Below are 72,089 nucleotides of genomic sequence, written 5' to 3' on the forward strand. Positions count from 1 at the left end.
ATTATAAAAAAGTTAAGAGGTACACCATTATTGGGAAACTTTCACTTATGCTTTTATTCATTAAAATAAGTATGTATTTCCAAAATGTAGGACCTTATTTTTGGCCAAAACTGAAATATTTATGTGATCAAAAATATTGAGAGATATGTTTAAAATGAGATATTTAAAATATTTATCTACAATGAATCGGACAACAGAGGTATTGAAAGTCCTCTTTGGTCTGTTTTGAGGACCAGGCACGCCCTGTGTTTACCGGAAGTCCCACACCTGAAGGAAACAGACGGAGGAAAACACCGATCCCCTGGCGCCCGCAGCAGCTCTCCCAAGCTCCCAGAACCCGTGGGAGAGATACTCCACTGCCTGGTCGGGTGGGCACTCCTGAGGCTGCAGAGCGGAAGAGACCACCAACACTGCCCACCCCTGCCCACATCCCTGACCCAAGAGGAAACTGCCACAAGGCCTCTGGGTTCCTGTGGGAGGGCCCAGGAGCAGCAGGAGCCCTGCCTGAGACACCGGATCCTGAAGGAAACAGACCGAGGAAAACACCGAGGCCATCTGAACCCTGGTGCACGAGGCTCCCGGAAGAGGCGGCGAGATCTTCCCGGGTCGCTGCACACTGGAGAGCCTGGCAGAACCCCATGAGCAACTTGAGCCTCGGGGCCACAGGTAAGACTAACTTATCTGCTGCAAGTGACTTGCCTGGTGAACTCAAGGCACAGGTCCACAGGAACAGCTGAAGACCTGTAGAAAGGAAAAACACACGCCCAAAGCAGAACACTCTGTCCCCATAACTGACTGAAAGAGAGGAAAAACAGGTCTACAGCACTCCTGACACACAGGCCTATAGGACAGTTTAGCCACTGTCAGAAATAGCAGAACAAAGTAACACTAGAGATAATTTGATGGCGAGAGGCAAGCGAGGAACCCAAGCAACAGAAACCAAGACTACATGGCACCATCGAGCCCAATTCTCCCATCAAAACAAACATGGAATATCCAAACACACCAGAAAAGCAAGATCTAGATTCAAAATCATATTTGATCATGATGCTGAGAACTTCAAGAAAGACATGATGAACTCCCTTAGAGAACAAGTAGAAGCCTACAGAGAGGAATCGCAAAATGCATGAAAGAATTCCAGGAAACATAAATAAACAAGTAGAAGCCCACACAGAGGAGACACAAAAATCCCTGAAAGAATTAAAGGAAAACACAATCAAACAGTGGAAGGAATTAAAATGGAAATAGAAGCAATCAAGAAAGAACACATGGAAACAACCCTGGATATAGAAAACCAAAAGAAGAGACAAGGAGCTGTAGATACAAGCTTTACCAACAGAATACAAGAGATGGAAGAGAGAATCTCAGGAGCAGAAGATTCCATAGAAATCATTGACTCAACTGTCAAAGATAATGTAAAGCGGAAAAAGCTACTGGTCCAAAACATACAGGAAATCCAGGACTCAATGAGAAGATCAAACCTAAGGATAATAGGTATAGAAGAGAGTGAAGACTCCCAGCTCAAAGGACCAGTACATATCTTCAACAAAATCATAGAAGAAAACTTCCCTAACCTAAAAAAAGAGATACCCATAGGCATACAAGAAGCCTACAGAACTCCAAATAGATTCACCAGAAAAGAAACACCTCCCGTCACATAATAGTCAAAACACCAAACGACAAAATAAGGAAAGAATATTAAAAGCAGTAAGGGAAAAAGGTCAAGTAACATATAAAGGCAGACCTATCAGAATCACACCAGACTTTTCGCCAGAAACTATGAAGGCCAGAAGATCCTGGACTGATGTCATACAGACCCTAAGAGAACACAAATGCCAGCCCAGGCTACTGTATCCTGCAAAACTCTCAATTAATATAGATGGAGAAACCAAGATATTCCATGACAAAACCAAATTTACACAATATCTTTCTACAAATCCAGCACTACAAAGGATAATAAATGGTAAAGCCCAACATAAGGAGGCAAGCTATACCCAAGAAGAGGCAAGAAACTAATCGCTTTTGGCAACAAAACAAAGAGAAGAAAAGCACAAAACATAACACATCCACGTATGAATATAACAGGAAGCAATAATCACTATTCCTTAATATCTCTCAACATCAATGGCCTCAACTCCCCAATAAAAAGACATAGATTAACAAACTGGATACGAACGAGGACCCTGCATTCTGCTGCCTACAGGAAACACACCTCAGAGACAAAGACAGACACTACCTCAGAGTGAAAGGCTGGAAAACAACTTTCCAGGCAAATGGTCGAAGAAGCAAGCTGAGTAGCCATTCTAATATCAAATAAAGTCAATTTTCAACTAAAAGTCATCAAAAAAGATAAGGAAGGACACTTTATATTTATCAAAGGAAAAATCCACCAAGATGAACTCTCAATCCTAAATATCTATGCCCCAAATACAAGGGCACCTACATACGTAAAAGAAACCTTACTAAAGCTCAAAACACACATTGCACCTCACACAATAATAGTAGGAGACTTCAACACCCCACTCTCATCAATGGACAGATCATGGAAACAGAAATTAAACAGAGACGTAGACAGACTAAGAGAAGTCATGAGCCAAATGGACTTAACGGATATTTATAGAACATTCTACCCTAATACAAAAGGATATACCTTCTTCTCAGCTCCTCATGGTACTTTCTCCAAAATTGACCATATAATTGGTCAAAAAACGGGCCTCAACAGGTACAGAAAGATAGAAATAATCCCATGCGTATATCGGACCACCACGCCTAAAGCTGGTCTTCAATAACAATAAGGAAGAAAGCCCACATATACGTGGAAATTGAACAATGCTCTACTCAATGATAACCTGGTCAAGGAAGAAATAAAGAAAGAAATTAAAAACTTTTTAGAATTTAATGAAAATGAAGGTACAACATACCCAAACTTATGGGACACGATGAAAGCTGTGCTAAGAGGAAAACTCATAGCGCTGAGTGCCTGCAGAAAGAAACAGGAAAGAGCATATGTCAGCAGCTTGACAGCACACCTAAAAGCTCTAGAACAAAAAGAAGCAAATACACCCAGGAGGAGTAGAAGGCAGGAAATAATCAAACTCAGAGCCGAAATCAACCAAGTAGAAACAAAAAGGACCATAGAAAGAATCAACAGAACCAAAAGTTGGTTCTTTGAGAAAATCAACAAGATAGATAAACCCTTAGCCAGACTAACGAGAGGACACAGAGAGCGTGTCCAAATTAACAAAATCAGAAATGAAAAGGGAGACATAACTACAGATTCAGAGGAAATTCAAAAAATCATCAGATCTTACTATAAAAGCCTATACTCAACAAAACTTGAAAATCTGCAGGAAATGGACAATTTCCTAGACAGATACCAGGTACCGAAGTTAAATCAGGAACAGATAAACCAGTTAAACAACCCCATAACTCCTAAGGAAATAGAAGCAGTCATTAAAGGACCCCAACCAAAAAGAGCCCAGGTCCAGACGGGTTTAGTGCAGAATTTATCAGACCTTCATAGAAGACCCTCATACCAATATTATCCAAACTATTCCACAAAATTGAAACAGATGGAGCACTACCAACTCCTTCTATGAAGCCACAATTACATTTTATACCTAAACCACACAAAGACCCAACAAAGAAAGAGAACTTCAGACCAATTTCCTTATGAACATCGACGCAAAAAATACTCAACAAAATTCTGGCAAACCGAATCCAAGAGCACATCAAAACAATCATCCACCATGATCAAGTAGGCTTCATCCCAGGCATGCAGGGATGGTTTAATATACGAAAACCATCAACGTGATCCATTATATAAACAAACTGAAAGAACAAAACCACATGATCATTTCATTAGATGCTGAGAAAGCATTTGACAAAATTCAACACCCCTTCATGATAAAAGTCCTGGAAAGAATAGGAATCCAAGGCCCATACCTAAACATAGTAAAAGCCATATACAGCAAACCAGTGGCTAACATTAAACTAAATGGAGAGAAACTTGAAGCAATCCCACTAAAATCAGGGACTAGACAAGGCTGCCCACTCTCTCCCTACTTATTCAATATAGTTCTTGAAGTTCTAGCCAGAGCAATCAGACAACAAAAGGAGGTCAAGGGATACAGATCGAAAAAGAAGAAGTCAAAATATCACTATTTGCAGATGATATGATAGTATATTTAAGTGATCCCAAAAGTTCCACCAGAGAACTACTAAAGCTGATAAACAACTTCAGCAAAGTGGCTGGGTATAAAATTAACTCAAATAAATCAGTAGCCTTCCTCACACAAAAGAGAAACAAGCCGAGAAAGAAATTAGGGAACGACACCCTTCATAATAGACCCAAATAATATAAAGTACCTCGTGTGACTTTAACCAAGCAAAAAAGATTTGTACAACAAGAACTTCAAGACTTGAAGAAAGAAATTGAAGAAGACCTCAGAAGATGGAAAGATCTCCCATGCTCATGGATTGGCAGGATTAATATAGTAAAATGGCCATTCTGCCAAAAAGCGATCTACAGATTCAATGCAATCCCCATCAAAATACCAATCCAATTCTTCAAAGAGTTAGACAGAACAATTTGCAAATTCATCTGAATAACAAAAAACCCAGGATAGCTAAAACTATGCTCAACAATAAAAGGACTTCGGGGGGAATCGCTATCCCTGAACTCAAGCAGTATTACAGAGCAATTGTGATACAAACTGCATGGTATTGGTACAGAGACAGACAGATAGACCAATGGAATAGAATTGAAGACCCAGAAATGAACCCACACACCTATGGTCACTTGATTTTTGACAAAGGAGCCAAATCCATCCAATGGAAAAAAGATAGCATTTTCAGCAAATGGTGCTGGTTCAACTGGAGGTCAACATGTAGAAGAATGCAGATCGATCCATGCTTATCACCCTGTACAAAGCTTAAGTCCAAGTGGATCAAGGACCTCCACATCAAACCAGACACACTCAAACTAATAGAAGAAAAACTAGGGAACACATGGGCACTGGAAAAAATTTCCTGAACAAAACACCAATGGCTTATGCTCTAAGATCAAGAATCGACAAATGGGATCTCATAAAACTACAAAGCTTCTGTAAGGCAAAGGACACTGTGGTCAGGACAAAACGGCAACCAACAGATTGGGAAAAGATCTTTACCAATCCTACAACAGATAGAGGCCTTATATCCAAAATATACAAAGAACTCAAAAAAGTTAGACCGAGGGAGACAAATAACCCTATTAAAAATGGGGTTCAGAGCTAAACAAAGAATTCACAGCTGAGGAATGCCGAATGGCTGAGAAACACCTAAAGAAATGTTCAACATCTTTAGTCATCAGGGAAATGCAAATCAAAACAACCCTGAGATTTCACCTCACACCAGTGAGAATGGCTAAGATCAAAAACTCAGGTGACAGCAAATGCTGGCGAGGATGCGGAGAAAGAGGAACACCCTCCATTGTTGGTGGGGTTGCAGACTGGTACAACCATTCTGGAAATCAGTCTGAGGTTTCTCAGAAAATTGGACATTGAACTGCCTGAGGATCCAGCTATACCTCTCTTGGGCATATACCCAAAAGATGCCCCAACATATAAAAAAGACACGTGCTCCACTATGTTCATCGCAGCCTTATTTATAATAGCCAGAAGCTGGAAAGAACCCAGATGCCCTTCAACAGAGGAATGGATACAGAAAATGTGGTACATCTACACAATGGAATATTACTCAGCTATCAAAAACAACGACTTTATGAAATTCAGTAGGCAAATGGTTGAACTGAAAATATCATTCTGAGGAGCTAACCTAATCACAGAAAGACATACATGGTATGCACTCACTGATAAGTGGCTATTAGCCCAAATGCTTGAATTACCCTAGTGGCCTAGAACAAATGAAACTCAAGACGGATGATCAAAATGTGAAGGCTTCACTCCTTCTTTAAAAGGGGAACAAGAATACCCGTGGCAGGGAAGAGAGAGGCAAAGATTAAAACAGAGACTGAAGGAACACCCATTCAGAGCCTGCCCCACATGTGGCCCATACATATAGAGCCACCCAATTAGACAAGATGGATGAAGCAAAGAAGTGCAGACCAACAGGAGCCGGATGTAGATCGAACCTGAGAGACACAGCCAGATTACAGCAAATACAGAGGCGAATGCCAGCAGCAAACCACTGAACTGAGAACGGGACGCCCGTTGAAGGAATCAGAGAATGAACTGGAAGAGCTTGAAGGGGCTCGAGACCCCATATGAACAACAATGCCAAGCAACCAGAGCTTCCAGGGACTAAGCCACTACCCCAAGACTATGGACTGACCCTTGTCTTAATTTGATTCATAGTCCAAATTATTTCAATAGTCCTGAACTGTCATTCTTTACAGTCAAAATAGTAACTATTGCCCAAATAGGTTGTAACTGAAATTTTCAATATTACAGCAAATCTAAATCAATAATTCAATGACTAAAATCATAGTTTGTTTCACTGAAGATTGAACTTGATTTCTGGAAATGAGATAGTACATGTTAGGTACTCAGTATCTAGACTGAATCGTAGTCAGAGCCATTACCATTATATTTTTTAAATTTCCCATCACACAAATCTTCTATATTTTGCTACCATAGATACAGAGAATAAGATGTGATGTAACCAAGAACATTATAGTTGTATCTTGATAGCTACATTTCCTGATGGTCAAAATGCTCCTTTGTGGAAAAAACAAAGAAAAAATCAACAACAATAATGAAAACCTTGAAGATTCGGGTTCTTTCCAATCTTTAAGGCAATATAAGGCCAGGGGGCTTTACATATTTGTCATATATGCAAAAAGGCAACATCTTCATTTTAACAGTATTTGCATTGTGGCTTTGACCCTTTTGGGTCTTCCATGATTTGAAAACTAAAACAAGTCACCTTAACTCAAAAACATGCTATCCTTGGTTTTGTGCTCCATAGAAGAACATGATCAAGTAAAGTTTCTATGCATTGTTTATTTTTTATTCTGAGTAACATCTGAAATTATATGTTATCTTCAGTAACTGAGTTGTATTTTTGTTAAAAGTAATTGAGCATTTTAATTATATTTCAATATATAAAGTAAGATATTACTTGAATTTTTAGTTTTCTTCATTCTTTAACAACCACTTGATGTTGGTTGGCTCAATCATTTGCTACCTCTCATAAGGAACAATTATACATTTTCCTACCATAATGTAAAAATGAGAATTTTGTGTTATAAAATTTATCTTCTTAAATGCTCGTAAATTTAGAAAATGAGGGGAGGGTGTCTGTGTGTGTGTGTGTTGGGGTAAGCAAGGCACCAACCAGTTACAAGAAATAAAGGTGACATTTCAGTCAATGTCTTGGTCTAAACCTGATTTTATAGGATTCACTGGAACTTAAATTATACCAAAAGGTGGGTTTGTTTGTTTCCTTGCTTTGTTTCTCTAGGCAAGAAAACAATGATTGCATAATCTCACACTATATGGGCACTGACTATGGGCCTGTCTACAAAAAACAGATTATCAGTCACTTTACACTTTAAACAGCTCTAGTGTTCTACCTAAAGTTTTCTGAATAAGGGTGGAGATACCCACAAGCATGTGGAAGATGGAGAATAGTAGTAGCTGGGGTAAGATAGATTATAGGGAATTTTCTAGTATCATCTTTGTCTTTCCTTTTCATTTCAGCAATCATTGCTAAAATATTATTTTTTTAATTCTATAATGATGATAATATTATGAATCTACTTTAATTTTATTTTGTATTTATTAGTTAATAGAAAAATGGTCGATGAATAGGATTATTCTTGGTTTATATTCACTGTGCATTATACTGGGTTTATAAAATTTTTTTCATACAAACATATAAAATAGTATGGCCATGTTTCCCCAGTTAATATAATTTTTGGCTCAACAAATTCTATAGCAGAAATGTACACTAAGCAGAAACAATTTTTATTTAAATAAATTTTATGTTTCATGTACTATGAGATAAGAACATGAAGTAATTGTATATATGTATAATTTTCAATTGTTTCGATAACAAAATAGCATAAGCATAATGTCTTAAGACAAATATCATGCATTATCTCACAGATCTGTAAGTCTAACTTACAGCATGAGAGTTCTGAATTTTTGTACAGGTCCCACAAGATGATAGGTTGTTAACTAAGCCTGACTAGAGAATAATTCCTAACTAGAGTATAGTATCCAACCCTGGAAACTGGTGGCCATAGTGTCTCATGCCTGTGAGGCATGGGTAGCTGAAGGAGATTTCCACTAGTTTGATGTCAGAGACCCCATCAAAAAGAACTAAAATAACAAAGGAAATAGCATTACTAAAATGTATTTGCTGAGATCAAGGAATTTTTCTCATGTGTTTATCTGCATGACCGTCATTTCATTAAAATTTTTTAACAAGTCCCAAATACTACCCCTCTAACAGAAACACCTACTCCCTTCTTCCCACCAATGCTTATTATGTAACAAACATAAATTATGTTCTATATTTCTATCATTCTATCCTCTGGAGACTGTTATAAAGCATGGAATCATAAGTGTATAGGAACTTTTGAAAACGAGTTTGTTTTTACTCAATAGGATGTCCTTGAGCTCCATACAATTTGGCTTTATATCGTTTGTCTCTTCTTGTCCCATGGTATGAATGTCCCAGATTTTACTGAAACATTTGTCTGCATGTACCAACATTTTGTCTCTTCTTATCTCATGGTATGAATGTCCTACAGTTTGCTAAATCATTCGCCCATTGTTGAAATATCTTGCTTGTTTCTACTTTGTGCTTCTACAAACAAAGTTTCCATGAACAATTATGTAGAAGATTTTTTTCTTTGCAGATATAAGGTCTTATTTTCTGGGCTAAGCGTACAGAACTGCAACTGCTGTGCTGCTTGGTGAGTTGATGTTTGAAATTTGCTTCATCATTTTAAAAGTTCCAACTATTTTTACTGAACAATATTATATTTCTGACATTTATTGGTAATCTAATTTCTTTGTACTATTATTGACTATTTGGCATTATATCTTTATTATTTATTTACATTTAATATCCATGCTGTGGCATTTCATAATTGTTGTTAATTATCAATTATCTGCTATTTAATAGAGTTGTATTTTTTTCCATGTGTCTATTTGCTGGCTATATATCTTCTTCAGTAAAATGTTGCTGTTGGCTTTTGCCTTTTTTTCCACGAGGAGGGGTGTGGGTAGTGAAGCTTGGCCTAGAACATATACAATAGCTCAGGCTAAGCACTCACTCAACTACACTCCCATTTTAATTTGTTGTTTTACCTCTTCCATTTTAAGGGTTTTTCTAAAACATGGCTTAGAAACATCTTTACACAACCAGTTGATTTTATTTTGTGTTGAGAAGACTAAGCAAAAAATTGGTTCTAATAATAATGACGTCTTTGTAACAATTGTATGGGGTATGTTTATGGTATATGTCTAAAAACTCTTCATCAAATCAGAGGTCCTCAAAATATTGTCCTATATTGTCTTGAAAAAGCTTTGTAATTTAATGCTTTACATGGATATACATGCTGTTTCAATTTAATTATATAAAAGATGTAAGGGTTAAGCTACAATCCAGTTTTTTTCTCTAATGAATCTTCAATACTGAATTGTTATAAAAATCCACCTCTCTGAATTGATAATGCTTTTCTTTCTTACTTTTTAAATGTTTTTATTAGTATTTTATTATAATTTTTCACTGTTAATCCTCTGAAAATTTCACACATACATATAATTACTGATCATTACTACCTCACATTCTCCATCTCCAACTTCTCCCAGGAAACCTCCATGTCTCCCTTCCAACTGCATTTCCTTCTTTTATAAATATCTATTTTCAAGCCCACTGACTCCAAGTAGTGCTGTTCATATGGCTGTGAGTTTATCTACTGGTATATGGGGAATCTATCATTGGTCATGTCTGAGAAAAAGAGAGATCTTCCTTCCCCCGAAGCCATCAATTGGCAAGCTTCCCAGCTAGGGTGGAGTGTCATGAGGCCTTCCACTATCCATGTATCCATGCTGGAATCTTTATTGGCTAATATAATATAATAAGTCTTGTGCAAGTAATCACAGCTTCTGTAAGAAGGAGTATGTAACAGACATGTCATGTCAAGATAACATTTTACAGCTTTTCTCCTATCCTGTACTACAGTTGTCAAATATTACCATACTTTCTAGAGGTATCTCTATAGTGTCCTATTTTTCATATTCATGTTGTGTCTGTTTAGTTACCATTATCTCTCTGATGTTCTCTCTCCTCCTGCTCCATCCCTTCATCCCTTTCTCCATTTCTCTTTTAGCAGCCCCAGATCGCATAATTATCAAAGCCATCTTTTTGTTGTGTACATGTCTATATATCCGTGGGAATGTTAAAAGAGATGAATGTGAGTATGGTAAGGAGAAGAAATATGAAAGAGCAGGGGGAGAAAATTGAATATGTGTACATGGGCGCTGAAGGGAGACAACTGTGATATGGGAGTGGACAAATGGGGCAAGAAAGATAAACAATTGGATAAGGAGAAGAGATGGTCAATGAAACCAGCTTGAATTTCACCATGTAGTACAGGCTATAATCAAATTTGGAATCATCATTCTTTTCTCTTTATGTGTTACAATCCCAGGTATGTACCAATATGCACTGCTACAAGATTGTTACTATACATTCTTAATGAAGTCATCATTTCATCATCACATATTTCTTTATGAATATATATTGACAGAATATAATCTGACTATGTAGATTGTCTGTTACTATAACTAAGCAAGTTTTCTTTGAGATGGAATATTTCCATTTTCTGTTGGTACTATAAAAATCATCATAAATATTAGAAACTTGAAACAATATATTATTATTTTATAATTTGTGGAAGTTAGATGACCTACAGGAATCTCTTTATATTAAAATGGTCGTAGCAGTAGAGCTGCAAATCATAGTGAATCATCTGAATAATAATCTACTTTGAAACTCTTCTAGATTGTTTGCTGAATTAAATTCCTCGAGGTTGGCAGACAAAGATAATTTCCTTTTCAGTCATCAAACAGGTAAAACCTTTGGCTCCTTACTTTTTTTTCTGTCTTAGAACAGAAGAAACCATATGATAATTTGACATATCTACTCTTATGAGTATTGGAAATCGGGGAGAAATAGAACCAGATGAGACAAATACATCATTGATAAGAAAGGTTTTATCAGAAAGGTATACCTTACTTTAATATGAGGATTAGTCACTCTCCAATGAGAAGGAGAAAAAACAGTAGTGAATTCGAAACTTTCAGTGAAAGTTAATGGATGTTCCAGTTTGAGTAGAGACAACAACAAATTGTTATCCTAGTGCTGTGTCTGAAAATCCTTTTATTTTCTTTGTATCATATCTTAAAAGGTGACCAGCATCTGTTCCCATATGCTGCCAGAGGAAGCAACTCTGATGATGACTGGCACTAATCTATGAGGATAGTGGGATATCATTTGAGTTACTCTAATATTACCTTTTGATTCTGGCAGATTTGTTTGCTTTTTGGTAGGTCTCTTGGCTATCTCATTTCAGGTTCTTTAGTTACCCAAATAGTGTCTGGAATGGGTTTAGCTTCTGAAGAGTGGGTCTATGTCAAATTAGGACCTGTGGCCCTACTACCACAAAGTTCAACCCAACATATTTTTTCAGGTAGTACAGATTATAGGTCAAAGGATTTGTGCTGGGTTGGTGTTTATGTTTCTCTTTTGGTACCCTGCAAAGTACCTTCCTGCACTAAAGAGACTAGAATGTAGGGGTGAAGGATCCATTACATGTCAGCTCAACTTCTCCATGTTCAATGAGTTGTATGGGTATTGTCCTCCACAAAAGAGCCCCATTGTCAGGTTTCAGAGACCAGCTCTTTGTCTTAGCAATAGTCTAGTTATTTCAGGGATTTCCATGGGACCCTGTGCCCAACAAATCAATTCAATTTAACTCATCCTACTAGTGAAAGCCTCATTTGGTGACAAGAGATGGCCTGTTGTGACGTCGTATACTCCATTATTAACAGACCCCATTAGAATCACCTTCATATATTTTGGAAAAAAATTTCACCGCAGTAGATTCTCATATCATCTTTCAGATGCCCCTTAATTCCCATTCATTCCCCCAAATTCTTTCCCTCTACACTATATCTCCCCAACCAGATCCTCCCATTTCTATCCCCACCTTACCCCACTCTGCAAGTAAAATCTATTCTATTCCCCCTCCCATGGAGATCCATGTGTCTCCCCCAGTCCCTTTCTTTTTATCTAACCATTCTGGTTCTATGAATTGTAGCTTGGTTATTATGTGTTTAACTGCTAATATACACTTATATGTGAATACATACCATATTTATCTTTCTGGGTCTTGGTTACCTCATTCAGGATGATATTTTTTGTAGTTCTCTCTATTTGCCTGCAAGTTTCATGATGTCATTTTTTAACCACTAAGTAATAAATACTCCATTGTATAAATTTAGCACATTTTTGTTTTTTTAAATTTACTTTCTATCCCCCTTTTTTAATTTTCTCTCATACATGACATTCAGACTGCAGTTTCTGTTTTTCTCCACTCCCTAGTCTCCCCGTCCCTCATCCCCTTTCCCCCAGGTCCATGGTCCCTCCACCTCCCCTCAGAAAGCAAGCAGAAATCCCATGGACATCAACTAAATGCAGAATAACAAGCAACAATAAGACCAGGCCCATATTCTAACCTCAAAGCCAACAGAGGAGGAGGAAAAGCATCCTGATGGCAAACAAAAGAGTCAGAGAGAGCCTTGGCTTCTACTGTTACAAATCTCCCAAGAACACCAAGCTCTATAACAATAACAATATGTACAGAAGGCTTTGGTCAGATCCATGCAGGTTCCCTGAATTATGTAAGCCTGCTTGAGTCTCAGTCCATTGATTCTGTGGGTGATGTTTTTGTGGTGTTCTTGAACCCTCTGGCTCCTCCAATTCCTCCTCTCTCTTCTCCATAGGACTCCCTGAGCTCCACCTAGTATTTTGCTGAGGGACTCTACATCTGTTCCCATGGAGTTGATTTACACAATATGATAGTATGTAATTTTCCTTTATCTATTCTTCAGTTTTGGGACATATGGGTTCTTTCCAGGTTCTGAGTATTAGGAATGAACCCACTATGCACATGGTTGAGCAAGAGTCCTTGTGGTAAGATGAGTTTGTTTTATACCCAAGACTGGTATAGCTGTGGCTTGAGGTAAGTTGATTACCATCATTCTGAGGAACCCTCACATTCATTTCCATAGTAGTTGTACAAGTATGTGCTCCCACAAGCAATGGAAGAATGTTCCCTTTGATGCACATCCTCACCATCATGAGCTGTCACCTGTTATTGATCTTTGCCATTCTGAAATGTGTAAGATGGAATCTCAAAGTAGTTTTGATTGGCTTTCACTAATGGCTAAGGATGTTGAACATGTCTTTAAATGTTACTTGGGCATTTGAGATTCCTCTATTGTGAATTCTCAGTATGCTCCATTTTTAATTGAATTATTTGTTTTTTTTTTTTGATATGTAATTACCTGAGTTTCTTTTAATATTCTTTGGAGGTTTGGAGTTGGTTAAAAAGTCTTTTCCTAATCTGTAAACTGACACTTTGCCTGAATGATGTTGTCCTTTGCTCTACAGTAGCTTTGCAATTTCATCAGTATCATTTATTAATTGTAGATCTTAGTGCCTGCAGTTCAGGAAGTCATCTCCCAACCATACATGATTCAGAGAGAATCTAAATGGGATGTATCCATTAAATACCTATCCATAGAGCTCAGAGAATACCAGGGAAGAAGAACAGAAGTGTGTAAGGATCAGAACGGATGGAGGACACTAGGAGAATAAGGTCCACTGAAAGACTTAAGCAAGATGCATATGAACTCAGAGACAAAAACAGCTAACACATGGTCTACATGGATCTGTACCAGGTCCTCTACATATATATTATAGCTGTTAGCTTAGTGGGTTTTTTTGGGGGGGCGTGGGGGACTCCTGAGTATGAGAACAAGTGGATCTCTGACTCTTGTGCCGTCTCTGGGGACATGTTTTCTCCTGTTGGGATGCCAAATAAATAACTTTAATATGATAGTTTTATCTCATTTTATTTTATTTTATTTTGAGATGTTTGGTTGCTGTTTCTTAGAGACCTGCTCTTTTCTAATGAGAGAAAGAAAGTGAGTGTATCTAGAGGGAAGTAGTGGTGGGGGGTGAGAAAAAAACTAGAAGTAGAGAGAAGGGAAACTGTAATCATTAATTGTTGCATGAAAAAAAAACCCTAATTTCAATAAAGGAAATAAAAATGATGACCATCAAAGATGCAGTCATTGATCAACAAAGGCATTGGAACTGTACATGGGCCCAAGGTGAATACTTTTAGTGCAGACTAAAAATCCAAAAGTAGGCCCAGATAGAGAAGTTCCCCACAGAACTGTTGATACCAGGTACCATATGACAAGAGTTTTTAAAGCTTCCACAGAGGTATTGGTTGCTATTGCAGTGGAGACTGGGTCCTGCTTGCCACTATGAGACAGGAAAACTCAAGTGGACAGTGGGGAAGAACATGGACTTCTTGAAGGCAATGAAAGACACCTTGAGTCCCTTTAATTGCAGAGTAAGGGGACCAATTTCAGAAGATGATCCTAAATGTTATCTCACAAGTCAATTCACTACAGACAGCAGAGAAAAGTTTATCAGGGTTCAGGCAAGGTTGTAGATCTGCAGAATAAGCTCATAATGTCTTATTTCTTATGAATTTGTCCCTCTGCCTGCATAAACATATTAACAAACATTTGGTGACTAGCAAGCAGTGGTGGAGCATGGCTTTAATTTCAGCACTTTGGAGACAGATGTTTATTTGTACATGTCTATACATATGACATGAATGCATTAGTTCATATAAGCCAAGTCTACAATTTATGTTGACTTTTGAATGGCCAAGAATATCAAATACCAGCTTTATTAACAAAGAAAGAAGAATTGGCTTATTATAGAAGGTATTCAGAATTATTAAAATGTATACTAGTTAGGAGCTTGAAATGGTGTAAGAACAGATACAGGCAAACTATGGGAAGGCATGAACAAAGCTTGCAATAGATTCTATTCCAGAGCCTGAAGAAAGATCCAACTCAACTAACATTTTCGTTTTCATATTTTAAAATTTTTTTGATATCTAAATTCTGGAACTCTAAGGAAAAACATTCATGTGGCTTCAGTAATCTATGTATGTATTTATGTATGTATGTATGTATATATATATGTATATATATATATATGTATGTATGTATGTATGTATCTTTGCTTTATTTTCTTTTTTCTCTGTGCAACCTTGGCTGTCCTGAAACTTGCTCTGTGTACCAGAATGGCCTTGAACTCACAAAGGCCTGCCTGCCTCTGCCTACCAAGTCTTGAAATTAAAGACCTGCTCCACCACTAGCTGCTAGTCACCAAATATTTGACAATATTTTTATGTAGGCAGAGGAAACCAATTCATAGGAAATAAAAGTATGTGAAAATAATAGATAAAATTTCTAAGGAATGAAGAAATCAGTGAAGTTCTAAATAGAGGAATATTTTGTTGACAGGTAGACTATTTAATTTTAATTCCCCTCAGGTTCGATTGTAAAAATACTGGAGTCATTTCATCACAAACACATTTAAGAGTATATTAGTATATTTAGTTTTAAACACCAGATTTTTATAGTAATGTGGATGTTATATTTTATTTAACTTTATTTTTATTTTGTTTGCTGTCCCCAAGTGTTTACATATTGATTCTATGCTTTCGGGACTTCTCATTATTAACTATTTCTCAGGAATATATTTTCTTCATATAAACTTATACATATAAATATACAAATTATATTAATGTGTTTTTCAAACATAACACATTTCATTTGTTTGCTAGTTTATTAAGAATAAATATAATATTAACTAGAAAGATAATCTGCAATGCAGTATTTCCATGTTATGTATTATATTTCATATAGCTTTTCATAGATATCCTTTTCTGATTTGTTTACATACCTTTTAAACATGAATAAATAATGGTTGCTTGGTTTTGTTAACATATTTTTTTTTTTTTTTTTTTTCTTTTTTTTTTCGACAGACCGAATCCCAGGGCCCCTTCGCGCCTAGGCGCTCTACCGCTGAGCTAAATCCCCAGCCCCTTAACATATTTTTCTTAATGTGGCATTATATCCTATTAATGTAAGTATAAATTTTTAGATTAAATAATATAAAATTTAGGTTTTGAATTGACCTGTAAAGATTTATGTGTTGTAAAGTAGTTTTCAATCGTGATTCTAATCAAAAGTATTCTCAAATAACAATATATTGATTTTAAAGATATCACCAGATTAAATTTGGTATGGTCTAACTTGTTTATTGAACATTCTAGAAATCTGTAACATTTGTCCTGTAGTCAGTTCTTTAGTAATTTAAATATAAGGTACATAATTGTTCTAGAGTTCTTACACTTGTTCTGCCCTATTTGATTTTATATTTTATATATTTATAATTCAATTTTATCCTAAGGTATTGTTTCAGCAACAATAAATTTGTGTGCAGATTTTAAAGAAAAATAATGTTTAAATGCCCTTCAATACATTAATAGATTTTAGTATAATGTCTGCAAATAAATTCTATTTGAGTTTAATGATAGTGTGGATTTTTCTAATTCATATTATCTTTGCCTACTCTATTTTCTATTAATTCCCTATATTCATAAAATGTTCAATGTAAATATTTGATAGCACATGTCTTTAGCCACTATTAAATCTTAATACAAAAATTTTAAATAATTCTATACAATATATGAGTGTCATGGGTTTTTGTTTTGTTTTCATTCCTTTGATGTTTAGATGTATTTAATTTTTTGTATAAATTTATACTCAAAAATTAATTTATGGCTATATGCTTGGACCCCTAATGACCAGAAAAATGGCAGCAAATTTTTTGAAAACTGAACTGAGAGGTAATATAGACTACCATATGGGTAATGTGAACCAAATTTAGGTATTCTGCAAGCAAAACAAGTGCTCTTAACCACTGAACTATCTCTCCAGTGCCTAAAACATCTTTACTATAAATTGATTAGCTTATGAATTATTTTTCTACTTCAATTCATAAATGTCTAATTAAATTGTTAATTTCCTTAAATTTATATTTCATCTTTATTCTGATAAATCCTTTATTAAATAATATTTGATACTAAATTTATAGATTCTCTGACATCTAGATGATAACTAGATCTTTTCAAAAAGAAGAATGAACTAGTTATGGTACCCATCACTCATGACAGTACATAGAATGTCTTATATATTGAGGTTTTTGTGCTCACTCTTACAATAAATTGAGCTTTATGTGTTTCAATTTTCACTGCTGTGTGTAGAAATTATTTTCTTACCTTAATTCCCATTTCTTATTTACATTAATTAACTAATTAATTATTTTTCATAACATCCCCATTGCAGTCCCCACTCCCTCCCCAGTCTACCCCTTCCATGTGTCCCTGCCCACCTCTGCCTGACCTCTGAGAAGGGGGAGATCCTCCATCAGTACCAACCCACTTGCCACATCAAGTCACTGCAGGACTAGGCACATCCTCTCCCACTGATGCCAGACAAGATAGCACAATTAGAGGAACAGGATCTGTATATAGTGAACACAGTCAGGGTAAGCCTCCACTCCAGTTGTTGGGGAACCCACATGAAAACCAAGCTGCAAGTCTACTACATATATGCTGGGTTCTAGGTCTAGCCCATCCTCACTCTTTGGCGGTTCCATCTCTAAGAACCCCCAAGGGTCCACTTTAGTTGATTTTGTAGGCTTCTTGTGAAGTCCCTATCCCTTCCACATAATAAAAGTGTATTATGTTAGGTTGCAATTTACTTTTTCTAATATGTCAATTATAATAATTAGAAAAATAATTAAAATATAAAAATATGAAATGTCATGATGTTCATTGAAGTCTGGGGGTAAAAATATATGTATATTGCTAATCCTATTTTTCAAAACTAAACTTAGAAATAGCCCAGGGTGATAGGAAAAAGAAAACAAGTTAATGGAATGAATAATAAAGAGAGAAAATACTAAATGCAATGATGATCATCTACATATGGGAAATCACTAGCAAAAATGACCATACCTCATAAAATCATTATCTCAGTCTTCGACCTGTACAAAGTATGTTTATAATAAAGTTTACACAAAGGAGTAAATATGGAAGATGAAAAGAATGAATAAATATATCAGTATATTTTGTAGATGATACTCCACCACTAACATGGTACATGTCTACCTATTTATTCTACTATCCCTTCTCAAATTGTGGCCAAAGTTGACAATACAATTTCTGAAGCAATAGAGTAGTCAAAACTTTGTTAGAAGGGAGAAGCTGCATTTCCCATGAATCTCTACCTATAAGATTAAAAAAATTAAAGGCACAATGAAGAATCATTAAAAGAATGAACTAAAGATTATTACCATTATCAAAGAAAGACATATAAAGAAATCTGACAGTGACTTACCATGGCTGTGTCTCCTTTGTAAACTACTACAGAGTGACTCTTGAGTCCAAACATCCTTTCAGATATACTTGTACCAGGGGCCAATCCCAGCCTAACAGAAATAAAATCCTAGGGCTTTTCAGAAGCCCATGTGATAAGGCAGAAGAAAAGGAACATCTCTGTTAGGGAACCCAGGAGCATGCGTACTAATGTTGCTGCAAACCGGATGTGACGTTACGAAGTGTGACTACCGAAGCTGGTATACAGAAAAGTTGAAAAAAGAAGAGTTAGTCTCAGGTACTGATTGTTAAAAATATGATTCTAAATAAGGGTATAGGGGGTTATACCACACTGAACAGAGACCTTCAAGGCACAGATGAGACTTTCGCTTTTGCCATTAGACCTCATCCAGCCTTCTTTGGCCTGGGATAAAATACAAATTTAGAGGTGTGCTTTGACTTGGAGATCTTGCTTCAAACAAAGGACGTATCCTTAGAAAGCACCTTTGGAGGAAATATTAAGGAATCTGCTTTTGCATGGTAATAGTGTAGCCAGGACAGTGTTTGGGGAAGGATGCACTGTGAGAAAACGGAGGCCTTAGTCAGATGAAATCAGTAATGGGTGCAACTAAGGGAGAATAGGAGGTTTAATGATTATAGAAGTCAAGATACTGCCCCAAGTGAATAGTTTGTGTTATGTCTGCTGGAAGTAGCCACAATATACTCTGATTCGATTTGTTCAGTATACTTAATGTCTCAAAACGACATTTTAGTGTTTGTTGTTTTTAAAACAGATTTATTTAGCCAGGTGGTAGTGGCAAGTGCCTTTAATCACAGCACTTGAGCAGATGCAGGTGAGTTCAAGACTAGCCTCCTGTCCAGACTGAGTTCCAGGATAGCCTAGTTGTTCCAAAGAGAAACCCTGTCTCTCGAAACAAAAACAAAAACTAACCAAACAAAACAAAAACAAGTCAAAAAATCTTAATTATGTGTACTTTTTTGTGTGTGTGTTTTGTTTATGTGTACTTTTATATGCATGGATGTCATATATATATATGAATATATATATATATGAATATATGTATATATGAATATGTGTGTAGTTACCAGCAAATACCAAAAGAGATGTCAGATATGGAAATAGAGCTACATAGGCATTTTGCTCACAAACTCTATAGGTGCTAGGAAAAAACTACTCATTAACCACTGAATCATCACTCCAACATAGCTTTCCAGAGTTTATTAGAGAATTATGGTCTTTGAGGGAGGTGTTGAATGTTGTTTTTTAAAAATTTGTTTAACATTTATTGCTAGATATAATATGATTAGGTCAAATTTACCTCCCATTACCCAAACAAACACTTAATTCTGCCCACATCTCTGTCACCACTTTTCCCTCCCAACTTCCTGTTTTCCATTCTTTAAACTTTCCCATTTACCACTCCTCATTCTCTTTCAAATCCCTGGCCTCTCTTTTTGTTAATTACACAAAATATATATATATATATATATATATATATATATATATATATGCATATAATATATATATATATATGCATTCCAAAACATATAATCTACTTAATCTCTGTGTTACTTGGTTTGTATGTTTTCAGCACTTACAGATTAGAATTGGAAAACCAATTAATACACTGTTCCCTGGGGAAGAGGATTTCTCTTGCACAGCATTCCTTTATCACCTTAAGTTCTTTGTGAAATGGTGGGGCCTCATAGGCTTTTCTTCACTCACTTCTGTATGTCTTTTGGTGTCATCCTTATTCAGCTCATGTTGAGCAGTCATGTTGGTGAGAATTATGGCTCTCTGACATTAGTAGGAGATAAAATCCTACAGAAAACTCTCTGATCCTCTAACTCTTAGAGTCTTTTTTCCCCTCCTCCACAATGCTCCCTAAGCTTTAGGTGCAGGAGTGTTTATAGATGTTTATATTGTCACTAAGTGCCACACCTCTGCATTTTCAATGGTTGGAGTTTTCTGTATTGTTGTTTTCCATATATTGGAAAAATAAGTGTCCTTGTTAATGCATGAAGATAACACTTAAACTCTGTGTACAAGGACAAATGTTAAAATTGTTCTTAGTAATTATGCTAGCTTAGTAAACAAGTAGTTGTATGTTCTCTTCCAATATTGATGACTTCACTATCACTGGGGAATTTTCTAGGTTTTCAGGCCTGGCTTTCCTCTTGTTAGGTGGGCCTTAAGTTAATTAGAGAGCTGTTGGCTAGTGTAAAGTATATGTGCCACTACTGACCCTTTAGGGGTATCATTTTGTGCTGATTGTGGTTCATAGGCATCATAGCAGGGTAGGACTATTGCTTACCCTTCCCTTTGGATAATTGCATGGGGCCTTCTGGCAATATGAAAACTAGTCCTCAGGTCTATTCTAGCTATGACATTGCTGGGTCCTTGTGAAGTGCATTGTGTCTTAAACAATAGGAACTTACTTTATACCTCTACCCTCAAACTTCTTGTAACATAGCACCTCTCCATCATTTTAATAGTCAAAGTTCATGCTCCCCATGTGTGTATGAGTGTTGGACAATCTACTGAAATATGGATATGGTCTCTCAGGACCTACTTCCCTGAAGAAAACTGATTTTTCCATCTCTAGTTAGCAATAGTTAGCAATAATTCTTCAAATAGTGATAGGTTCCTTAGGGCTTTTTCGCTGTTTGGTTGGTTGGTTGGTTGGTTGGTTGGTTGGTTTTGTTTTTGATAGGTTCCTACCTTGTAGTCTGGGATTGCCTATATTTGGCTTCTGTAGACCAACTTGGTAGTCTTGAACATAAGAGAGTCATTCTATCTCTGCCTATTAGAATTTTTCTATTCCTTTTCTTCAAAGTTCTCTGAGGCTTGGGTTTATTGATTATGGTGTAAATGTATCAGTTGGAGCTAGACACCACACTATGAATTGTTTTGGGCCATTGTTTTTGTATGAATGTATTTTGGCCAATTAAGGATTTCTCTGATTTTCTCTTGTAAAATGAAGGAAAGTGGTACAATTACCTGTGGAGATAAGCATAGACGGACTGCAGTTGAGAATTTTAGTGGTTTAGGAAAGTGACACTAGTAAGAATACCAAGGAAGAAAAGCAATTAATCTTCTAGGGTCCATACCCTCACCAGCTATGGGTAGTTGTCAAGCTTTATGATACCAGTTATAAATTCCCTCCTTTTGAGCAGTCTTTTGTCCTATTAGTTTGCTATTGACTACTGCCAAAATATGTCACTATTGCACCCCTTTAGATATAGCTTGTGATGCTGGTCATTGTTGAAGTTCCTAGAATTTACAGCTACATAGAACTATTCAATTGCTTTTATCCTTTGGCACCTGGCACTGTACCTTTGGATAACATGAGAACTAGTCCTCAAGTAGGAGGCTTATAGATCAGATGCTGCTCAATTCCTCCATATTGTACATCTAAATTGTGTAGTGTTTTTAGCAATAAGGATTTACTTTCTAGTACTAGCAGACAAAAAGGAGAAATGAGAATAATATTGTTTTAGAATCTCATAGACCTCCTTCACCTAAATTCACAGAGAGGTTTTACATGCACAGTACTAGGGTTCAGATAGTATGTGGCTCTTAGAGTGATTGTTATCTGCATTATATGTCACAAAACAGAGCATGGTCTGTAAGGTAATTTGTGACTCTTGGAGTAACCATTTTCAACCTAACAGCATAATTTTATTCAAATTTGTGTGTGTGTGTGTGTGTGTGTGTTTTAAGTTACCATAAAATAATGATTCCCTGTGTAATTTTCCTTTTTTCCTCTTAATGTTTTTTCTCACTTCTTTCCTCTCTCCCTCTGTATTGCCTTTTTCTTCTCCCTTACCAGATAAAATTACTGCCCTATTTTCCCATTATTCCTTTATAATACCTCTGTGTGGCATTTTATTAATGGTTAATTGATATAGCATGTCTCATACCATTTTAAGTAGTATTATTCCTGGAGCAGACCTAACTCATTCCCTATTCTGTTACTATGAAGAGACACCATAAACAAGGCAACTCTTATAAAAGAAAATATTTCTTTAGGGCTGACTCACAGTATGGCATATTTATCATCATAGCAAGAAGCCTCTACTGCTTCACAAGAATAGTAGTTGAGAGCTACATCCTGAAGCATAGGCAGAAAGAGATTATGGGCTTGAAATGAGCTTTTGAAACTTCAAAGGCCACTCCCAGAGACACACTTCCATCAATATGGAACTGTATATTCAAATATATGAACCTATAGATAGGTACCATTTTTATTTAAACCTCCATGTTCTGCTGCCCTATCGTTTTATAGCCATATCATAATACAAAATGCATTTTTAGGACAAGGGCAAATGTATTCACATTTGTTGTCAAAATATCACAAGAGTGGTTTGTTTCAAGGCACTTAGTAATGTTTTCTCCTTTGCAACATCTTGAGCCAGGCTATCATAATCTACCTTGGTCTAAGCATCTCTGTCTCCATGCTTCTACTAATATGATCCATTAAGCTCCCTTTAAAACATTCAACTGCTTTTCTAATCCAAAGACCCAAAGTCCACATTCTACCAACAAGCAGCATGGTCAAGCCTGTCATAGCAATACTCCATTCCCTAGTACCACCTTATGACTTAGTCACTATTCTGTTGTGAAGAAACAGTATGACCCAGTCAGTCCTCTAAGAGAAAGTATTTACTTTGAGGCTTGCTTAAAGTTTCTGAGGTTTAATCCATTATGATCATGGTGGGAAGCATGGCTTCATGAAGGCAAATGCTGGAGCAGTAGCTGAGAGTTACATCCTGATCCATAGTCAGAGAGAGACTATGAGTTTGTCATGAGCTGTTGAAATCTTGAAATCCATCCATCCCTAATGACACGTTTCCTCTAACAAGTACACACCTTCTAATCATTTCAAATAATGCCACTCCCTGGTGACTAAGCATTGAAATACATTAACCTGTGTGGGACATTGTGATTAAGACCATCAAAAGGCCAGAAGTAGGAAGCCAATAAGCAGTATTTCTCCTTGGTTTCTGCTTTAGTTCCTGCCTCCAGATAGCTGCCTTAAGTTCATACTTTGACTTCCTTCAGTGATGTACTTTAACCTGCATGATGAAATAAACCCTTTCCTCCTAAATTGCCTTTGGTCAGTATTTTATTACAGCATTCAAGAAGCAAACTGGGACAACTATTTCATGATATTTATTTGGAATGATACACTATAATGAGATTATAAGTTCTAGACTTAAGACCATAGGCCATGTGAATATTCAAGGAAACTCTCTTTGAAAGATATAAATCCACATGAACTACATTCTCAAAAAGAAATGCTTATCAAGGTACTTTTCTTTGGCTATTTGCTTAACCCTAGAAGAACTCTGGAAGGAGCATCTACAAAGAACATGCTTTATACCATAACTTTCTTTCTTCTTTTTCAGTGAGCTGTTGCCTTTGATTGGAAGCACTAGAACCAGACAATTAAGAGGGAAGACACCAAGGTGCTTTCCAAATTTAAGGTAAGTACTCTAAGTTAGCATTTAAAGACTTAACCACTTTAGAACACAGGTGGCCTTGCAATATGCACCTATAATGTTAGAACTTAGATACTGGAACACACATATGAAGGATGCCTTTTTATATTCTTTTTGTTCCTTAATGCATGAGCAGTTAATTTTAAAGAAAATAACAAGACTAGCAACAGCAAAGAGCCTTCTGCTTACTAAGTGATTGTAGGCATTGAATAAAAATTGAGGAAGTTAATTTGTTATAGTTAGTAACTTCACATGCTTCATTCTGGTCTTCAAATTTTGAATTGTTTTTTTAGGTACTAAAACAATATTCTTTATTTAGATTCTCTATGGGTATCACAAAGCTGGTTTAAATATTGAAACTAATTCTTGTAGAACTGTGTAGTAATTTTAAACATCAGAAAAACATAGTCACGGTTGTTCCTTTAAATTACATGGAGATTCGTGCTATTATTATTATCACTATGTATTCTCTTCTAATCTTTTTTATTGGTTCTTTTTTATTTACATTTCAAATTTTATTCCATTTCCCAGTTTCCAATACATTAGCTGCCTATCCCATCCTCCTCCCCTTTCTTCTATCCGGGTGCCCTCCTCCGCAGCCACACCCCCTTCCTGCCCCGCCCCCACCATGACAATACCCTACACTGGGGGTTCCAGCCTTGGCAGGACCAAGGGCTTTTCCTACCATTGGTGCCCAACAAGGCCATCCTCTGCTACAAATGCAGCTGGAGCTGTAGGTCTGTCCATGTGTAGTCTTTGGGAAGTGGTTTAGTCCCTGGGAGCTCTGGTTGGTTGGTATTATTGTTCTTATGCGGTGGCAAACCCCTTCAGCTCCTTCAATCCTTTCTCTAATTCCTCCAATGGGGACCCCAGTCTCAGTTCAGTGGTTTGCTGCGACCATTCACCTCTGTATTTCTCACACTCTGCCTGAGCCTCTCAGGAGACATTTATATCAGGCTCTTGTCAGCATGCACTTCTTGACTTTATTAATACACACACACACACACACACACACACCACACACACACACACACACACACACACACACACCACCCAGGCTCTGAATGGCTATTCTTCCAGTCACTGCTCCAAACTTTGTCTCCATATCTCCACCTATGAATATTGTTCTTCCTTGTTTTAAGAAGGACTTAAGCATCTGCCCTTTGGTTGTTCTTCTTCTTGAGTTTCATATGGTCTGTGGATTTTATCTTGGGTAATGAGAGATTTGGGGCTAATACCCACTTATCAGTGAGGGCATACCATATGTGTTTTTTGTGATTGGGTTACGTCATGCAGGATGATTTTTTTTTTTAATTCCATTCAATTGCCTAAGAATTTCAAGAAGTCATTGTTTTTGATAGCTGAGTAGTACTCCACTGTGTAGCTGTACCACATTTTCTGCATCCATTTCTGAAGGAAATCTGGGTTCTTTCCAGCTTCTGGCTATTATCAATATGGCTGCTATGAACATAGTAGAGCAAGACTCTTCGTTGTTTGTTGGAGCAACTTTTGGGGATATGACCAGGAGAGGTATAGCTGGGTCCTCAGTTAGGACAATGTCCAATTTTCTGAGGAACTTCCAGACTGATTTCAGAGTGGTTGTACCAGTCTGCAATCCCACCAACAATGGAGGAGTGTTCCTCTTTTTCCATATCCTTGTCAACATCTGTTGTCACCTGAGTTTTTGATCCTAGCCATTCTGACTGTCGTAAGGTGGAATCTCAGGATTGTTTTGATTTGCAATTCCCTGATGATTAACGGTGTTGAATATTTCTTTGGATGCTTCTCAGTCATTTGATGTTCCTCAGCTATGAGTTCTTTGTCTCTATACTCCATTTTAGGGTCATTTAGCTCTCTGGAGTCTAATTTTTTGAGGTCTTTATATATTTTGGATATTATCCCTCTATCAGATGTAGGATTGGTAAAGATCTTTTCCCAATCTATTGGTTGCCGTTTTGTCCTATTGACAGTGTCCTTCACCTTACAGAAGCTTTGCAGTTTTATGAGGTCCTATATGTTGATTCTTGAGCTTACATCATAAACCTTTTTCTTTTTTTTTTTGGAAATTTTCCCCAGTGTCCATGTGCTAGAGGCTCTTTCCCACTTTTTCTTCTATTAGTTTGAGTGTATCTGGTTTTGTGTGGAGGTCCTTGATCCACTTGGACTTAAGCTTTGTACGAGGCAATAAAAGTAAGTTGATTTGCATTTTTCTACATGCTGACCTCCAGTTGAACCAGCACCATTTGTTGAAAATGCTATCTTTTTTACATTGCATGGTTTTAACTCCTTTGTCAAAGATCAAGTGACCATACGTATGTGGGTTCATTTCTGGGTCTTGAATTCTATTCCCCTGATCTACCTGCCTATCTCTGTACTAATACCATAGAGTTTTTCTAACTATTACTCTGTAATACTGCTTGAAGTCAGGGATGGTGATTCCTTCAGGAGTTCTTTTATTGTTAGGGATATTTTTCACTATACTAGGTTTTTATTATTCCAAATGAATTGGCAAATTGCTCGTTCTAACTTTATGAAGAATTGACTTGGAATTTTCATGAGGATTGCATTGAATCTATAGTTTGCTTTTGGCAAAATGGCCATTTTTACTATATTAATCCTGCCAATCCATGAGCATGGGAGGTCTTTCCACTTTCTGAGATCTTCTTCAATTTCTTTCTTCGGGGACTTGAAGTTCTTGATATATATAGATCTTTTACTTGCTTGCTCATATAGAGTTATTTTGTTATTTGGGACTATTGGGAAAGGTGCCATTTCCCTAATTTCTTTCTCAACCTGTTTATCCTTTGAGTAGAGGAAGGCTAGTGATTTGTTTGAGTTAAGTTTATACCCAGCCACTTTGTTGAAGTTGTTTATAAGGCTTAGTAGTTCTCTGGTGGAACTTTTGGGGTCACTTAAGTATAATATCATATCATCTGCAAATAGTGTTATTTTGACGTCTTCCTTTCCAGTTTGTATCCCTTTGACCTCCTTTTGTTGTCTGCTCTGGCTAGGACTTTGAGAACTATATTGAATGAGTAGGGAGAGAGTAGACAGCGTTTTCTAGTCCAGGATTTTTGTGTGATTGATTCAAGTTTCTCTGCATTTAGGTAGGTGTTGGCTCCTGGTTTGCTGTATATTTCTTTTACTATGTTAAGTTATTGGCCTTGAATTCCTGATTGTTCCAAGACTTTTAACATGAAAGGGTGTTGAATTTTGTCAAATTCTTTCTCAGCATCTAATGAGATGATCATTTTTTTGAGTTTGTTTACATAGGGGATTACATTGATGGATTTCCATATATTGAACCACCCTGGATCCCTGGGATGAAGCCTACTATATCATGATGTATGATCTTTTTGATGTGTTATTGGATTCCATTTTTGAGAACTTTACTGAATATTGTGTCAATATTCTTAAGGGAAATTGGTCTGAAGTTCTCTTTCTTTGTTGGGTCTTTATGTGGTTTAGGGATAAGCATAATTGTAGCTTTTTAGAAGGAATTGGGTGGTGTTCATTCCATTTCTATTTTGTGGAATAGTTTGGACAGTACTGGTATGAGGTTTTCAATGATGTAGTATTCTGCACTAAGCCCATCTGATCTTGGGATTTTTGTTTGTTGGGAGACTTTTAATAACTACTTCTTTTTTTTAAGAATTATAGAATTGCTTAGGTGATTTATCTGATCCTGATTTAACTTTGGTACCTGGTATTGGTCTAGAAAATTGGCCATTTCATCCAGATATTCCAGGTGTGTTGAGAATAGACTTTTAGTAGGATATGATGACTTTTTAAATTTCCTCAGATTCTGATGTTATGTTTCCCTCTTCATTTCTGATTTTGTTAATTTGCATACGTTCTCTCTGGCCTCTGGTTAGTCTAGCTAAGGATTAATCTATCTTGTTGATTTTCTCAAAGAACCAGCTCCAGGTTTTGTTGATTCTTTTTTGTTTCTACTTGGATGATTTCAGCCATGAGTTTGATTATTTCCTGCCTTCTACTCCTATTGGGTGCATTTGCTTCTTTTTGTTCTATAGCTTTTAGGTGTGCTGTCAAGCTGCTAATATATCTCTCTCCAGTTTCTTTTTGGAGGCATTCAGATCTATTAGTTTTCCTCTCCATACTGCTTTCACCTTGTCCCGTAAATTTGCGTATGTTGTGCCTTCATTTTCATTAATTTCTAAAAAGTCTTTAATTTCTTTCTTTATTTCTTCCTTGACCAATTTATCATTGAGGAGAGCATTGTTCAACTTCTGTGTGTATGTGGGCTTTCTGTCATTTATGTTGTCATTGAAGACCAGCCTTGTCCATAGTGATCTGATAGGATGCATGGGATTATTTTAATCTTCTTCCATCTGTTGAAGCCTGTTTTGTGGCTGATTATATGGTCAGTTTTAGAGAAGATACCATGAGAAGAAGGTATATTCTTTTGTTTTAGGATGAAATGTTCTTTAAATATCTGTTGAATCCATTTGGTTCATAACTTCTCTTAGTTTCTCTACATCTCTGTTTAGTTTCTGTTTCCATGATCTGTCCATTGATGAGAGTGGGGTGTTGAAATCTCCTACTATTACTGTGTAAGGTACAATGTGTGCTTTGAGCTATGGTAAGATTTCTTTTATGAATGTAGGTGATCTTGCATTTGGATCATAGATATTCAGGATTGAGAGTTCATATTGGTGGATTTTTACTTTGATGAATATGAATTATCCTTCCTTATCTTTTTTGATAACTTTAGCTTGAGAAATTCATTTTATTCAATATTAGAATGTCTTGTTTCTTGGGACCATTTGCTTGGAAAATTGTTTTCCAGCCTTTTATTCTGAGGTAGTGTCCATCTTTCTCACTGATGTGTGTTTCATGTATGCAGGAAAATGCTGGGTCCTCTTTACATATCAATTCTTTAGTCTATGTCTTATTATTGGGGAATTGAGTCCATTGATGTTAAGAGATATTAAGGAACAGTCATTGTTATTTCCTGTTATTTTTGTTGTTAGAGGTAGAATTAGGTTTGTGTATCTCTTCTTTTGGTTTATTGCAAGGAGATAACTTTTTTATTCTTTTTCTAGGGTGTATTTTTTCTCTGTGTGGTAAAGTTTTCCACTTATTATACTTTGTAGGACTGGATTTTTGGAGAGATATTGTGTAAATTTGGTTTTATCATGGAATCCCTTGGATTCTCTACTTATGTTAATTGAGAGTTTCGCTGGATATAGTAGCCTGTGCTGGCATTTGTGTTCTCTTAGTGTCTGTATGACATCTGCCCAGGATCTTCTGGCTATCATAGTCTCTGGTGTAGTTCTGATAGTTCTGTATAAAGATACATTACTTGACCTTTTCCCTTATTGCTTTTAATATTCTTTCTTTATTTTGTGCATTTGGAGTTTTGACTATTATGTGATAGGAGAAATTTCATTTCTGGTCCAATCTATTTGGTGTTCTGTAGGCTTCTTTTATGTTTAAGGGCATTAATTTCTTTAAGTTAGGGATGTTTTCTTGTATAATTTTGTTGAAGGTATTTACAGGCCCTTTATATTGGGAGTCTTTACTCTCTTCTATACCTATTTTCCTTAGTTTTAATTTTCTCATTGTGTCCTGGATTTCCTGGATGTTTTGGGTTAAGATCGTTTTGCATTTTACATTACCTTTGACTGGTGCATCGATGTTTTCTATGGTATCTTATCCCCCTGAGATTTTCTTGTCTATCTCTTGTACTCTGTTGGTGATGCTTGCTTCTATGTCTCCTGATCTCTTTCCTAGGTTTTCTATCCCCAGGGTTGTCTCCCCTTGTGATTTCTTTATTGTTTGTATTTCCATTTTTAGATTCTGGATGGTTTTGTTCAATCTCTTTACCTGTTTGTGTTTTCCTGTAATTCTTTAAGGGATTTTTGTGTTTCCTCTTTCAGGGCTTCTACTTGTTTACCTGTATTGTCCTGTATTTTTAAGGGAATTATTTATGTCTTTGTTAAAGTCCTGCATCATCCCCATAAAATGCAATTTTAAATTGAAAATTTTCTTTTCTAGTGTGTTTGGATTTCCAATATTTGTTTTTGTGGGAGAACTGGGCTCTGATGATGCCAAGTAGTCTTGATTTCTATTGCTTAGGTACCTGTGCTTGCTTCTTGCCATCAGGTTGTCTCTGTTGTTAGCTTGTCTTGCTGTCTCTGACAGTGGCTTGACCCTCCTGTAAGCCTGTGGTTCAACACTCCTAGTAGACCTACTTTCTTTCGGCCAGATCTAGGAGCCTGATAACTACTCCTGGGCTTATGTATCATGAAGCCTATCGGCAGGTCATTTAGAGGAGAAGAGTTGGTCTTACCTCTGCTCCTGGTGAATGGCTTTAGGCTCTTGGTCCAGGCAGAAACCTGAAGGGTTCTGCCACTGACTGCTCCTATCTTCCTGTATTCAGAGGGTACTAGGCAGGTTCCTCTTGGGTCAGGAATGTGTGCAGAAGTGGCAGTCTCCCCTGAACTCTCAAGATTGTCTGCCCTTCTCAGAGTCCAGGTCTCTCGCCCATGGGATTTGGGTACAGAGCCAAATTTTGATTTCTTGAACAAATGATACTTGGAATTTCATTACTCTCTTTTCATTTTCCTGACTCAGAAATTAATATATTTGTTCGAGTGGCAGTCTCAGGCTAAGATGGAGATTTATAGACAAGCACTACTAGGAATCTAGACTGAAACACAGATTAGACTAAGGCTTTTACTCATAGGAGAGAAGAGTCCAAAGAAAACTAATAATATTGTCAAGATGTTAGGTTTTGATAAGAGTTCATCTTCTTCCTAACTGGAGGTTTAAGAGGAAAGGTTTGTTGTCACAGATACATGTCACATCAGGTAGCATAAAATGTTCTAAACTGCCAAAATCGAAGGCTGGACCCTGAAAGAAATCTGAGAGAACTACCCTTCCAAGTGCATAGATATCCAAGAGATGGCATACTCTGTTGGTAAGCTGGGTTTTGCCAGAGATATTTCTTATACACCTAGCCACAGTTGTCTGAGGACAGGAAAACTGATTGATTTGGGTACAGAGCCAAATTTTGATTTCTTGAACAAATGATACTTGGAATTTCATTACTCTCTTTTCATTTTCCTGACTCAGAAATTAATATATTTGTTCAAATGGCAGGGAATTGAACTGATAGCTATCACAATGTAGAAAGTATAGCTCAATCAGTATTCCAAATAAAACCTTTTACTAAGGGCCCAATGGTATCAGAATATCTGGATTAACATAGCACTGCATAGTTTCACGACATGCCCAAGGAGATTCTGGGTAAGACTGCCAGAGTGTGATATATAGTGATTCCTTTTTCCTGTTGATTGAAGATATGGTAATAAAAATTTTGTTCTAAGAAAATTATATCATATCCCAGACACTTCCAATGGAAAAAGAAAGGACAGTTACTGAGGCAGATAGATACCCAAAAATGAGTAATGTCTCACTGTTGTAACAAATTGTAGTAAGGAAAAACTTAGACAAATTGAATGGCTTTAAGTTCCTCCTTTGTATTCATAAGGACACAGTATTTGGTATGATAGAACAGTAGTTCAACAAAAGCATGGGGTCTCAAATATTATCAAGAGATTAATACTCTGTTTATTCCTGTAGATAACTCAAATCAGATAGTCAAAGTCAGAACAGCTCACGTTATATACTGGGATGTAAGAGAGTCAGTAGTCAACTTTTTGACATAGATAAACGTCCCAATGAAGAAGACAAACCTGCTATTTGGTTCTAAGTTAGGCCCCTATGCATTGAGGAGATCACCACTAAAACACACACACACACACACACACACACACACACACACACACACACAGAGAGAGAGAGAGAGAGAGAGAGAAAGAGAGAGAGAGAGAGAGAGAGAGAGAGAGAGAGAGAGAGAGAGAGAGAGAGAGAGAGAGAGAGACCATGAAAATCTGTGGTCTTTAGTTCCTGCCTTTGGCCTAGAGGATTTTCTAATAAGCAGGGGCCTTACAGTTTTGGTCTTGGGAAGATTTTTTTTTTATTCTTTGAAATTTACATAGAATTTTGATCATATTCACCCCCTTTCCCCAACTTCTCCTAGATCCAACCTCCTTCCATCCCTACCCCACTTGTTTTGTCTTGTTTAACCTATTAAGTACTCTTTGTACTTTCCATGTAGTTTTGAGTATGTGTGGCCATCTACCAGATTATGGTCAACCTACCAAGTGTTATAACCTTAAAGAAAATTTAATTTCCCCATATTAGCAGCTATCTGTCTAGTTCCTCACCTACAAATAGAATTTCATACATACCTTTATTGGGGAAAGGTTTTATTTTGGAAAAGACTTATGGCTTAAGCCTGTCATATTTCATGTTGATTAAACTTGTAGAGATTATAGAACTTGTTTTTTTTTTCATTTAAAAAAGGAGTGAGTACTACAAAGCCAAATATGTGTCTACTCTGCACTCTGATAATTTCATGTTGGGTTGGCTAGCACTCAGCAGGTCTTTTCTTTTCCCATATCATGACTTCCCTGTAAACCTTTATAACATAATTTTCACAAGTCTGCTGGAAGTAGATTTTTTATTATATATTTCTTTACTTACATTTCAAAGGTTATTCCCCTTCCTGGTTTCCTGTCCATAAGCCCCATTCCTCCCTCCCCTTCCCCATACAGGTATTCCCTTATATATCCCCCTCATTGCCTCCCCCATATTCCCCTGCACTGGGGGTCCAACCTTGGCAAGACCAAGGGGTTTCCCTTCCACTGGTGCCCCAACAAGGCTATTCTCTGCTACATATGAGGTTGGAGCCCTGGGTCAGTTCATGTATAGTCCTTTGGCAGTGGTTTAGTCCCTGGAAGCTCTGGTTGCTTGGCATTGTTGTTTTTATGGGATGGCAAGCTCCTTCAACTCTTTCAATAATTCCTCTAATTCCCCTCCAAGGGGGTCCTGTTCTCAATTAGCTGGTTTCCTGCTAGCATTGACCTCTGTAGTGGACATGCTCTGGATGTGTACCTCAGGAGAGATCTATATCCGGTGCATTTTTTAGCTTCATCAATCTTATCTAGTTGTGGATATATATATATATATATATATATATATATATATATATATATATATATATATATATATATATATATATATAGGCCACATGTGTGTCAGGCTCTGAATGGCCATTTCTTGAGTCACTACTCTAAACTTTGCTTCCATATCCCTCCTATGAATATATTTCCCCCTTTTTCTCCCATTTTATTAAATTGGGTATTTCTTATTTACATTACAATTGTTATTACCTTTCCCGGTTTCCAGGCAAACATCCCCATAACCCCTCCCCCTTCCTTTCTATATGGGTGTTCCTCCCCATCCTCCTCCCATTACTGCCCTCCCCACAACAATTCTGTTTACTGGGGGTTCAGTCTTGGCAGGACCAAAGGCTTCCCCTTCCACTGGTGCTCTTACTAGGCTATTCATTGCTACCTATGAGGTTGGAGCCCAGGGTCAATCCATATATAGTGTTTAGGTAGTGGCTTAGTACCTGAAAGCTCTGGTTGGTTGACATTGCTTTCATATGGGGTCTCAAGCCCCTCCAAGCTCTTCCAGTCCTTTTTCTGATTCCTTCAACAGGGGTCCCGTTCTCAGTTCAGTGGTTTGCTGCTGGCATTTGCCTATGTATTTGCCATATTCTGGCTGTGTCTCTCAGGAGAGATCTACATCCAGTTCCTGTCAGCCTGCACTTCTTTGCTTCATCTGTCTTATCTAGTTTGGTGACTGTATATGTAGGGGCCACATGTGGGGCAGACTCTGATTGGGCGTTCCTTCTGCCACTGTTCTAAACTTTGCCTCCCTATTCCCTCCCAAGGGCATTTTTGTTCCCCTTTTAAAGAAGGAGTGAAGCATTCATATTTTGGTCATCCTTCTTGAGTTTCATGTGTTCTGTGCATCTAGGGTAATTCGAGCATTTGGGATAATATCCACTTATCAATGAGTACATACCATGTGTGATTTTCTGTGATTGGGTTACCTCACTCAGGATACTTTCCAGTTCCATCCATTTGCCTATGAATTTCATAAAGTCATTGTTTTCGATTTCCATTGTGTAGATGTACCACATTTTCTGTATCCATTCCTCTGTTGAAGGGCATCTGGGTTCTTTCCAGCTTCTGGCTATTATAAATAAGGCTGCTATGAACATAGTGGGGCATGTGTCTTTGTTATATGTTGGAGCATCTTTTGGGTGTATGCCCAAGAGAGGTATAGCTGGGTCCTCAGGTAGTTCAATGTCCAATTTTCTGAGGAACCTCCAGACTGATTTCCAGAATGGTTGTATCAGTCTGCAATCCCACCAACAATGGAGGAATGTTCCCCTTTCTCCACATCCTCGCCAGCATCTGCTGTCGATGGAGTTTTTTATTTTAGCCATTCTCACTGGTGTGAGGTGGAATCTCAGGGTTGTTTTGGTTTGCATTTCCCTTATGACTAAAGATGTTGAACATTTCTTTAGGTGCTTCTCAGCCATAAGGTGGAAGTAGTTTTATCATCATAACTAGATGTTATTTTACTAGCTGATTACCCCTCACATCCTCCCTTTCTCTTTCAAAGAGTGATTCCTCATTGCTGCCTTCTTGTCTACTCAGTCACCATGTCTCAGAAGAATCCAGAATGTGCAGCTGACCACGACCGTACCCGTGAAGAGATGCAGAACCTACAGGTTGCACCAGCCTCCAGCGATGTTGAGGAGCCATGTTCCTCATCTCATCTTATGGCTAGTAGTCTGAAGGGCCATACCAGTGAAGAGACCCAGGTCCCCGAGGACATGGAGGAACCATGTTCCTCCTCTCAACTTCTTATTGCTAGCAACCAGGAAGATCCTGCATATGAGACACCCAGTACTTCTAGGGGTCTTCAGCATCCCTATGTCTCTTCAAGTGAGTCTGCCGAGGGTCTTGATAACAAAGGAATGCAGGGTAACTCAGTCATTCCACCAGATCAGCCAGATTTACCTGTGATGACCATAGATGGGAAAGTTAATTTCTTGGTGAATTATATGCTGTACAAATATCAGGTGAAAGAGATGATGAGCATGAACGATATAATGACACTCATTGTCAGAGAAGATGAACAGCATTTTCATGAAATCCTCATGAGAGCTTCTGAGCGCATGGAAATGGTCTTTGGGCTTGAAGTGAGGGAAGTAGATCCTGTCAACCATTTCTATGCTCTCTTTATCAAATTAGGTCTCACCTATGATGGGATGAGAACTGATGAGTATAGCTTTCCTAAGACTGGTCTCCTGATACTCATCCTGGGTGTAGTCTTCATGAAGGGCAACCGTGCAACTGAAGAGGAGATTTGGGAAGTGTTAAATCCAATGGGAATCTATGCTGGAATGAATCATTTCATCTTTGGAGACCCCAGAGAGCTGCTAACTGATGAGTTTGTGAGGGAGCAATACCTGGCATACCAGCCAATAGCCAATAGTGATCCCATACAGTATGAATATGTGTGGGGGCCACGGGCTAAAGCTGAAACTAGTAAGATGAAAGTGTTAGAGTTTGTGGCCAAGGTTCACGGGTCAGACCCTACTGTGTTCCCTTCTCAGTATGAAGAGGCTCTGATAGAAGAAGAAGAGAGAACCCTTGCCATGATTTTAGAACAAGCTGGCGGCTCGAGTTCTGCTTCTGGTGAAAGTTCTAGTGACATGGGCAGCAATGTCCCTCACATCTAGTACAATCAGACATAAATTACTTCTGTATAGTTTGCACAGAATTTTTAGAGTTAAAGGGGATATTTAGAGAAGGGAGAGTCTTATCTGCATAGTTCTAATTTGTATAAGTACCATGCTATTTTTCTTTCATTGTTTACCCTTTATATTTGAATGTAATTGTACTTAAAAGCATTGTTGTTTAGTCTCAAAATCTCCACTTAATTCCATTCATAAATTAATAATAAGAGCTTTGTCATGACATAAAACTAATTGGGAAATAATACTATCTATCTGTGCATTATCTAGAGTAGTAAAATATGCATTTTCTAAGATTCTAAATTTTAAACAACTTTGTTCTAATTATGTTCTTTGTACCTTTCCATTTTTAGTAAAATTGCATGCTTTATGTGGAGTTGTTTACTTTATAGTTGCCAAGGCTAATAAAATTCAAGAAACTTTACCTCAATGTGAGCTCTCTTTTATTACCCAAACTTTATTTGGACATTTATTATTTTTCAACGATTATTTTACTTTACCTAGGGTTCTAGATTATACAACCTGTAGTCTGTTTTCTTACAAATGTGTTGATTATGGTAGTATATCTTCTAATAAGTTAAAGACAAATGAAACATACTATTTACAGGTAAATCAATCCTTATGATCCTGTTAAGTGTAAATGTCCTGAAGATGAAAAATACAGCTAAGGTAATGTGAATACCCTCAGAGTTTTAATTTTAAATTAAGCTTTAAGGTAGAGAGAATTAGGATTTAGTAAGACCTGCACATTCTACACCCCACAGCTGACATTAAAAAATTGAATGTAAAACTCTGTACCAGTTACTTTGTGATTTTGTTTACTTGTAAGTGTCTGTCTGTGACTCCTACAACTGTGCAGTTTAATGTTGCTAATAAACTAAGGCTTTATTTGCAAATAATATTGAGGATATTTTTATAGGTAACAATAAGAGACTCAGAAGGATGACTCAGCAGATAATCCCCGGGATTAATCAGTAGCACTCATTATCCAGGAGGGGTGAAATCAAAAAGTAAGCTATTTAAGAGACATTTTAAATAGAATAGTATGATTCGAATTATATATACTAATTGATGCTTATTAGTTTAATAAAGATAGAAGTAATAACTTTTTTTTCTGATTTAGACAAAGAGTGAAGAGTTTTTCTTTGTCAAAATTGTAGGAAATTTTACATCATTAAGAATAAACCCAAGCTGGCAAGGATGTGGAGAAAGAGGAACACTCCTCCATTGTTGATGGAATTGCAAACTGGTTCAACCACTCTGGAAATCAGTCTGGAGGTTCCTCAGACCTACGAACCCATCGATACCATTCCTGGGCATATACACAAAAGATGCTCCACTATGTTCTTAGAAGTCTTATTTTTAATAGCCAGAAGCTGGAAAGAATCCAGATGTTCCTCAACAGAGGAATGGATACAGAAAATACACATTTACACAACGGAGTACTACTCAGCTATTAAAAACAATAACTTCATGAAATTCATAGGCAAATGAATGGAATTACGAAATATTATCCTGAGAGAGATAACCCAATTACAAAAATATCACAAATCGTATGTGTTCTTGTTGTATGTTGGAGCATCTTTTGGGTATATGCCACAGAGTGGGATAGCTGGGTACTCAGGTAGTACTGTGTCCAATTTTCTGAGGAACTACCAGACTGATTTTCAGTGTGGTTATACCAGCTTGCAATCCCACCAACAGTGGAGGAGTGTTCTTCTTTCTCTACATCCTCACCCGCATCTGTGGTCACCTGAGTTTTTGATCTTAGACTTTCTGACTGGTGTGAGGTAGAATCTCCATTTCTCCATTTTCAAAGAGTAATATCACCCAGGAGAAAATTACTAGGGTTTACTTTTTTAGTACTGTTTTGGTTTATGTGATATTCCATTTCTTATAGAGCTTCATGTTCTGTGGGATATGTTGATTATTTTAAAAATTACATATAGTAAACTAAGAGTAGGGTCAATGGTCAAAATAATTATATTAATACTTGCAGCTTATTAAATACCTCTAGTATACCAACTACTGTGTCTGAGGCTTTCATAATGCCCTTTTACATGAAAACTTATATGAGAACATTTATATTAGCTACTTTTTCATCAGTGTAACTAAATGTATATAGAATAAAAACAAGAGATTTCAATCTACTGAAGTGAAGAAGGCATGGTGGGTTCACTCTGTACACGACTGGAGAAACATGAAGCTGAGGTCCGAGTTGAAACTCTTCCAGTTCTCACAGATGCAGTGTTCGATGCAATAGCAAGAGGAGTTTAATTCCAACACGTCAAGGTCCTCCCACTTCAAGGGGAGGCAACCCTGAGCAGATTCTAACAGAGTTATATACCTTGCAAACAATTGGGACAGAATTCAAATGATTGGAGCAGAATTCGACAATGGTAACTAGGCAGGGTACTATGCACATTTGGTGGGGTGAAACAACTTTCAGATTGGACTCAGTTCAATACTTTCACAAGGGGGGGTCAGTTGGAAGCACAGGTGGTTGTGTGACAGTTTGGCTTGTAGATGTTCCAGGAACTAAATCAACTTTTTTCTTCCGAGAAGGGAGGGGTCCTTGTGATTATAGGTTTGTGGTGGAGATTTTCCCACTGGCCCCAGATTGGCCCCAACTCTGGCTCTTTCAAGGCAGCTTCTGTTTACATGATAACTGACAAGGAAGTTGAGAGACATTCGAGTACCATGCCAGACCATAACATAAAAAGCGGTCTATTTTAGCCAGTGAGATCTTACCACTGAATGGTTCCACAACTTTTCAAAACAGTGTCACTAAACAAGGAACAAATACTCAAAACCCAAGACCATAGGTGATATTTTAAATCCAAACCAAGTCAGAATTTGCTACATTCCCTCTCAAATGAAGCGCCTAATACTCATAGAACTTGGTATCAGAAATGGTTGAGATTGAACAATTGATATTAATTCTTTCCATTTCTATACTATTTACCCAGTCTTCTGTTTCCTGATTCATTTTTAAACATTTTATTCTTTCACATCATGCATGCCAAATCCATTTGGCTGCCAGTCCACCACTCTTGCAATACCCTCAACAAAAGAAAACAAAAAAATTAAAAAACAAATGAAAAGAACTAACAAAATGAAACAAAAGAAAAAGTAAAAACAAAAATAAATATCTTTCAAAGAAAGCAGCAGTGTGTCACAGTGTGTCACACAATATATGCTTTTGTCCAAACATCTTTATTTGTAAGTGTTCATTGCAATGAGTCATTGATCTGGTTTGAAGCCTCTGGCTTCTGCTACACCATAAATACTGATTTGTCACTGGGATTCCTCTTGTTGTTCTGGGTCACAGGGATCCTGCATCTTTAAATCTACAGAGCAGACCTTGCACCTTGCCTGGGCAGCACAGTAGAGCAGCCCCTGGTGGTGATGGCACAGGTGAGCTGGCTCCAAGATCCTGAGAGAAGGAAAGATACCTCCTTTGTATGGACCTCCCAGCTGAGGAACCTGAGTGAGTCAGATAGGGCAGTGCTGTAGAGCTACCCTTGGTGGTTTGGGTGTAGGAAAGCTGCAGGCTGACCAGCTAAGATAGCTCTCAGTCCCAGACACAAGGCTGTGAGTGGATACACACCAATATCCACCCCATCTATGAACCCCTGATTCATTATTTATTGGAGTTCCTCACATTGTATGTTATAATAAATTGGACCTAAATCTGAAGTACTAAACTTAGATGAAAAGAAATTGAAAAGAATTATTGAACACCATCAAAATATTTCCTATGGACTTCTTTAACACACAATTCTGTCCTTATCATTGTTTCTGAGAGTTGAATTTGAAGGAGCTGAATGATACTTTTGTCTAGATTCAGCTACTTAGTACATTATAATAACTTTATCTTCTTTTTGTTTACGTTTGTATTTTCTTGATTCCTTTTTGTGTGCTCTCATTAAAATTTGAGGTCAACACACTAGCCAGGAGTTCTCGTCATCCTACTCAAAAGATTTACAGTGTTCCCAGTGGAAGAGTCATACCCAGAAGCATCATGTATAATACTCTAATTTTTATCCACCTTTCTTTTTTTATTTAATTTTAAAATTTTACATATTCATTTTATATCCTGCTCACTGCTCCCACCCAAGTCACTCCCTGGCACAATCCTTCTTCCATCCTTCTCCCCTTCTCTTCTGAGCTAGTAGTGCCCCCTCCTCAACCATATCCACCCAAACCTGGCACTTCAATTCTCTGTGAGGCTAGGCATACTTCTCCAAGTGAGGCCAGACAAGGTAGCCCAGCTAGAAGAACATGCCCCACATGCAGGAAACAACTTTGGGACAGCCCCTTTTTCAGTTGTTTAGGACAGACATGACGACCAAGTTTTACATCAACTACGTATATATGGGGAGGCCTAGATCTAGTCTGTGTATGTTCTTTGATTAGTGTTTCACACTCTGAGATCACCAAGGTTTCAGGTTAGTTGATTCTGTTGGTCTTCCTGTGAAGTTCCTATCCCCTTCCAGGCCTGCAATCCTTCCTCCTATTCTTCCATATGAGTTCCCAAGCTTTATCCACTGTTAGGTTGTGAGTGTCTGTATTAGTCTGAGTCAGCTTCTGCATAGAACCTCTGAGAGGAAAACAGGCTCTTGTCTGCAAGTTTAACAGAGTATCATTAATAGTATTAGGGATTGGTGCTTGCCCATGGGATGGGTCTCAAGTTGGGCTGCTTGTTGGTTAGCTGTTCCCTCACCTTCTGCTCTATCCTTCATGCCTGCATTTCTTGTAGACAGGAAAAATTTTGGGTTGAAAGTTTTGTGGATGAATTTGTGTCTCTATTGCTCCACAGGGTTGCTGTCAGGCTACAGAAGATGGCCTGTTCAAGTACCATATCCCAAAAGTAGTGAGTCACAACTAAGGTCCCTCCCTTATCCTAATTCCTAGAGATGCCCCCCACCTCCTCACCCCCATCAGTTGCAAATTTTGATTCATTTTCATGACCATCTAGCCATCTCTTCTTTCCTTCCCCACATCTGATCCTGAACCCCCATTCCCTGCCCCAACCTCACTTTCTCCAAGTTCCCTCCCTCCATCAGCCTCTTATGACTATTTTATTGCCCCTTCTAAATAGATTCATTCTTTCTTACCTGAGCCTTCCTTCTTGTTTAGCATCGTTGGGTCTGTGAAATGTAACATGGTATCTATATTTAATGGCTAATATCCCTTTATAAGTAAGAACATACCATGTATCTCCGTTTGGGTCAGGGTTGCCTCATTCAGGATGATATTCTTAAGTTCCACCAATTTGCCTGCAAAATTCATGATGCCTTGGTTTTTAATAGCTGAACAGTGTTCCATTGTGTAATGTGCCACATTTTCTTTATCCATTCTTCAGTTGAGGAATATCTAGAATATTTCCAATTACTGCTATAAATGTAGTTGAGTGAACCGTCTAGCAGGTCCAGTTATTCAGGGTCCCGAAGAGGCCTTCTACCTGTGTATCAAATGGGGGTGAAGAGAAGAAGGAGACCAAGCAAAAGTTCTGTTGTCAAGGTCTCGTTTATTAGGGTGAACATTACAGCTTTTAAGGCTTTCAGGTAGGGGGAATGTCCTTTGTGAAACACAAAGGATGGAGGGAGGAGGGCATTCCAGCAGCAATAGCAGAAGGTGAAGAGGTCATGCGATGGAGACACCGGAGACGTCTGCTGTTTGCTCAGACTGAAACATCCTGTGAAAGTTATCTTTCTGTGCCATAAATTCATGGGAGAGGCTTTGTCCAACAATCTCAAGGCCTTATGGTAGTCATTTCAAGGTTGAACATCTGTGGCCATGTAGCCAAGAGTCACGTAGCCACTTTGAGCCATACAGTCAAAAATCAGCCAGGCCCAAATCCAATACGGTTCCCTACAGTTGAGCAAGTCTTTTTGTGGAATCATGGAGGTTATTTCGAGTATATGTCCAGGAGTAATATAGATGGGTCTTGAGGTAGAACTATTCCCAGTTCTCTGAGAAAAAGCTAAATTTATTTCCAAAGGGTTTGTACAAGTTTCTACTCCCACCAGTAATGGAGGAATGTTCCCCTTGTGTCATATCCTCTTCAGCATGTGCCACCCAATTAAAATTACTAATGTTAAAGCAAGATTAGGTAAGTTGTGTGTGGTTAAGGAGCCTAGGGTTCAATAAAGGTGGGCACAAAGCTTTCAGGAGAATGGATATCCCCTCATATGTCAGGATGCTCAGGGGAGCTTGGCTTGGCTCAGAGGACTTAGCCACCAAGGAAGATGGGTAGGGGGAGAGAAGCTTACCTATATGGTTCAGGAGTTGGTGGAGGTGAAGAAGAGGAAGCAGGAGAGTGGAAGTCCCACAGGCATAGCAGGCTGCTCTGGGTAGGTTGACTTGGTCCAGAGGGCTCAGAGAGCAGCAAGACCCTATATAGTTCTACTGATGTTTCCATGGCCCCTAAGCACTTTCATTTACTTATGGGATAAAAATAATTTATTAGAGCTGGGGCCCCAACCTTGCTGATTCCAGCCCACAGCTCACTGCTCCCAAACTCATTGGGAGAGAGAGCTCACCACCCAGACAGGTGGGCACTCCTGAGACTGCAGAGCAGGAGAGACCACCAATAATGCCCACCCCTGCCTACATCCCTGGCCCAAGAGGAAACTGTATATGACCTCTGGGAACCAGAAGATAGGGGCACTGGAGCGACAGGTCCTCCGCAGTCCAGACACTGCCCAGACCTGAAAGGACACAGTTAACAGTTCTCTGCACCCAAATCCCATGGGAGGGAGAGCTAAACCTTCAGAGGGGCAGACACACCTGGGAAGCCAGAAGAGGCTACATTCTGCCCACATTTCTGACTCCAGAAAATACCTAACACCATCTAGGACCCCGGTGCATGGGGGCTCCGGGAAAAGGCAGGCAAAGGCCCTCCTGGTTGGCACCCTCACCGAGAGCTCAAAAGCAGCCTCGCACGAGCAACTTGAGCCGAGTGACCACAGGTAAGACCAACTTTTCTGCTCCAAGCGACTTGCCTGGTGGACTCAGGACACAGGCCCACAGGAACAGCTGAAGACCAGTAGACAGGAAAGACCACACGCCCAAAAGCAGAACTCTCTGTTCCCATAAGTGGCTGAAAGAAAACAGGAAAACAGGTCTATGGCACTCCTGACACATAGGTAAACAAGACTGTCTAGCCACTGTCAGAAATAGGACAACAAGGTAACACCAGAGACAACCTGATGGCGAGAGGCAAGCACAGGAACCCAAGCAAAAGAAACCAAGACTACATGGCATCATTGGAGCCCAATTCTTCCACCAAAGCAAACACTAAATATCCAAACACACAAGAAAAGCAAGGTCTAGATTTAAAATCATATTTGATCATGATGCTGGAGGACTTCAAGAAAGACATGAAGAACTCCCTTAGAGAAACATAGGAAAACACAAATAAACAAGTAGAAGCCTACAGACAGGAATCACAAAAATCCCTGAAAGAATTCCAGGAAAACACTATCAAAGAGTTGAAGGAATTAAAAATGGAAATAGAAGCAATAAAGAAAGGAAAAAGGGAAATAGGCCTGGATATAGAAAACCAAAGGAAGAGGAAAGGAGCTGTAGATACAAGCATCACCAACAGAACACAAGAGATAGAAGAGAGAATCTCAGGAGCAGAAGATTCCATAGAAATCATCGACACAACTGTCAAAGATAATGTAAAACAAAACAACAACAACAAAAAAAGCTACTGGTCCAAAAACATACAGGAAATCCAGGACTCAATGAGAAGATCAAACCTAAGGATAATAGGTATAGAAGAGAGTGAAGACTCCCAGCTCAAAGGACCAGTAAATATCTTCAACAAAATCATAGAAGAAAACTTCCCTAACCTAAAAAAGAGATACCCATAGGCATACAAGAAGCCTACAGAACTCCAAATAGATTGGACCAGAAAAGAAACACCTCCAGTCACATAATAGTCAAAACACCAAACGCACAAAATAAAGAAAGAATATTAAAAGCAGTAAAGGGAAAAAGGTCAAGTAACATGTAAAGGCAAACCTATCAGAATCACACCAGACTTTTCGCCAGAAACTATGAAAGCCAGAAGATCCTGGACAGATATCATACAGACCCTAAGAGAACACAGATGCCAGCCCAGGTTACGGTATCCTGCAAAACTCTCAATTAACATAGATGGAGAAACCAAGATATCCCATGACAAAACCAAATTTACACAATATCTTTCTACAAATCGAGTGCTACAAAGGATAATAAATAGTAAAGCCCAACATAAGGAGGCAAGCTACACCCTAGAAAAAGCAAGGAACTAATCGTCTTGGCAACAAAACAAAGAGAAGAAAAGCACACAAACATAATCTCACATCCAAATATGAATATAACAGGAAGCAATAATCACTATTCCTTAATATCTCTCAACATCAGTGGTCTCAACTCCCCAATAAAAAGACATAGATTAACAAACTGGATACGCAATGAGGACCCTGCATTCTGCTGCCTACAGGAAACACACCTCAGAGACAAAGACAGACTAACTACCTCAGAGTGAAAGGCTGGAAATCAACTTTCCAAGCAAATGGTCGGAAGAAGCAAACTGGAGTAGCCATTCTAATATGGAATAAAATCAATTTTCAACTAAAAGTCATCAAAAAAGATAAGGAAGAACACTTCATATTCATCAAAGGAAAAATCCACGAAGATGAACTCTCACTCCTAAATATCTATGCCCCAAATACAAGGGCACCTACATACATAAAAAGAAAACAGTAAAGCTCAAAGCACACATTGAACCTCACACAATAATAGTAGGAGATTTCAACTCCCACTCTCATCAATGGACAGATCATAGAAACAGAAATTAAACAGAGACGTAGACAGACTAAGAGAAGTCATGAGCCAAATGGACTTAACGGATATTTATAGAACGTTCTACCCTAAAGCAAAAGGATATACCTTCTTCTCAGCTCCTCATGGTACTTTCTCCAAAATTGACCATATAATTGTTCAAAAAACGGGCCTCAACAGGTACAGAAAGATAGAAATAATCCCATGCGTGCTATCGGACCACCACGGCCTAAAACTGGTCTTCAATAACAATAAGGGAAGAATGCCCACATATACGTGGAAATTGAACAATTCTCTACTCAATGATAACCTGGCCAAGGTAGAAATAAAGAAAGAAATTAAAGACTTTTTATATTTCCTCGATATTTTGTGTCAGTTATTTTTTTGACGTAACATTTTGTTTAACTGATGTATCAACTTCTTCTATTGTTCTCCTATGCCTGAGATTCTCTCTTCAATCTCCTATATTTTGTTGGCAATATTTGCATCTGTTATTCCTGTTATCTTCCCTAGGTTTCCAATCTTCAGGGTTTCCTCAGTCTGTGTTTTCTTTATTGCTTCTATTTCCATTTTCAGGTCTTGAACAGTTTTATTTATTTCCTTCTTCTGTTTAATTGTATTTTCCTGTATTTCATCAAGGGATTTATTTGTTTCCTCTTTAAATACCTCTACCTGTTAGATTGTATTTTTCTCTATTTCTTTAAGGGATTTATTAATTCCCTCTCTAAAAGCCTCTATCATCTTAATGATATTGAATTAAGTTAATTTTCTTATAATTGCTTGTGTTAAATACCCAGGCCTTACAGTAGTAAGAGAGCTATGCAATGATGATATCACATTTCCCTGACTTTTATGATTTCATTCTTATGCTGACCTTTAGCTATGTGGTTTTCCATGATGTAGCAGTTGCTAGGAGGGGGTGTCTAAACTGGATGTTTCTGGTGCAGCAGGCCCCTGGTAGGTAGCCTTGAGCTGTACAGTGGAACTCTGGGAACATCACAAGTCTTCCGGCAGTTGAGTGTGGTCCTGGGGACAGGGAGGGTGGCAGATTAGAAGGGACAAAGACAGATAGAAAGGTGGCAGGACAATGGAATTGCAGGAGGACAGCAGGCAGTTTCAGGCAGCTGGGTGTGCCCCTGAGGATTCTGAGGGCACAGAAAAGGGTGTCAACAGCCATCTGGGATATACTAAGGCTAGCAGGTGGCCTTCCTGGAGGCGGCCCACAGTTATTGCATGGTCTACAATGGGTGAGCTTGATGGCAAAGATTCTAAAGATATTTCATCTCAAGATTGCTTCTTACAGCTGATATGCTTTTCTTGGCATTAATAAATTAATATAATAATCTCTACCCATTGGCCCACCCTATTGATCAGATTTCCTGCAAATCAAAATAAAGATGAACTTTTATGAATTAATGCTGTTTAGATGAATTAATGATTTTTTAGAATTTCTGATTCCATCAAATAATTTTAGGAAGAACAGTTTTAGAGATGGTCTTAGTTGCTTTGCTAGAAAGATGTAACAAAGTTTGAATCAAGAATAGAATGTGCCCACTCCCCATAGAGTAAGTAAAGGGTGCATAATAAGAAATATAATGAGTTTTCAAAATTACACTAAAAGGAGAAATAGATTGGTGACAAATTTGTGTTTGAGGAAAGACATTGAGGTCCACATATATAGCTGTAGATGTGCACGTTGATAAGGCAAGGTCATGTAAAAACTCTTGTTTTGAATTTATAACAAGCATATAGAATGAAACACCACTTTGAACTTAGTATCAACAACCTTATGTAACTCCTATTTATATTATAACATTTTATCTATGCAGTAATATTGTAAAGAACTTTTTTTCCCTCCAAGAATGAAGACTTTATTCCTCTTATTCCAGGATTCTTTTCTTTTCTTTTTATATAATTTTTATTTATCATTCCATTCATTTACATCTCAGTTATTTCCCAGTTACCCCTCCCCAAATACCCACATCTGTGCTCTCCTCCCTCCCCTTTGCCTCTGTGAGTGTGCTTAACCACCCACCCACCCTCTCTTGCCCCACTGCCCCATCATCTCCCTATGCTGGGGCATCAAACTTTCACAGCACCAAAGGCCTCCCTTCCCATTGATGTCCGCAAAGGCCATCCTCTGTTACATATATATCTGGAGCCATGGTTACCTTCCTGTACCCTCCTTGGTTGGTGGTCTAGTCCCTGGGAGCACTGTGTGGTCCAGATAGGTGATGTTGGTCTTCCTATGGGATTGGAATACCCTTCTAGTCCTCCAGTCCTTCTACCAGTTCCCTGTCCTGAGTCTGTGAGCTCAGTCTGATGATTGGCTCCAAGCATCCACATCTTCATTGGTCAGTTTCTGGCCAAACCTCCCAAAGAGCAGCCACACCAGGTTCCTGTCAGAAAGCTCCTCTTAGCAACAGCAACAGTGTCAGGTTTGCTGTCTGCAGACAGGATGGATCCCAGGTAGGGCAGTCCCCAGTTGGAACTTCCTTCAGTCTCTGTTCCATTTTTGCCCCTGTTCTTCCTTTGGACAGGAATATTTCTGGTTAGAAAACTTTGAGATGGGTGAGTGGTTGCATCCCTCAACTGGAGGCAGTCTCTATAGGTTCTATCTTCTCTTCTCTGCACACTATGGCTAAAGTCAGTCATCCCAGTTGTGTCCTGGAAGCCTCTATTTGCCAGGCATCTGGGACCCTACAGTAGCTATCCCTAATTCCTCATTCCCCACTACTAAATATTTTTATTTCCTAATCCTCTGTACCTTTCTTCTATCCCCTCCAGTACCTGATACTAACCCCATTTCCTTTGCCTCCTCTCTACCTCCCAGGTCCTGCCATTCTTCCACCTCCCAAGATCATCTTAAAGGACTGAAGCATCCATACCTGTACTTTCTTTTTCCTAAGCTCCATGTGCTCTATGGGTTATATTATGGGCATTGTGTGCTTTTGGGCTAATATCCACTTATCAGTGATGATGTAGAGAAAGAGAAATACTTCTCCATTGCTGGTAGGATGGCAAGCTGTTAAAACCACTTCGGAAATCAATCTGATGGTACCTGAAGACCAAGCTATACTACTTACTGGCCATATACCCAAAAGATGCTCCAACATATAACAAGGACACATGCTCCACTATGCTTATAGAAGCCTTATTTATAATAACCAGAAGTTGGAAACAAACATTCATCAACAGAAGAATGGGTACAGAAAATGTGGTACATTTCCATACTCAGCTATTAAAAATGACTTCATGAAATTTGCAGGCAAATGGATGGAGCCAGAAAATAACATCCTGAGTGAGGCAACCCAGACACAAAAGAATACACATAGTATCTAAAGAGCTTTTTCACTAAGGTATAAAAAGGCCAGAGAAAAGAAATAAAATGGTTGGTTGTTTGGTTAGTTGGTTGGTTGTTTGTTTGTTTGGTTGGTTGAATGGTTTGGCTTAGGGAGCTCTGCCCCATTCATATATTCAAGTGTATATGTCAATTTTGTCTGAACATGTGTACATATATGTGTATGTCTGTAAGCATGCATAAATATTTGTGAAGTGTATGAGACAGGTGGCTGGGTCCAACAAAAATATGGATGTGTTAATGTGTAAATTAAAATATATGCATGAATATATGAGTACCTGGTATTATTTGCCTGTATAAAGCATCTTAATGATTTTCCTTTCCTTCTCTTGTTCACAAACAGTTAACCAACTTAGCCAGAGAGGCTTCTGGCTGACTCATCAGAGAAAGAAGCACTAGCAATAAATCTTTTACTTAATTCTCTGCTGCATTTGTTAATCACCAGATATTATCATGTATTAAAGCACAAGTAATAGAGTTAATAAAGAGATATGTTTCCCCAGCAGTTAATGAAGCACAGAACAGTAAGAAAGAGTTAAATTTCCCTAGTGCTTATTTAAGCATAGTCAAATAAAACATAGAGTTGTAAAGTTGAAAAAAGCACTGAGTTGAAGAGAAAAGAAGTCAGCCATTTTAACCATAGAATAAGCAAGAAATATTTTCAGATTTCTTAGAAGTTATTAGCAAGAATTCAGTATAGTTATAGAGCTAGAAGGCTAAATACCATCAGTCTTTAAAGTTATATCTGAGCTGTGTTCAGCTTCAGTCCACTCCAGGCTGGGATGGCTCCAAGCAAATGGGTGCAGATATGTCTAATCTATGGTAGATCAGCAGGATTGATGAAAGTGGGAAGAGAGGTCAGTATCAGTAATCTTACTACCTAAACTTGATTATAGTGTCCTTCTGGATATGCATGGTGATATTCTCAATACTTGTAAACTGTAACTTAGAATAGTGATAATATTTTTCAGTTTCTTTCTGAATTTGTAGAGAGTCCTATGGCTTGTTAAGGCATTCACATATCATTATTGATTCCAGGCCTCATCATTATAAATACTGTCTTGATGTAATACATTGCTAATTAGATATGCTTTTACTGATTCAGCTATAGTTAAGTTGTAGAGTATTTCCCTAGAATCTACCTAATGAAACCTTCCCTCCCCTCCTTCCCACCTTACACACACACACACACACACACACACACACACACACACACACACACACACACACACTCTGACATGTGTATGCATACACACAAACATAGGTGAAAGGAGTGAGGAAGTGAATGGGGGGGAATGCTCACAATCCTGATGATTTTAAAATGTAAAATTCAGTAGCTTTGGTTGTACATCAATCCTGCTGTTGACAATCATCACCTCTGAACACAAAAATGTTTTTATTACACTCAAATAGCAATCCAGATTAATTTAACACTTATTCCTCCTTATCCCCTGAGTTTCTCACAAATATTTCACATAAATGGAATCATAATTGTATCTCCTTTTGGTGTTATAGATTATATACTCCTAATTTTAAGGTTGTCTAATGCTAAAAGATGCATGAGCAATTTATTTCTTTTTATGCTTTAAAAATATTCCACCTCACAGAGTCATACTGATCAGATTTGATAGAGGTAGACTGCCTGAAAAACTTGATTCAGGAGAATCAAACAAAAAGATATCTCAATTCTAAACTTTTGTCTTGAGAGTTGTATTTTACAGAGTGTGCCTACTTGGATTCCTGGTCTCAAGGACTTTCAGCTGGGTCCAGTCTGGACACATAGGCTACAGCATTTGCTTCATTCTTCCTAACCCCTACCCACAAGGATATCTCAACACCGATGTACAGCTTGAAGAAGTTATGGAGGAGTCATCACCCCAATTCCCTGGACTTTGGGGGGGGTGAATGTGGCTATTCTAAAGTTGTTTTTATGAGGAATTTAAAATTGGTTGTAATTTAACAGGGAGGAATTAGCAACATTGAGTTGTGCAGTCATAATCTCATTTGGTAACTAAGCAAAAATCATATCTTTGCTTTTGTATAGAATTTATTTGTCAAAAAAGTTTGTACAAGGTTTAGAGCCAGTCCTTCTATTGATGTCATTACAAACATCTGAGTTGATTACACGGGTGAGTTAAGGGCCAAATAGCAAATTCATGGCTCTGACTTTGTGAGAGAAATTTCAAGATAATATTAAGATATAAAGACAACAGTCCAGATTGTCTTATATAGATGGTTTTCAAAAACATCAGAAATCCACAAAATTTGATATTTAAAATTATTTATCTTTTGTTGCGACATATCTGCACCTATATCAATGTATCAAACTTTACATATTAATGATTTAAGTCATTTTCACTTCTGTTCACTACTAGAAACACTCAAAACTTATAATTTGAACTTTTGTTATAAGTTATCTTGTATATATACTTAGGACCAAAATTGTTAGTTTCTATGGTGATTCTGATTGACATTAAAAGAAATGGGTAAATTTTAGAACATTGTACAATTTTATATTTCCATTTGTAATACAGGAGAACTGAAATTTCTCTATATTCATAAAATTATTAATGTCATTCTAACATGCATTAAGTGATATCTCTTTGCAATTTGGTTATTTGTTTTTACCAGTAATAAATATGGGGGCTTTTGTTTCTTAGTTGGCAATTTTTCCATCCTTTTAAAGAAGTTTTTATTGAAGCTTTGCATCCATTCGGAATGTTTGGGCTGTTCTATTTATTTCTGTTGTTAAGTTTAAGTGATATCTATATTTTGTCATTATTAGAATATTATCTGATTCATGATTTGCAAATCTTTCCTCTATTTTATGGTTTGTCTCTTTACTGTCTTGAACACAAGAAATTTTGGTGTTGGTAAATTATATCAACATTTTCTTTAGATCCTTGTATACTTGGTGTTATTTCTAATTTTTCCAAACATTGGTTGGTCACTCCCACAAGTTCCATGCTACCATTGCCACAGGATATCTTGAAGGCTGTACAGATTATAGGTGGAGGGATTTGTGGGTTGGTGTCCATTTCCCTTTTCAAAGCTTGTAAAGGACCTTCCATGCAAAGGCTCCTCCCTGGCACTAGCTTAACCTCTGTACTGTCCAAGAGCAGGAATGGGCTCCAGTGCCAATATGAGAGAGAGAGAGAGAGAGAGAGAGAGAGAGAGAGAGAGAGAGAGAGAGAGAGAGAGAGAGAGAGAGAGCTTCTATCTTAAAATCAGCCTGAGTTGTTTAAGAATCTTCACAGTGGCCTTGTAGGAATCGCTTTAATAGGAGGGTTTTTGACTGTCTTATTGTATCTTATTTTGTCCTGGAGACTTGCTCTTTTCTGAAGATGAAATGCAGGAGTAGATCTTGGGGAGAGGGAAGGTGAGAGAGGGAATTAGGAGGTGTAGGATTAGGGGAAACTGTTTTAGGCATATTTAGTATGAGAAAAAATATATTTTCAGTGAAAAGCTCTAAAATTTGTTTTAGTACATGTAAATCTTTGGTTTAATTTGTGTTAACTTTTTATTTCGTTTGCAATAATAATCCAGCTTCATTCTCTTCTCTATGAATGTCAATCATCTCAACAAGAATTTTCATTAATCCATGATTGTGATACTATTAACAGATATTCAATTTGTTTCTACAGTATGAACTAATATTTTATTGTTCTATTTTTCCTACGCCAACCTCACCCTGTTCTAATTAACATGTTATTTTAGTAATTTTTTACATTCAGAGTGAATACTGTATGGTTAATACCATTTTCAGCATTGTATCACCACTCCTTTTAAGAGATTTTGTTTGTTTGTTTGTTTGTTTTGTTTTGTTTTGTTTTTGTTTTTAAAGAAAATCATGGTTCCTCATATATTTTATGGTTATCTCATGGTTCTACTTGATTAGATTAAATAGAACAGTTCTGACATGGAAATTTTTAAGTTTTTTTTGTTTGAAAGCTGTCTTATGGGTGGATGTTTTGCTGAGAGAGACACTTGAGAAAGCATGTGATGTTTGGAAAGATTATAAATACAGCCCCAAAGACAGTAAGAGGATGCTCTTGCATTGGTTCACTTTGCACTGCTTCACTGGTCTTCCCTGTTATTTGCTTGTCATAATTCATGAAGAGAAGAACATCAAAGTACTTCTTGTGGCATTCCATTTGTTTTTTTCCTCTTCCATGGACTGGTACCAACTCACCAGAGCCTCAGTTTCTTCTGGATTGAGCTGTTGATACTGATTCATATTTGGTATTTGCTGACTGGATGCAACTGTCCCTACTGATCTGTGTTTGGAACCACCCCAAATAACTACTTCTACACTGGTGCACATACCCTTTGTCCTATGAACCATCTTTCTCTCCTACCTTTTCTCAGTGGGTTAGAAGTGTGGTTGAAGCACTTTAGGACCTTTATTTAAGTAGGTTTTGAAACATCTATGCCAACACAGTTCAAATTCTGATATCGATTGCATATAGTCTGTAGGTCAACTGTGGAATATATTACAACATTAAGTCTGTGTTTTACTGGTAGATTTATTTAGACTCAAAATATTTTATCTCTTCATATGAAGGATTTTGTTTTGTGTTATTAAAACTGTCTCGGAGGTAACTCCAGCTATTATCTAATAATTCTCTAGCCTCAGCCTTCTAATTTCTGAAACTGACAGGCATATACAAACATACCTAACAGGAATATTGATTTTGCTGGTGTATCTTTGTCAACTCATAGTATCAAGATAATACTAACTTTATACAGTTAGTTAATAATAATTATATAGATTAATTGTTCATTATGATATCTTCATAAAAGCATATAAATGACTTAAGGGAGATTAATGATAATTCTTTATATTTTTGATAAAATTTACATAATATTTCACACATTTTAATTATGTTTTAAATGACATTAGCATTCTTTAGTATTATATGGAGGAAGGGGTAGAAATTCATAAACCTGAAAGGAGTACAAGAAGAATGTAAAACCTTACTAGATGTGACCTAACCTTAATGATTTGCCTTATAATTGTGCCATTACTTCCTTGAGCTTGAAATATCTCATCTATTCTACAACAAGGTATAAAGGGAGAAGAATAATTAAAGTTTGTTCACTTATTTCAGAACCTTCTGAATATTCTTACTATAGATATCATTTTTGTCATTTTACTTTTTAATTGAAAAGAAGTATACAATATATTATTTTTTTCCTCCATCCTTATTAACTTGGGTATTTCTTATTTACATTTCAATTGTTATTCCGTTTTCCGGATTCCTGGCCAACATCCTCCTATCCCCTCCCACTCACCTTCTATATGAGTGTTCCCCTCCCCATCCTCCCCCCATTAACGCCCTCCCCCCAACAATAACATTCACTGGGGGTTCAGTCTTGGCAGGACCAAGGGCTTCCCCTTCCACTGGTGCCCTTACTAGGCTATATTCATTGCTACCTATGCAGTTGGAGCCCAGGGTCAGTCCATGTATAGTCTTTGGGTAGTGGCTTAGTCCCTGGAAGCTCGGGCTGGTTGACATTGTTGTTCATATGGTGTCTCAAGCCCCTTCAAGCTCTTTCAGTCCTTTCTGTGATTCCTTCAACAGGGGTCCCGTTCTCAGTTCAGTGGTTTGCTGCTGGCATTGGCCTATGTATTTGCAATATTCTGGCTGTGTCTCTCAGGAGAGATCTACATCCGGTTCCTGTCAGCCTGTACTTCTTTGCTTCATCCATCTTATCTAGTTTGGTGGCTGCATATGTATGGACCACATGTAGGGCAGGCTCTAAATGGGTGTCCCTTCTGCCTCTGTTCTAAACTTTGCCTCCCTATTACCTCCCAAGGGTATTCTTGTTCCCCTTTTAAAGAAGGAGTGAAGCATTCATATTTTGGTCATCCTTCTTGAGTATCATGTGTTCTGTGCATTTAGGGTAATTCAAGCATTTGGGCTAGTAGCCACTTATCAATGAGTGCATACCATGTGTGTTTTTCTGTGATTGGGTTACCTCACTCAGGATGATATTTTCCAGTTCCAACCATTTGCCTACGAATTTCATAAAGTCATTGTTTTTGATAGCTGAGTAATATTCCATTGTGTAGATGTACCACATTTTCTGTAACCATTCCTCTGTTGAAGGGCATCTGTGTTCTTTCCAGCTTCTGGCTATTATAAATAAGGATGCTATGAACATAGTGGAGCATATGTCTTTGTTATATGTTGGGGCATCTTTTGGGTATATGCCCAAGAGAAGTATAACAGGGTCCTCAGGTCGTTCAATGTCCAATTTTCTGAGGAACCTCCAGACTGATTTCCAGAATGGTTGTACAGAGCTAAACAAAGAATTCACAGCTGAGGAATGCCAAATGGCTGAGAAACACCTAAAGAAACATTCAACATCATTAGTCATAAGGGAAATGCAAATCAAAACATCACTGAGATTTCACCTCACACCAGTGAGAATGGCTAAGATCAAAAACTGCAACAGCAGATGCTGGCGAGGATGTGGAGAAAGAGGAAGACTCCTCCATTGTTGTTGGGATTGCAGACTGGTACAATATATGATTATTGTGATTTTCATCTCCCCTAATGCCTTCCAAACTGTGTAGGTCCTATATGTCCTATCATACTTTATGTGAGTTCTTCTGTACATCTCTCTTGTCATGTCTGGAAAAATAAATAAATGAATAAATAACAAAATAAATAAGAACTTGAGCCTGCATAGTCCATAGATCTATCGAGGTGAAAACCAAATATGTTCATTCTGCCAAAGGAACACTACGATAAAATGACTTCTAATAACACTCTGCTGTACCCACAGACCAGTGACTCCATCATCCATCATTAAAGACATTTCTTATTATAACAGATGTGAACTAACTCAGAGTACTACAACCATACAATGTGCAGAGAGGCTTTGGAGCATTCATCCTTAAATGGAATATTACCACCAAAGCCCAAGGGAGCAGGGAGTTGTGTTGAATATGACATAGAAGTAGTTTCACATTGTTTTTACTATTTTTACACTTATTTAATTATTTTACTATGTGTTTGTGTGTGAGTTAAAGCATGTGTGCACTTTCACTATTCTGGGTCATTGAGAATAAAGTTGAGTGTGAAGCTATTTTGTCATGTTTATAGACTCGTCTGGTTAATTAAGAATGCTCAGATATTTCATGATACTTCACATGTGTTTGAAAATAAGAAGCAGAGGAGGGAGAAGAGTATAATTACAGACTATTATGAAGCTCAGAAAAACTAAACTGTCTTATTTGTTTAATTCATGATTATAGACATTTCTATGAAAGAAATACACTCTTTTTAAAGCACAATAAGTTAAAGATGTATTCTTATATAACTAGACTAATAATCAAATAAAATGTATCTGTGTATATATGAAAAGTAATACCTAAGCATATTCTATAATAAAAATCTCATTTGACAGAAACTATTACATATTAGATTTGGGCACAGGAAATAATGATATGAATTCGAAGTAACTAAATTATTGAAACGAGATGCTAGTATATTGATGGAAGGTAGAAGACATGGTAAAAAATACCAAAAAAATAACTTGCATACTATTTTCCATAAAGTATTAAAAGCGACACATGCTGTTTTTCATTATTTTATACTGGCCCAGAGATCCCATGCCTCCTAAAATCTGGAGTACGGAGTATAAGAATACTAAGGGTGAAAGTGTACAGTGGAAAATGGCAAAGTCAAGAAGATAGGCAAAAGTACAAGAGAATCAATGAAAACAAAGTGTGAATAAAAAATACTATAACACACCAAAGGAAAATCAACAGTATCAACACACCAGATCCTCCAGAACTCCCAGGGACTAAACTACCAACCAATGAGTACACATGGAGGGACCCATGACTCCAGCCACATATGTAGCAAAGTATGGCATTGTGCTGCATTGCTAGGAGGAAAAGCTCTTGGTCCTGTGAAGGCTTGTTTCCCCAATGCAGGGTAAAGTCCAGGCTGTTGAGGTTGGAGTGGGTGGGTTGGAGTGAGAACATCCTTATAGAAGCAGGGAAATGGGAAGGGGGTATGGAAGAGGGGGAAAAGGAGATAACATTTGAAATGTAAATACATAAAATATCCAAGAAAAATAAAATAAAAAAAGTGCTGTAACGAAACAAAAATGAAATAATTAAAATTCTAAGGAAGAAGAAATGAAAGGTGAAATATGATTCTTAGCTCCTGTTTTATATCAATTAAAATATTAAATATGTCATAACTTAAAATTATGTTTATATGTACTTATGGTTCAGATTTTTGCTTGTATATTTGTATATATGGGTATATGTAACCACACTCATATCACACCACACACATGGAGATTATATCACAATATTTAGGAATTAGTTTTCCCTTTCTACTATGTGAAACAGGTCTTTTTCTTTTTTTTTTCTTTTATTTTGTTATGAACTTGAGTATTTCTTATTTACATTTCGAATGTTATTCCCTTTCCCGGTTTCCGGGCAAACATCACCCTAATACCTTGCCCTCCACTTCTTTATGGGTGTTTCCCTCCCCACCCTCCCCACATTGATGCCCTCCCCCCAACAATCACGTTCACTGGGGGTTCAGTCTTAGCAGGACCAAGGGCTTTCTCTTACACTGGTGATCTTACTAGGATATTCATTGCTACCTATGAGGTCAGGGTCCAGGGTCAGTCCATGTATAGTCTTTAGGTAGTGGTTTAGTCCCTGGAAGCTCTGGTTGCTTGGCATTGTTGTACATATGGGGTCTCGAGCCCCTTCAAGCTCTTCCAGTTCTTTCTCTGATTCCTTCAACGGGGGTCCTATTCTCAGTTCAGTGGTTTGCTGCTGGCATTCGCCTCTGTATTTGCTGTATTCTGACTGTGTCTCTCAGGAGAGATCTACATCCGGCTCCTGTCGGCCTGCACTTCTTTGCTTCATCCATCTTGTCTAATTGGGTGGCTGTATATGTATGGGCCACATGTGGGGCAGGCTCTGAATGGGTGTTCCTTCTGTCTCTATTTTAATCTTTGTCTCTCTATTCCCTGCCAAGGGTATTCTTGTACCCCCTTTTAAAGAAGGAGTGAAGCATTCACATTTTGATCATCCGTCTTGAGTTTCATGTGTGCTGTGCATCTAGGGTAATTCAAGCATTTGGGCTAATAGCCACTTATCAATGAGTGCATACCATGTGTGTTTTTCTGTAATTGGGTTACCTCACTCAGGATGATATTTTCCAGTTCCAACCATTTGTCTATGAATTTCATAAAGACATTGTTTTTGATAGCTGTGTAATATTCCATTGTGTAGATGTACCACATTTTCTGTAACCATTCCTCTGTTGAAGGGCATCTGGGTTCTTTCTAGCTTCTGGCTATTATAAATAAGGCTGCTATGAACATAGTGAAGCACGTGTCTTTTTTATATGTTGGGGCATCTTTTGGGTATATGCCCAAGAGAGGTATAGCTGGGTCCTCAGGTAGTTCAATGTCCAATTTTCTGAGGAACCTCCAGACTGATTTCCAGAATGGTTTTACCAGTCTGAAATCCCACCAACAATGGAGGAGGGTTCCTCTTTCTTCACATCCTTGCCAGCATTTGTTGTCACCTGAGTTTTTGATCTTAGCCATTCTCACTGGTGTGAGGTGAAACCTCAGGGTTGTTTTGATTTGCATTTCCCTTATGACTAAAGATGTTGAACATTTCTTTAGGTGTTTCTCAGCCATTCAGCATTCCTCAGCTGTGAATTCTTTGTTTAGTTCTGAACCCCATTTTTTAATAGGGTTATTTGTCTCCCTGCGGTCTAAGTTCTTGAGTTCTTTGTATATTTTGGATATAAGCCCTGTATCTGTTGCAGGATTGGTAAAGATCTTTTCCCAATCTGTTGGTTGCCATTTTGTCCTAACCACAGTGTCCTTTGCCTTACAGAAGCTTTGCAGTTTTATGAGATCGCATTTGTCGATTCTTGATCTTAGATCATAAGCCATTGGTGTTTTGTTCAGGAAATTTTTTCCAGTGCCCATGTGTTCGAGATGCTGCCCTAGTTTTCCTTCTATTAGTTTGAGTGTATCTGGTTTGATGTGGAGGTCCTTGTTCCACTTGTACTTAAGCTTTGTACAGGGTGATAAGCATGGATCGATTTGCATTCTTCTACATGTTGACCTCCAGTCGAACCAGCACCATTTGCTGAAAATGCTATCTTTTTTCCATTGAAGGGTTTTGGCTCCTTTGTCAAAAATCAGGTGCCCATAGGTGTGTGGGTTCATTTCTGGGTCTTCAATTCTGTTCCATTGGTCTATCTGTCTGTCTCTGTACCAATACCATGCAGTTTTTATCACTATTGCTCTGTAATATTGCTTGAGTTCAGGGATAGTGATTCCTCCTGAAGTCCTTTTATTGTTGAGGATAGTTTTAGCTATCCTGGGTTTTTTGTTATTCCAGATGAATTTGCAAATTGTTCTGTCTAACTCTTTGAAGAATTGGATTGGTATTTTGATGGGGATTGCATTGAATCTGTAGATCGCTTTTGGTAAAATGGCCATTTTTACTATATTAATCCTGCCAATCCATGAGCATGGGAGATCTTTCCACCTTCTGAGGTCTTCTTCAATTTCTTTCTTCAGTGTCTTGAAGTTCTTATTGTACAGATCTTTTACTTGCTTGGTTAAAGTCACACCGAGGTACTTTATATTGTTTGAGTCTATTATGAAGGGTGTCGTTTCCCTAATTTCTTTCTCGGCTTGTTTCTCTTTTGTGTAGAGGAAGGCTACTGATTTATTTGAGTTAATTTTATACCCAGCCACTTTTATGAAGTTGTTTATTAGCTTTAGTAATTCTCTGGTGGAACTTTTGGGATCACTAAAATATACTATCATATCATCTGCAAATAGTGATATTTTGACTTCTTCTTTACCAATCTGAATCCCCTTGATTTCCTTTTGTTGTCTGATTGCTCTGGCTAGAACTTCAAGAACTATATTGAATAAGTAGGGAGAGAGTGGGCAGCCTTGTTTAGTCCCTGATTTTAGTGGAATTGCTTCAAGTTTCTCTCCATTTAGTTTAATGTAAGCAACTGGTTTGCTGTATATGGCTTTTACTATGTTTAGGTATGGGCCTTGAATTCCTATTCTTTCCAGGACTTTTATCATGAAGGGTGTTGAATTTTGTCAAATGCTTTCTCGGCATCTAATGAAATGATCATGTGGTTTTGTTCTTTCAGTTTGTTTATATAATGGATCATGTTCCTGGTTTTCCGTATATTAAACCATCCCTGCATGCCTGGGATGAAGCCCACTTGATCATGGTGGATGATTGTTTTGATGTGCTCTTGGATTCTGTTTGCCAGAATTTTATTGAGTAGTTTTGCATCGATATTCATAAGGGGAATTGGTCTGAAGTTCCCTTTCTTTGTTGGGTCTTTGTGTGGTTTAGGTATAAGAGTAATTATGGCTTCATAGAAGGAATTCGGTAGTGCTCCATCTTCTTCAATTTTGTGGAATAGTTTGGATAGTATTGGTATGAGGTCTTCTATGAAGGTCTGATAGAACTCTGCACTAAACCCGTGTGGACCTGGGCTCTTTTTGGTTGGGAGATCTTTAATGATTGCTTCTATTTCCTTAGGAGTTATGGGGTTATTTAACTGGTTTATCTGTTCCTGATTTAACTTCAGTACCCGATATCTGTCTAGGAAATTGTCCATTTCCTGCAGATTTTCAAGTTTTGTAGAATATAGGCTTTTATAGTAAGATCTGATGATTTTTTGAATTTCCTCTGAATCTGTAGTTATGTCTCCCGTTTCATTTCTGATATTGTTAATTTGGAAACACTCTCTGTGTCCTCTCGTTAGTCTGGTTAAGGGTTTATCTATCTTGTTGATTTTCTCAAAGAACCAACTTTTGGTTCTGTTGATTCTTTCTATGGTCCTTTTTGTTTCTACTTGGCTGATTTCAGCTCTGAGTTTGATTATTTCCTGTCTTCTACTCCTCCTGGGTGTATTTGCTTCTTTTTGTTCTAGAGCTTTTAGGTGTGCTGTCAAGCTGCTGACATATGCTCTCTCCCGTTACTTTCTGCAGGCACTAAGAGCTATGAGTTTTCCTCTTAGCTCAGCTTCCATTGTGTCCCATAAGTTTGGGTATGTTGTACCTTCATTTTCATGAAATTCTAAGAAGTCTTTAATTTCTTTATTTCTTCCTTGACCAGGTTATCATTGAGTAGAGCATTGTTCAACTTCCACGTATATGTGGGCATTCTTCCCTTATTGTTATTGAAGACCAGCTTTAGGCCGTGGTGGTCTGATAGCACGCATGGGATTATTTCTATCTTTCTGTACCTGTTGAGGCCTGTTTTTTGACCAATTATATGGTCAATTTTGGAGAAAGTACCATGAGGAGCTGAGAAGAATGTATATCCTTTTGCTTTAGGATAGAATGTTCTATAAATATTTGTTAAGTCCATTTGGTTCATGACTTCTCTTAGTCTGTCTACATCTCTGTTTAATTTCTGTTTCCAAGATCTGTCCATTGATGAGAGTGGGCTGTTGAAATCTCCTACTATTATTGTGTGAGGTGCAATGTGTGTTTTGAGCTTTTGTAAGGTTTCTTTTACGTATGTAGGTGCCCTTGTATTTGGGGCATAGATATTTAGGATTGAGAGTTCATCTTCGTGGATTTCTCCTTTGATGAATATGAAGTATCCTTCCTTATCTTTTTTGATGACTTTTAGTTGAAAATTGATTGTATTCCATATTAGAATGGCTACTCCAGTTTGCTTCTTCCGACCATTTGCTTGGAAAGTTGATTTCCAGCCTTTCACTCTGAGGTAGTGTCTGTCTTGTCTCTGAGGTGTGTTTCCTGTAGGCAGCAGAATGCAGGGTTCTCATTGCGTATCCAGTTTGTTAATCTATGTCTTTTTATTGGGGAGTTGAGACCACTGATGTTGAGAGATATTAAGGAATAGTGATTATTGCTTCCTGTTATATTCATATTTGGATGTGAGGTTACGTTTGTGTGCTTTTCTTCTCTTTGTTTTGTTGTCAAGACGATTGATTACTTTCTTGCTTTTTCCAGGGTGTAGCTTGCCTCCTTATGTTGGGCTTTACCATTTATTATCCTTTGTAGTGCTGGATTTGTAGAAAGATATTGTGTAAATTTGGTTTTGTCATGGGATATCTTGGTTTCTCCATCTACGTTAATTGAGAGTTTTGCAGGATACCGTAACCTGGGCTGGCATTTGTGTTCTCTTAGGGTCTGTATGATATCTGTCCAGGATCTTCTGGCTTTCATATTCTCTGGTGAAAAGTCTGGTGTGATTCTGATAGGTCTGCCTTTATATGTTACTTGACCTTTTTCCCTTTAAAACTTTTAATATTCTTTCTTTATTTTGTGCATTTGGTATTTTGACTATTATGTGACTGGAGGTGTTTCTTTTCTGGTCCAATCTATTTGGAGTTCTGTAGGCTTCTTGTATGCCCATGGGTATCTCTTTTTTTAGATTAGGGAAGTTTTCTTCTATGATTTTGTTGAAGATATTTACTGGTCCTTTGAACTGGGAGTCTTCACTCTCTTCTATACCTATTATCCTTAGGTTTGATCTTCTCATTGAGTCCTGGATTTCCTGTATGTTTTGGACCAGGAGCTTTTTCCGCTTTACATTATCTTTGACAGTTGAATCAATGATTTCTATGGAATCTTCTGCTCCTGAGATTCTCTCTTCTATCTCTTGTATTCTGTTGGTGAAGCTTGTATCTACGGCTCCTTGTCTCTTCCTTTGGTTTTCTATATCCAGTGTTGTCTCCCTTTGTACTTTCTTTATTGCTTCTATTTCCATTTTTAATTCCTTCACTTGTTTGATTGTGTTTTCCTGGAATTCTTTCAGGGTTTTTTGTGATTCTTCTTTATAGGCTTCTACTTGTTTATTTATGTTTTCCTGGAATTCTTTCAGGGATTTTTGTGATTCCTCTCTGTAGGCTTCTACTTGTTTATTTGTGTTTTCCTATGTTTCTCTAAGGGAGTTCTTCATGTCTTTCTTGAAGTCCTCCAGCATCATGATCAAATATGATTTTGAAACTAGATCTTGCTTTTCTGGTGTGTTTGGATATTCCGTGTTTGCTTTGGTGGGAGAATTGGGCTCCGATGATGCCATGTAGTCTTGGTTTCTGTTGCTTGGGTTCCTGAGCTTGCCTCTCACCATCAGATTATCTCTAGTGTTACTTTGTTCTGCAATTTTGACAGTGGCTAGACTTCCCTATAAGACTGCGTGTCAGGAGTGCTGTAGACCTGTTTTCCTGTTTTCTTTCAGCCAGTTATGGGGACAGAGTGTTCTGCTTTCAGGCTGGTAGTTTTTCCTATCTACAGGTCTTCAGCTGTTCCTGTGGGCCTGTGTCTTGAGTTCACCAGGCAGGTCGCTTGCAGCAGAAAAGTTGGTCTTACCTGCGGTCCCGAGGCTCAAGTTTGCTCGTGGGGTGCTGCTCACGGAGCTCTCCAGTCGCAGCAGCAACCGGGAAGATCTGGGCCGCCTCTTCCGGGAGCCTCCGTGCACCAGGGTTCCAGATGGCGTTTTGTGTTTTTCTTTGGAGTCAGAGATGTGGGTCGAGTGTAGACTCTTCTGGTTTCACAGGCGTGTCTGCCTCTCTGACGGTTTAGCTCTCCCTCCCATGGGATTTGGGTGCAGAGAACTGTTTATCTGGTAGGTCTCTTCAGGTTCAGGCGGTGTCTCAGATGCTGTGGAACAGGTCTTTAGGCTTTCCATACCATCTTAATAGTTGTCCAGTTGTGATAATTTTTATATTAATTATACTTTAATTTGGTATGCAGTATATATTAGAGAATTGCTTAAATATTAAAATATTTCATCAGTTTCCTTTTTCTTCTCTCTCATTTTCTTACCTATAGTTTAATTATAGAAAGTATGTGTATCTTTGTGTATTCATACACACATGCACATATAAGATCCAAAAGTACATATGTAAATACTGACATGAGCATGGGAAATCTTCCCATCTTCTGAGATCTTCTTTAATTTGTTTTCTTCAGGGATTTGAAGTTTTGTCATAGAAATCTCTTACTTACTTGGTTATAGTCACACCAAACCAAGAAGTTCAGAATGACCATGATACAACTAACATACCATATGAAGCATATAACAAGAAGGAAAGCCCAAATATGGCTATTTCAATCCCACTTAGAAGCGGGAACAAACTAATCACCAGAGGCAGTGGGAGGGAGGGATCTGTGTAAGATAGGAGAGAGGGAGGAAAAAAGTGAGGCAGGATCAGGTATAGGGGGAGACAGGAGAGAAGCCCAGGTGGGCAGGAGAATGAATAAGAAATGTAGCAGTGTGGGGTAGGAGGTAAGAGGGAATCTTTAGAAAGTCCCAGACACTAGGGATGTAAGAGAGTCCTAGGACCAAATGGGTATGACCTTACCTGAAATGCACAACAATGGGAGATGTAAACTAAAGAGACTGCCTCCAGTAGATAGACATGGCCCCTAGTTGAGAAATCGGGCCACCCACCCATCTTAAAAATTTTTGACCCAGAATTGTTCCTATCTAAAGGAAATGCAGGGACAAAAATGGAGCAGAGACCAAAGGAAAGGCCATCCCAGAGACTGGCCCCTCTTGGGATCCATCCCACATGTGGGCACCAACCCCCCCAGTAGCTGCCTAACATGGCTTTCTTCTGAGGAACTCTGCCCGCAGCTGACTGAGACAGATAAAAATACTTACAACCAACCATTGTATTGAGATCAGGGACCCTGATGGAAGAGTTAGCATAAGGACTGAAGGAGCTAAAGGGGATCACAACACCAGAGTAAGAACAACAGTGTCAACTAACCCATACCCTCAGAGCTCCCAGAGACTAAGCTGCCAACCAAAAGCATACATGGGCTGGTCCTTGTACCCTGCTACATAATGATGAGCTTAATCCTATAGTAACTTGTTGCCCAAGGGAAAGGGGTGATGCTAGAGTGGTGTGGAGGAAGTAGATGAGTGGCTAGGGGAGTACCCTTTTGGAAGCAAAGGGGAAGGGAGAGGGATGAAGATCTCATGGGGGGAACACGGATTGGAGCAACATTTGGAATATATATATATATATATATATATATATATATATATATATATATATATAAAAATATATAAAAATCTCATAGAGGCCTCCAGATGAAAATGTAAAGTTCTTAGCTCCTCCTGATATACTCCTGACTTGATGGTAATGGACTGAACCTCTGAGTCACCTCAGTTATGGTGTCTGTTCATAGCATTAAAACCCTAACTAAGACAGTAGCCAAGAATTTGATAACTATACAGCATTTAATTTACAGTCTATATCCAAGATTCTCAATGTTGTTTACAAATTTTATTCCATTGGTATTAGTTCCATTTAAACCAGGTCATTTCTCAAACCTTCTTTGACACTTCATGGTAGTCACAGTTTTGAAACATCAATGCTAGTCTCTTAACTGCTCTGATTGCTCTACTATGACTAAATGAGGTTTATACTTTTCTGCAATAGAACTTCATAAATCCTATGGTATAGTTTTATGGTATCTTACTAGGAATCACAGCAGTGCAGTATTATGGTGTTAGGAGTTTGATCATTTTGTTATGTAATAGTCACCATATGCCTTCATGTTTAAGCTAATTTTCCTTGATGATAATAAGTGCTTCAAAACAACTTTCACTCACTGTGAGTCTCATTTTGCTTATCATTTCCACCATATGTTCTTGCAAATAAAATGTACATACTCTGTGTAGAGGTTATTTGAAAGCCATTGGAAGTGTTCCTCAAAGCATCTAGGTAGTTTAGTCTTGGAGATAAGAACTGCTGAAAATGTCCCAAAAGTGAAAATCACAGTACAGGACAGCAACATCAGGAGATGTAAAAGATATCAAATGTTTTGAAGCATTATGATGATGTGAAGGTATACACTGACATAAGAATTATAAGCCAGAATCAGTAAAATGGCATTTAATTCAAATAGAATTTCATTTCTTTCACATAGTATGATATTAGCTGAAATGAACCCTTCTTTATTCTTCTAAGGCTTTGCCTAAGAATAACAATCAGTCCTTTATAGGAACAAAAGATTATATTTAGTGTGTAATTTATTTACTTCTATCCAAACTATTTTTATCCTAACTAATGTTTTTCTTATGACACATCTCCTTATACAGGTTTATTATATAAAATAATTCACTTCTAAATATATTACATTAGTCTGTTACTGATTAAAATTTCATGTGATCTTGATTATTAGTTCACCCAACCAAATCATTAGGCTAACTTCTACTAAAAATTTAATGACAAGAAGAATCTCTTCTGATGCAAATTAATACACAATAAATGTCATAGGTTCTCTTCTTGGATGATCAATTAACATGATTGTAAGAACATATTTTTTATACTATCTATGTTTTTATATACCCCCCAAATCACAATTTCTTGTTAATATAGTGCCTTAAGGACATCCAAGGCTTAGGCTATTTTGTTGTTGTTATTTTCATACACTATATAACATGAAATCAAAGTATGATAACTCAAATATATTTCAAATTAGATCATTAATATGTGGTTACTGAATGAAATTTTAAAAACTGTGTGAATCAACTAGTTACTGTTAAAACATCTCATTTACTTATTTTGTTTACATCTCTAGAAGATATCAACTTAATCAGTTCTAATATTTATATGAATTTTAGTGAAATATATACACATATATATTCCATGACAGAAAAATGGATACAGAAATTGTCATTCATTTACACAATGGAATACTGCTCAGTTATTAAGAATAAGGACATCCTGAGATTTGCAGGCAAATGGATAGAAATAGAAAATATCAGTCTGATTGAGGTAACTCAGACTCAACAGAACATGCATGGTATGTACTCACTAATAAGAGGATATTAGCCAAAAAAAGGACAGAATTCTCAAGATACAGTCACAGAACTCAAAAGGGTCAACAAGCTGAAAGGGATAAAGGTAATGGGAACATGATCTCATTTTGGGTGGGAGAAAAGGACTGAATCCCTAAGGACTAGCAGAAAGAATGGAAACAGGCAACCTCCAGAGGTAGGAGGTTAGGAAAACCCTCCAGAAAGTACCAGAGACCTGGGAGATAAGAGACTCTCAGGACTCAAAGGGAGGGAGGCTAGTTGAAATTCCATACAGTGGAGAGAGGGAACTTACAGAGTCCATCTCCAGCAGAAGAAAGATGGAGCATCAAGTGTGGGATGGGGTTCCTTTCTGAAAGAACTGCAGGGATGAAAATGGAAAAGAATCTGAGGGAAAGAAGGTACAGGGACAGGCCCAAAGTGGGATTCAGCTCAAGGGGGAGGCCCCAAGAGCTGACACTATTACTGAGGCTATGGAGTGCTCAAAAAAAAAAAATGGAACTATCATGACCCAACAAGCAGCTGAAAAAGTCAGATGAAGATATTTGCACCCAATCAATGAACAGAGACTGCTGACCCCTGTGGTTGAATTAGGGAAGAGCTGGAAGAATCTGAGGAAGAGGTTACCATGTAGCAAGACCAGCAGTCTCTATTTAATCTGTGCTTCCCCCCCCCAGAGATCTCTCAAAGACTTGATCACCAACCAGGCAGCATACACCACCAGCTGATATGAGGCCCCCAACATATATACAGCAGAGGACTGCTTAGTCTGGGTTCAGTCAGAGAAGATGTATCTTACCCTCAAGAGACTGGAGACCCCAGGAAGTTTGGAGATCTGGTAGGGTAGGTGTGGTAGGGACATCCTCATGGAGACAGGGGTGGGGTATGGGGGAAGAGGTATGGGATGTGGAACAGTCAGAGGGTGGACCGGGAGTGGAATAAAATGTGGACTGTAAAAAAAAAAGAAAAAAATGTGTTAGTAATGTACTACTATGAAAGTGACAATTGATTGACGCTTTGTATAAATTTTATGACAGTATTACAAATAACTTGACAAGAACAAATATAAATTAAATTTCTCTATATGTTTATGAATGTAAAAGGTCACATTCCACTGAATGATTTTGTGACATGGCAAAAAGAAAATTATGAAAAATCTCTTCCAACTGTCAACATCTTGTTTATGATTCTATAAACAGTAGAAGGTACATTGAGTTTCTAGGTTTCTGCATGTATAAATGCTACATGGAAGAACACATTTATGCCGATTCATTAATGAAAACTTAAAGCAGGATGATTGATTACATAGAATTATTTCAAATATATTTCTTGTACATATATATAGCTGTAGAAGCCAACATTAATAAATTCAGAAAGTGTTACTAGAGTCAAAGGGAAATCAGAATTGCAAAAACATTTGTCTTAAGACAAATTGGAAAAATATAAAAAAATCCAGAACCTCTCTCTCTATATTATATATGCTTGTTATATATGATACATATATATCATATGTATAATATGTATATATATATATGTACATGCATATACAATATGTACATTCATTATATAATATATTACAGGTAATATATTATGTATATGTGTATGCATATATGTATATGTTATATAATATATATTATATATTCATATATGTTTATATGTTTGAAGAATTGTATTCAGATAAATACCAAAACACCAACTCTTGGATCTCAAAGTGGGTTTTTCTTGATTATATTTAACAGTTAATGATTCTATACAACCAACTGAGCACTTATAGACAACAATATATTCCAACAAACGTGTTATTCACAGAAAAGGTTATTTAGTAATATTTGGAGAATAGTTTGAAAATAGAAGGTTGTACAATACTAAGAAACATAGTAAGAAAAACTATAATTAAGAACTTTCAAGAATATATACAGTGGGCAGATACCCAGGGTTCCTTCCCCACTCAGAAGACAAAAGGAGGGGAGGAAGAATTTTTGGAGCAGTGACTAAGAAAAAGAGCAATGACTAGGATGTAAGTTGAATAAATAAAAATAAAATGAAAGAAAAAAGTATACATACACGAATGTATATTTATTCATTCATTGTTCACCTTCATTGTTCACCACGTGTTATAGAAAACTCAAACTAAGGGAAGTTATATATATATATATATATATATATATATATATATATATATATATATATGATTGAATAGTTTTCAAGATGCATGGAGATTTTACCCATGGATTGAAATGATTATAAAAACAACTTCACTCTTCACATTCACATTCTAAGGCCATTGATTTAGCAGTGAAGACTCATGAATAACTAGTATTTGCTATTAGATATCTTTAAGTTGTATTTTTTTTAACACTCAGAGCCCAAAATGACAGGTGAAGTAATTCAAAGATGTAGGAAGGTGTTACTTTAGAATTTTGAAGATTTCAGCAAATGTGTGTTAGAATCCTGCTCCCAGAAAGCAGGTTTTGCAAAAACTAAGTGTCAAAAAGAGATGGTTAAAACAACCGTGCAAAAAATTTACTTCAGCAAATCAGCAATTTTAATATTTACATGAAGGAGTTGGAAGCTTGGATCGAAATTTCAAAGAAATACAGACTTTGCCAGTGTAAACACAGCTCTGAAGGCAGAGAAATGAAGTTGAGGTCTTTATGATGAAATGAAGAGGACAGTATCAATGCCAGGCACTAGGATATCAGGCAGATATCTGAAACTGAGCACATAGTCTGAGTTAATGAAAAGAAATGTATTTTCTTAGACAAAATTTCCCTCATATGTCATAAGTGAAGGCATCAGGCTTCCCCGGCATGCTGCATGCTCCTGCTGATCATACTCTCTTGACACAGCATTTGGAAAGTTACTGGCTCTATTCTAGCAGCCCAGGAAATCTCTGGCATGTTCATTGTGATGACTCCTCAGAGCTGTGTTGCACATGGTGCCCAAAGGAGTACTGTGTATCCTGCTGCTTGAGTTTCTGAGCCTGGAGCAGGACTAGGCAGCTATTCCTCCCTCCCTCTAATTTCAGAGTCTGCACGTGGCCCTGGGCTTAACAGCTGTATTGGTTCCCTTTAAGAAGCCAAAGCTGACCCTATGGTTGACTTAAACCTTCAGGTATTGTTGCTTGAGTAAGTCAAGTGTCTCTGCCATGCTGCCCCGTGCCTCTGTCCCTGGATCCACACTGGCAGCAGCTGTTAAGCATTGTTTGGAGCAGTTGTCTCTCAACTACTTGTTAGTAATCTTCATGTAACACTGGAGCTTTTCTCCTGTTCATGCTTTTGCTGCCACAAAGAAATGTGCCCATCACTGCCATTGCAGCCTTTGGTTCAAGGGCACATTCATGACCTACTACGCCGGATTTACCCCTAGAGCCATCACTAAAGGAAGATGAGGGCATAGATTCTTTTCAGGATTCAGCCAGTGGCCTAAGCAGACAGCAGCCTTTATGTCCCAGATTCTTAGGAAAGAGGCCAGGGAAGCTGAGCAGAGCATCCTTCAAAGTGGCCTGTGTTCTTCAGCCCTACACAATGGAAGAGATGGGCTCTAGACCAACTCCTACAGCCAAACTCAGGCTGGGACCAGGTGGCTGTGAGGCCCCTCCTCCAGTGTTTTGTTGAGATATATACATATACATATACATATACATATACATATACACATATACATATACATATACATATACATATACATATACATATATATATACATATACATATACATATACATATACATATACATATACATATACATATACATATACATATACATATACATATACATATACATATACATATACATATACATATATACATATACATATACATATACATGGTATAAGTACATATGAAGACTGAAATACAGCATGACTAGAAGGAAACAAGAAGTTACTGTTGAGAATAAAGGGTTTGTTTGTGTTGTGGATAAATTATTACTTTAAAATAGAACTACATGAATGGCTAGAATCTGGTAACCAAGAGTAAGTTGTTTACTAGGAAGCTTAGATTTAAAATATCTCTTCTGTGAGTCAATAATAAGATTCCTCCAAGATAACTTTCATGTTCTTGTTCCTAGAAAGATTATGCAGAAGTTCTCATCTGAAAAAGGGAACACATTGAAAAAAAATGTAACTAAAACATTGATTGTGTTTACTAAAGTTGAATTGGTATCTATTCCTGATGCAGTCACCCAGAACAGAAAACCTTTTGAAAATAACTTATTTTCCTCCCTAAAATCTTCTTTAGACATTCCCTACTCAGCCCTGACAGTATCTCATACTATTCTTAAATTTATTTTTAAAATTTGTTTCTTTTAACTTTATGTCTATAAAGGTGTTTGTGTGTGTACAGGTATGTATGTATGCATGCATGTTTATGTGTGTATGTATGTGTGTACTTGGGTTTGCAGCTGGTGGCCAAAGAGGACAGAAGAGTACTCCAGATCCTCTAGAACTAACTAACAATGCAGATGGTTGTGGTCTGGCACAGAGGTGCTAGGAACCAACTGAACTTGGTCCTGTGTCTTATTAACTGCTGAACCATATAACCAATCCTATCCTCATGTTATTCTAAAGGAAACACTGTCTTCTACACTGGAAAAAAATACCCTTAAGGATAAAATTCTCTTCTTTGAAAATAAAGAAAAAGGTGAAGACAAAACAAGAGAATGAAAAGGAGCAGAAGACTAGAACATGAAGCCAAAGTTAGTATGAGGTCAGTTAGAGCAATTTAGTCAGAAGCTGAGAGAAGCTAGATTTAATAAATCACCTTGGAAAATTAGATTGTGTGGAGGCTAGAAGCTTCCAGCCACAGACCTAAGAATAGTTAAATCAACAACACATAAAGAAGTAGCCCACATCTGGCACTAAAATTTTTATTTAATCATCATGTATTCTGGAACTAGTATTATATGCCTAGACTTTAATTAGCTTATAGATAGTAGGTTTCAGTCTGTCTTTATTTTACATTCTTAGTTTTGGTTTTACCCTGGCCTCAACTTTTTTAAACAGATAGTCTTGGAAGTGATGTATAGAAAATACAAAATTATACTTTATATGTTTTATATTGAAATTATGGAAGATAATTGACAATATTTTGCATTGGGCTCAATTTTATAAGTGTAGGGTAGACAAAGTATATTATTATAGCCTTAAGTTTCTTTTTTATGTATTTTGTCAGATTTTTATTGGATATTTTATGTATTTACAATGCAAATGTTATCCCCTTTCCCTGTTCACCCCTCTCCCAAACCCTTCCCCCTGCTTCTATGAGGAAGCTCCCTCTATCACCCACCCACTCCAACCTCAACGCCCTGGCATTACCCTATATTGGGGGAAATGAGCCTTCACAGGACCAAGGGCTTTTCCTCCCACTGATGCTGAGCAATGCCATTCTCTGGTACATATGTGGCTAGAGCTACGGGTCCTTCCATGTGTATTCTTTGGTTGGTGGTTTAGTCCCTGGAAGCTCTGGGGGATCTAGTTGGTTGATATTGTTTTTCTTCTTATGTGGTTGCAAACCCCTTCAGCTCCTTCAGTCCTTTCTCTAACTCCTCCATTGGGATCCCTGTGCTCAGTCTGATGGTTAGCTGCAAGCATCCTCATCGGTATCAGTGAGGCTCTGGTAGAGCCTCACAGGAAACATTTAAATCAGGCTCCTGTCAGCAAGCACTTCTTGGCATCAGCAATAGTGACTAGGTATGGTGGCTGCATACTGGATATATCCCCAAGTGGGGCAGTCTCTGGATGGCCTTTCCTTTAGTCTCTGCTCCACTCTTTGTCCCTGTATTTTGTTCCTCTTTCTGAGAAGGACTGAATCATTCACACTTCGGTTTTCATTTTTAGTTATAAAAAGGTTATTTATAATTTCATATTCTCAGAAGGCCACAGACACAACTAAAAGATGCATGCCATGCTGAAAGGCAACAATGGTGATGTAGATGCCTCTAAATGTTACATATGAGAGCTGATGGAATTAATGTGACTTTATAAATAAGGTAAATTGTCAGGAATACAATTATAATGTTCCTTTAAATAGGAATGTTAATCAAAAATGAGGTCTGATGTGCTTAAGAGTGATGAAGCATTACAAGATTTGGGACAACATTAAAGGCAAATGCCAACAGATGCATTCTCAAAAATAAGAAAAACATATTCCCAGGTGTTTTATTTTAGCTTTTTCTCACTGCTCCTTTTCTCCAGCCTTTACTCTAAGAAGCTAGCTTGCAATAC

General features: G+C 37.7%; 1 protein-coding gene across 1 annotated transcript; it reads left to right on the forward strand.

Annotated features, from left to right (window-relative positions):
• The first annotated feature begins 11,025 nt into the window (after window positions 1-11,025).
• On the forward strand, window positions 11,026-36,231 carry LOC116888878 (melanoma-associated antigen B16). The gene is made up of 3 exons (XM_032890144.1): window positions 11,026-11,090; window positions 23,996-24,073; window positions 34,696-36,231. The coding sequence occupies exon 3, from the start codon at window positions 34,701-34,703 to the stop codon at window positions 35,784-35,786; it is 1,086 nt and encodes a 361-aa protein (XP_032746035.1). The 5' UTR covers window positions 11,026-11,090; window positions 23,996-24,073; window positions 34,696-34,700; the 3' UTR covers window positions 35,787-36,231.
• Window positions 36,232-72,089: the final 35,858 nt, after the last annotated feature.

Source organism: Rattus rattus, chromosome X (assembly GCF_011064425.1).
Source record: "Rattus rattus isolate New Zealand chromosome X, Rrattus_CSIRO_v1, whole genome shotgun sequence".
Taxonomy (NCBI): domain Eukaryota; kingdom Metazoa; phylum Chordata; class Mammalia; order Rodentia; family Muridae; genus Rattus; species Rattus rattus.

Excerpts from the sequence above, each read along its gene's own strand:
- LOC116888878 (XM_032890144.1), top strand. The coding sequence starts at position 34,701 with ATGTCTCAGAAGAATCCAGAATGTGCAGCTGACCACGACCGTACCCGT.